The 72,089-nt window shown below is 44.6% G+C and overlaps 1 protein-coding gene across 4 annotated transcripts; it reads left to right on the top strand.

Annotated features, from left to right (window-relative positions):
* Positions 1-22,102: 22,102 nt before the first annotated feature.
* nicn1 (nicolin 1) lies at positions 22,103-50,130 on the top strand. Of its 4 annotated transcripts, none has more exons than XM_078203096.1 (8): positions 22,103-22,235; positions 25,407-25,480; positions 30,074-30,210; positions 32,266-32,451; positions 38,204-38,323; positions 44,824-44,886; positions 47,380-47,484; positions 48,470-48,942. In XM_078203096.1, exons 3-8 carry the CDS (start codon positions 30,079-30,081, stop codon positions 48,509-48,511), a joined length of 648 nt encoding a protein of 215 aa, XP_078059222.1. In that variant the 5' UTR covers positions 22,103-22,235; positions 25,407-25,480; positions 30,074-30,078; the 3' UTR covers positions 48,512-48,942. The 4 variants fall into 4 exon arrangements, with proteins under 4 accessions (XP_078059222.1, XP_078059229.1, XP_078059221.1 ...); XM_078203103.1 differs by having other exon boundaries at positions 25,306-25,480; XM_078203095.1 differs by lacking the exon at positions 25,407-25,480 and having other exon boundaries at positions 48,470-50,130.
* The last annotated feature ends 21,959 nt before the right edge of the window (positions 50,131-72,089 follow it).

Genomic DNA, 72,089 nt, shown 5'->3' with positions numbered 1-72,089 from the left:
ATCTTGGGAGTCAAGGAGCCTGTGCCAGACCGATTGCTGCATTTGATGGTTTACAAGGAGGGTGTGGTGTTTCACTTTGTGAAAACGCTGGACTGCAGCAAACGACTTACTACAAGAAAGTACCTTGGTACCATCAACGCAGGCGAGTGCATCATTCTTGGCAAGGTGGGGAGGGGGCAGATTTCAATTGCACCCTTGAGACCCAGGACATCAGTCTCCTGTGCCAGACACGTGATGGTGGAGTTGTGGGACCTGGTTGGGTCCCTCAACTTGGGAGATGTCTCGAGACATCCCCATCCCCAGCTGGAGAAGGAAGCAGGGAGGCTTCCCCTCCTTGAGGCTGCGCTGCGTATGCAAATAAAGTTAGAAGCATTCCTGACGAATTGATAAGAGACCAGACACCTCAGATCTTGATTAAACGAGGGTGTTTGGGAACTTGGGTTGTTAACTTTGAGATTTGTTGGGTGGCTCGCGTAGCGTCGGCATGGATGCGCAGACGGTCATCGATACTGCGCTGGCCGCCTCAACCACAACCTTGGGGCAGGCCGAGGCTAATCAAATTTTAGAACATCTATTAAAAATAGCCTCAAAGTCAATGGCGGATTAACCATTAGGCTGAGTAGGCTTAAGCCCAGGGGCCCGGAAGGGAGGGGGGCCCCCGAGAGCAAAAAAAAATTGGTTTAACCCTTTTAAGGGTGAATAAATTTTCATAACTATACCCCGTGGGTGAATTAATATAACAAATATTATAGAGGAGCTTCACCCCAGGATTTGTACTACATGCAAATAACATGTATACATACTTATTTTAGTGCATACTTAGTTACATATAGTACTTTATTCAACATTCACCCTTACATAATATTAGTCCCACACCACAGCACGATGACTGTCACCACTGCCCCCAGTGCTATCAATGTTTCATCAAATTCACGATCGTCATCTGATAATTCACCAATATCATCAAAATCCTTGGCATCTAAATCACTCCCACTGTCATCACTGCATAATCCATCATCAAAACTGTTGTTGAATGCATTTACCGCCTGTGAAAACGTCAAAACAGACTTTTGTTTGCGCGCCGCCATTGTTGTTTACAACGCGACAAATGAGTCGCTGTCAACACTCACCAGCCAGAGTTCTAATTCATTATCATAATACATTAATAACACGTGTATAACATCATCATGAAGCTGAAGAAAGGAGGCATCTGATTGGAACAATAGCGGTTGGTAAATTTTGTTTGACCAATCACTGCAGTCATGACAAAGTCAGCCTACCGAGAAACGACATTTATGTGGCTTTACCCTTAATACAATGGACGACATTTATGTCGCTCTACCATTCAAAGGGTTAAACGAGTGTACAAAAATATGGTTTAATTGAGTGTACGTGAGAGTATTTTGGATGATATTTCAGTACTTTTGCATATACTTTTTTCATACCTGGAATATTACAAATACTATTTTGTTTTCTAAATTAGGCTCCAAACATATAAACATTTAGAAGTAATGCTTTTAGGACATCATACTGCAGCCGCGAGATTGTGTTTACCATGACGATGTTATTATCTCACGAGTGAAATGTGGACCTAAAGCGCTCTGTTCATACTAGTATTTTGTATTGTTGACAGATTTTTCCCTGCAGAATGGCTACTAGTGAATACAAACATAAAAGTGGAGCACAAAAAAGGAAAGAGAACAAGAGAGTACAAGAGAGTCTACAAAAGAATACATGCAAGCTTGACAAGTTTTTTAAGCCAGCAAAAGAAGCAGTACTTGATGATGTGGATGGTGATGTGGACGATGAAAAAGTAGATGAAGAATCGCAACGTGAAGTTCATTCCGGATCCGATGATGGAGAAATCGCAGACAAGTCATCAAAGTCGACTGAGTGTGATTTCGGCATGTGGCCTGACAAAATTACAGAAGACATGACCGTATACTGGTTAAAGACAGGGAGCGAAGCCTATTGGAACATGAATGCCAGTATTGTGAAATCTATAAAATATGACGCTAAACAGAAACGTTACTTTAGTAAGTCCATGTTTTACCGCTCCCTGACAAATAGCGAGAAAATCAGGAGATGTTGGCTGTGCTATTCTCCAAGCACAGGTAAAAACTGTTTACAAGTGAAGACCATGCTTTTTTGAAGCATGGCTTCTCCGACTGAAAAAATGCAAGTCAAAGATTAGAGTCATGAAAACAGCCAAGGTCATCGGGATGCGACCATTACCCTCACTACAAGGTCTCGAGGTATTGGATGTGTAAACAGCTTGATTACTCGACAATACCAGTCAGAATGTGATTACATGAAAGCACTTCTGGAAAGGGTTGTTGCTACAATTAAATTTCTTGCTGAGCGGGGACTAGCCTTTAGAGGACACAACGAGTGTATCGGATCATCAAACAATGGCAATTTTCTAGGGACACTAGAATTGTTAGCGCAATTCGATCCTTTTTTGGCAACTCATATTGAAATGAATGGAAATAAGGGTAAAGGCTCTGTGTCCTACCTTTCATCCACAGTATGCGATGAGCTGATTGAAATACTTGGCCAAAAGATGTTAGAGAAAATTATTTCGGAACTCAAAGAAGCCAAATATTTTTCAATATCTGTGGATTCAACCCCTGATATTTCACATGTGGATCGGCTGTCTTGCATTTTTCGATATGTGCGTGAGAGTGGTCCTATTGAAAGATTTGTCAAATTTCTCAATTGCAGAGTTCACAGTGGTGAACAACTTGCCGGGAGTATTCTGAACTGCAGAGGTCAATCATACAACAACGCCTCCAACATGAGTGGCAAGTATAATGGTCTTCAAGCTAAAATACGTGAGAGAAATACAGTAACTGACTATATTCCTTGCTTTGCTCACTCCTTGAACCTTGTCGGTCATTCAGCAGTGGATTGTGTTCCGAAAACTACTGCTTTTTTTGATTTTGTTGAACAGTTGTACAATTTCTTCAGTGTTTCAACCCACCAGTGGGAAATACTTGTGGGTGAGCTTGGAAAGAATCTTGCAGTTGTGAAGAGACTTAGTGATAATCGGTGGTCTGCTCACGCAAGTACTATGGCCGCCCTAGATCAGGGATACGAGAAAGTGCCAGATGAAAAGTCAAACACGCGACAAGAAGCCAGAGGTCTTGTGAGCAAAATGGAATCTCTGGAGTATGTAATACTTCTCCGCGTTTGGGCAACAATTTGGGAGCGATTCCACAAAGCGAGCTTGAATTTACAAAACCCAGGAATAGATCTTAATAAAGGCGTGAGACATTTGCAGTCTTTGGAGGCCTATATCTCATCTCATACCTCAGGACCAATGACTCATTTGAGGACTTTGAGCAAGAAGGCATTGCAAAGACTGGGTCATCAGTTTACAAAGAAGAAACGCAAAGGAAGCAAAAAGTTAGTACCAGGATAACAGGATATGGCTGCAAAGCACAGGCAACAGATTTTTCACCTCGCCAGAGTTTCAAGACTAATGTGTACTTACCGATCTTAGACAAATTATCAGCAGAGCTTAAAAAACGCACTGAAGCATATAGATGTGTTCCAACCGATTTGGATTTCTTTCTTGTATTTGCAATATTGATGTCGACGCACTTAAAAAGGCAGCGAATATCCTCCTACAAGTTTATCCCGACGACTTTGACTTGGCCTTTGTGGAAGAGCTCGTCCACTTTCAGAAGTACATTCAAGGACAATCCGATGATGATGTCACTGTCACTGGGATGTATCGAGCTCTGGCAAGAGATCGACTAAACATAGAACATTACAGCGCCCTTCGATGTTGCGCTGACCTGTGGAACGAATCGAAAGCCCACCTAACCTACACTATTCCAATATCATCCATATGTTTATCCAATTACCCTTTAAATGCCGTTAATGTTGACGAGTCCACTACTGTTGCAGGCAGGGCATTCCACGCCCTTACTACTCTCTGAGTGAAGAACCTACCTCTGACATCTGTCCTATATCTATCACCCCTCAAATTAAAGCTATGTCCCCTCGTGCTAGCTATCACCATCCGAGGAAAAAGGCTCTCACTGTCCACCCTATCTAATCCTCTGATCATCTTGTATGCCTCGATTAAGTCACCTCTTAACCTTCTTCTCTCTAACGAAAACAGCCTCAAGTCACTCAGCCTTTCCTCATAAGACCTTCCCACCATACCAGGCAACATCCTGGTAAATCTCCTCTGCATCCTTTCTAATGCTTCCACATCCTATAATGCGGCGACCAGAACTGTACGCAATACTCCAAGTGCGGCCGCACCAGAGTTTTGTACAGCTGCAACATGACATCATGGCTCCAAAACTCAATCCCTCTACCAGTAAAAGCTAACACACTGTACGCCTTCTTAACAACCCTATCAACCTGGGTGCCAACTTTCAGGGATCTATGCACATGGACACTGAGATCTCTCTGCTCATCCACACTACCAAGTATCTTACCATTAGCCTAGTACTCTGTATTCTTGTTACTCCTTCCAAAGTGAATCACCTCACATTTTTCCGCATTAAACTCCATTTGCCACCTCTCAGCTCAGCTCTGCAGCTTACCTATATCCCTCTGTAACCTGCAACATCCTTCCGCACTGTCCACAACTCCACCGACTTTAGTGTCATCCGCAAATTTACTAACCCATCCTTCTACGCCCTCATCCAGGTCATTTATAAAAATGACAAACAGCAGTGGCCCCAAAACAGATCCTTGCGGTACACCACTAGTAACTGAACTCCAGGATGAACATTTCCCATCAACCACCACCCTCTGTCTTCTTACAGCTAGCCAATTCCTGATCTAAACCACAAAATCACCCTCAATCCCATGCCTCCGTATTTTCTGCAATAGCCTACCATGGGGAACCTTATCAACCACTTTACTGAAATCCATATACACATCAACTGCTTTATCCTCATCCATCTCTTTGGTCACCTTCTCAAAAGAACTCAATAAGGTTTGTGAGGCACGACCTACCCTTCACAAAACCATATTGACTATCCCTAATCAAATCGTTCCTTTCTAGATGCTTATAAATCCTATCTCTTATAATCCTTTCCAAACCTTTGCCCACAACAGAAGTAAGGCTCACTGGTCTATAATTACCAGGGTTGTCTCTACTCCCCTTCTTGAACAAGGGGACAAAATTTGCTATCCTCCAGTCTTCTGGCACTATTCCTGTAGACAATGATGACATAAAGATCAAAGCCAAAGGCTCTGCAATCTCCCCCCCTAGCTTCCCAGAGAATCCTAGGATAAATCCCATCCGGTTCAGGGGACTTATCTATTTTCACACTTTCCAGAATTGCTAACACCTCCTCCTTATGAACCTCAATCCCATCTAGTCTAATAGCCCGTATCTCAGTATTCTCTTCGACAACATTGTCTTTTTCCTGTGTGAATACTGATGAAAAATATTCATTTAGCGCCTCTCCTATCTCTTAGGACTCCACGCACAACTTCCCACTACTGTCCTTGACTGGCCCTAATCTTACCCTAGTCATTCTTTTATTCCTGACATACCTGTAGAAAGCTTTAGGGTTTTCCTTGATCCTGCCTGCCAAAGACTTCTCATGTCCCCTCCTGGCTCTTCTTAGCTCTCTCTTCAGGTCCTTCCTGGCTAACTTGTAACTCTCAAGCGCCCTAACTGAGCCTTCACGTTTCATCTTTACATAAGTCTCCTTCTTCCTCTTCACAAGAGATTCAACTTCTTTAGTAAACCACGATTCCCTCGCTCGACCACTTCCTCCCTGCCTGACAGGTACATACTTATCAAGGACACGCAGTAGCTGTTTCTTGAACAAGCTCCACATTTCAATTGTGCCCATCCCCTGCAGATTTCTTCCCCATCCTATGCATCCTAAATCTCGCCTATTCGCATCATAATTTCCTTTCCCCCAGCTATAACATTTGCCCAGCGGTATATACCTATCCCTTTCCATCGCTAAAGTAAACGTAACCGAATTGTGGTCACTATCACCAAAGTGCTCACCTACTTCCAAATCTAACACCTGGCCTGGTTCATTACCCAGTACCAAATCCAATGTGGCCTTGCCTCTTGTTGGCCTATCTACATACTGTGTCAGGAAACCCTCCTGCACACATTGGACAAAAACTGACCCATCTAAAGTACTCGAACTATAGCGTTTCCAGTCAATATTTGTAAAGTTAAAGTCCCCCATAACAACTACCCTGTTACTTTCACTCCTATCCAGAATCATCTTTGCAATCCTTTCCTCTACATCTCTGGAACTTTTCGGAGACCTATAGAAAACTCCCAACAGGGTGACCTCTCCTTTCCTGTTTCTAACCTCAGCCCATACTACCTCAGTAGACGAGTCCTCATCAAACGTCCTTTCTGCCACCATAATACTGTCCTTGACTAACAATGCCACACCTCCTCCTCTTTTACCACCTTCCCTGATCTTACTAAAACATCTAAACCCCGGAACCTGCAACAACCATTCCTGTCCCTGCTCTATCCATGTCTCTGAAATGGCTACAACATCGAAGTCCCAGGTACCAATCCATGCTGCAAGTTCACCCACCTTATTCCAGATGCTCCTGGCGTTGAAGTAGACACACTTCAAACCACCTTCCTGCCTGCCGTACACTCCTGCAACCTTGAAACTTTATTCATGACCTCACCACTCACATCCTCCTGTGCACTGGAGCAACAATCCAGGTTCCCATCCCCCTGCCGAATTAGTTTAAACCCTCCCGAAGAGCATTAGCAAATTCGGCCCCCCCCCCAAGGATATTGGTACCCCTCTGGTCCAGGTGAAGACCATCCCGTTTGTAGAGGTCCCACCTACCCCAGAATGAGCCCCAATTATCTAGGTATCTGAATCCTGCCACTAAGGTTCATGAAGGACAGCGACAGGTTAAATTTCTGGGTGTTTTGATAAGTGCTACTGACCGTTCCCTTACTCAGGAATGTATTGCTCCCATACTGCAGACACCACTTCCTACCTCACCTAAGCGGATGAGAGCCTTTTTGGGACTCATTAACTTTTGTAGACAATGGATTCCGAATGTTACACAGCCCATACTAAAGAACTTACTCTTTACTCCTCTCAAAATGCTCCCCTACAGTTCGAACTCCCCAAGTCGGCAAAACACTCTTTTATTATACTCAAGGACGCCCTGGCTACCGCCCCAGCGCTTGGACGACCTCTGTATGACAGGCCCTTCCAGTTGTATGTTAATGTTCTTAATGAATGTGCCACTGGTGTTCTGACACAGGAGCACGGTGACCGGCGTCGCCCGGTCACCTATTATTCTACTAAATTGGATCCTGTAGCTTGCGGTCTGCCTCCCTGCACCCAAATTCTGACGGCGGTCCATTTGTTAACACAGGCAGCCCCTAATTTAACCCTTCACCAGCCAGTACAAGTGTACACCTTGCACTCTATTGTGGCTCTCCTGACATCTCAGCAGACCCAGCATCTGATTCAAGCCCGCTTGAGCCGCTATGAGGTGTCACTGCTGCAGAACCCCTACCTGTCGTTCCACTACTGTTCTACTTTGAATCCTGTCTTCCTCGAGCAGCCCCCTGATGACCTTGCTGACCCACCGCATAATTGTTTACTTAGGAATCACTTGCTTACCGCGCCCCGTCCGGATTTGACAGACTATTGAAAATCCAGATCTCATTTCTTATGTTGATGGCAGTTCCTCCATTTCTCTAACTGGTATCCCACGGTCGGGATATGCTGTTGTCACGGACACCGAGGTTCGGGAGGCAGCGACCTTCCAGGCCCATCTCTGCACAAAAAGTCGAGTTATTTGCCCTTACCAGAGCTTGTATTCTGGCCACGGATAAAAGCGCCAGTGTGTACACTGACTCTAGGTATGCCTTTGGCGTGACCCACGATTTCGGCCGCCTCTGGCAACAACGAGGTTTTCTCACCTCTGCAGGGACTCCCATTCAGAACGCCCTTTGGGTTAAGAATCTCCTCGATGCTATTCAGCTTCATCAATTGGCTATTATCAAGTGTGCTGCACACACGAAGGGGGACACTCCCGTACAATTAGGGAATGCCCGTGCTGATTCAGCTGCTAAGGCGGCAGCCGAATCGGCCTCTGTGATTGTTCCCACTGGGGGTAATCAGGCTCTAAATCAGGTTCCTGCATTGGGAACGAAGGGCATGCCAGAGATAACCGAGGTACAAAAATTACAGAGGGACGCCTCTGATTCTGAGCGCAAACTATGTAAGTCAATGGGTTGTTCGCACTCCTTAGCGAGGGACCTCTGGCTTACTCCGGTTGGTCAAGTTTGTATTCCGGATTCTTTATTGCCACTCATTGACTATTTGCATTCTTGTACCCATCTCGGCAAGGAGGGAATGGTACCGCTACTTCTAAAAACTTGGTGGCACCCAGGTTTGAATACAGCAGCGCAAACGCAGCTGGATCGATGCTCATTTGCATGAAAAATAATAAGGGTAAAGGTACGTCTCTGATTCTGACATTGCCTACTTGTTTTAATTGTAGAGTGGAGGGTGTCAGGGTCAAAGCACTGTCAGTTAGAACAGAAGGTATGTAAAGAGAAAAAGATTAACAAAAAGGCTGAGGGACTTGAGACTGTTTTCGTTGGAGAGAAGAAGGTTAAGAGGTGACTTAATAGAGGCATACAAGATGATCAGAGGATTAGATAAGGTGGACAGTGAGAGCCTTTTTCCTCGGATGGTGATGGCTAGCACGAGGGGTCATAGCTTTAAATTGAGGGGTGATAGATGTAGGACAGATGTCAGAGGTAGGTTCTTTACTCAGAGTAGTAAGGGCGTGGAATGCCCTGCCTGCAACAGTAGTGAACTCGCCAACATTAAGGGCATTTAAATGGTCATTGGATAAACATATGGATGATATTGGAATAGTGTAGGTTAGATGGGCTTTAGATTGGTTTCACTGGTCAGCGCAACATCGAGGGCCAAACGGCCTGTACTGCGCTGTAACGTTCCAAGTACTAAATGACCTCCCGGAACCACTCCCTTGCCAGATGGCCCTTTTGCCTGTATACAGCTTGATTTTATTGAATTACCAAAAGTACAATGCTATAAATATTATCTACTAATAATCCATGTGTTTAGTAAATGGATTGAAGCCTTTCCCACCACGAATTGTACTGCACATACGGTGGTAAAGTTGTTGACAGAAGTTAGTTCCCGTACCCAAAATGGTGAGTTCAGATAATGGACATTTTGTGGCTCGGATCAATACTGAATTATGCGAAGCATTTGTAATTAAACAACAACTGCACTGCGCGTATCACCCGCAGGCAGCAGGAATTGTGGAAAGAGCCAACGGGACTTTAAAAGAAAAATCTAAATTGACTGAAGAAACTGGGTTAAATTGGCTAAAGGTATTGCCCTTGGCACTGTTTCACATACGGGTGACTCCACATTCGCGAACCGGACTGTCAGTTGCAGAGATAGTCTACGGTCGGCCAATGAGGACTCCCTGGGATGCCCATGACAAACCCCTGGAGGGGGTAGACCTCCATGTGATGGGGGAACAGATGCAGAATTATTTGAAGCAATTAACACTTCCTCTGAAGTTTCTCCACTCACAGGTGAAACAAGCACATCTCCCAGTAACGGCAGGGACAGACATTCCTCGATACCCCATTGTCAAACCTGGCGACTTCATATTGGTGAAGAACTGGGAGAGACAGAAGCTGCGACAGCGTTGGATCGGGCCCTTTTAAGCGTTACTGACAACACTGACTTCCGTCAAGCTTGAAGGACGTTCAAGTTGGGTGCACCTGTCCGATTGTAAGAAAATTATATCCAACCCCCTCTTCATCATATTTTTCGGACTTTGTGGAGTATTTGGACTTAATGGACATAGTAGTAAAAAAACAAGCTACCCGAAGACTGCATGCTAATACTTATCTGCATATGTCATATATTTATGCTGAAAGAATGAAAGTAAACCCACATCCCCGTCCATTCAAAAGAAGGAATACCTCTCCAATCCCTCCCATTCCATTTAGCAGAGACTGTGGAATGGATTTTACATCAAAACCAAACAGGGATCGGGTGAGATATGATAGAATGGGAATCAGCTGGCTATGAAATGAGTAGGTTTTCAACCTGTTATCAGCCTGCATATAATCATGCCTTGCTTCCACTCTCCCTTGTTGCCCCCTCGAGTGATGTGCGAGGTTCCCTATGTTTTAGTAAATCAGGAAAAGGGAAGAGGGTGGGGCAAAGTAAATGTAACCTTACAACTGAATGGCAGGGACCAGTAGCAGGGTCCTTGATTTTTCCAGGGTATGGAACCTCACCTCTAATAGCTCTTGGACACATACCACCCCCGTACCCTGGATGACATTGGCTGATTTTACGGCCTATAATGGAACTTATTTCATATGTGGCCTACTCGTGGCTTCCTACCCATTGGATTGGATCCTGTTATCTGGGATATGTCGCCCCCTACATTCACTACCTACCCTCCCTTCAGCATCATCCCTTGCGAGTCAGAAGGGCCATGAGTGGAACCGAATGGTTCTTTATGATAGCCTTTCCACCATACGGAAGAACCAAGGCTGCAAACGAACTGATTCTTATGGCCGCGGCATTGGAACAACTGGCAAACATAACAGCGGCAGAAGCCAAGGCAACTGGACAGGCACTGGCCGAGGTCTCGGCTGAGCTGGTGGCTGTCCGGACCATGGCATTACTGTGGTAAACCACTGTCGTGCCTTCGGCACGGTTGAGCTGTATATATTGTTGCCACTACTGTTCGTATATGAGACACTCCCTGACACCTTTAATTCGGCTGCACCTTTAACTGGAGGCTCCGCCCTCAGGGTATAAAAGGCTGCAGCCCTCCCCCTCCGGCCTCAGTCGGGAGATCCTCATGCCCAGTATTGTTCTGTTTATTGTCTGTTCCACATCGTTCCTTTTTAGCGAATAAAAGCCTTCTGTTCCTGGCAACATCAGCCTTGTCTATTTATCAGACGCGCCTCAATTACAAAATCGAATGGCTTTGGACTATCCGTTAGCCTCGCAGGGAGGAACGTGTGCCATTATAGGTCAGGAGTGCTGTGCTTATATCCCAGATGCCCCTGAAAATATCACTAACCTGGCCGACCACATTAAGAGGTTGGCTGTGAATTTCATGATTATAACCCACCAGGTTGGTTAGGATGGTTGGGTCACAGATTATTTGATTGGATCTTTAAGGCTTTCATTTTGCTACTATTACTTGGGATAGGATTGCTTGTTTGCTTGTGTAAATGCATTATTAATCGAGTTATGGATATACCTCTTTAGTTAGTTGTCATGATATGACAAAAGGAGGGAATGTGATATTGTACGAGCTAAGTAGTGGCATGTTGGAAAAAGTGGCTAACTGTTTGGTATGGTACAAAAAGGACTGAACAAGCAATTGCTAAAATACCTGACCCTCGCCCGATCTAGTAAGGCCAACAAAGGCTGACTCCACATATCTTAAGGTATGAATAAAACCAGAGAAGGCCCAATGCCTGATGTCAATCTGTCTTGATAAGGCTGACTCCACGTACCCTGGAACTAAATACGCAAAACAAGATAAGGTCAGAGATGAAGGAGTCACAGAACCTTTTTGTTCTTTCAAAGGATAAGATAATGATATTATTGATGAGACAAAGAGGTCTCGGAGGTCACCAGGTTATGCCACACTTAATGATGTTGCTACTGTTTGCATTACTAATCGAATTCCTGAATATGCTCTGGCCACGAAAACTGATAATGATTATGTATAAACACTGAACTGATTCTTTGTGTAATCGCAGACTTGTGGAAGAATTAGCAGTTGTAACAACTGCTCTCTGACCCCAAGTTTCAGCCATATACTGCATGCAGTTATTCGTAAATAAATGCTTGTTATATTGACTAAACGAATTTTGTAGAGTTTATCTTTCACAGTCAAGAAGTAGGAAAAGTTTCCACTACAACAGTATAAGAATCTCTGATGGAAGCATCCCTCAATCTACAGGTCCACTGTGACCAACCAACAGTAAAATGTCCACGGTTAAATTTAACTGACTCATTCCCATACCATCTGTATACTGCTAGTACGATTAACCGGGTTATCTAGAGTCCGAAGGCGTGCTCTTTGGTCATCTTTCTTCATTTAAGACAAATCATTAAGGCAACCATGCCAAACTTTAAAATCATTGAGGCAGCTGTGCTAAATTTTATCATCAAGGCACTTGTGCTAAATTTTAAATTCGCTCTACCTTCAAACTCCAAGTCACTCTTGGAACAGACATCTTATCCGACCCATGTCCCGCCAGACGTACCGATGCCATCTCTTCAGGCCATTACAGACTGACACTTGCATGGAGGGCAGAAGAAACGTTACAAAAATACACTCAAGGCCTCCCTGAAGTCGCTTGACATAGACACGACCACCTGGGAAACGCTGACACAAAACTACCCTACCTGGCGCTGCCTCATCCACAAGGGCTGTCAAGCTTATGAAGCAAGGTGCAATGCTGAAGCACAACTTAAGCGCGAGCTGTGCAAGTCCAGAGCCACCAGCGCAACAACTACAGCGCCTACACAAGTTTGCCCAATATGTGCCGGGACATTCCGTGCCTGAATTGGCCTGTTCAGTCATCTTCGGACACACTGCATCCAGCCTCATAATGACTAATGGTGTCGAGGTCATCATCGACGACAATGGACGAACAACAACAGACCGACTCCAGTGCTATTCGAATCCCTAGGGCTAATGGTGACTGCTGCTAGAATAAAACAGGCCACCTTGATTTTGCTGGCCAGTTTAAACAAGCTCTTTTCCAACCACTCCTCGATTCGTCCATTTATCGATCTGAACAAAAATTTGCTCGGTAGCGGTTCACAATTAGAAAAGAAAAGGACATGCAAGCGACAATCGATATATCCAGGTCCTCCTGACCACACCACTGTCGATAGTGTTAAAAAAAAAAGGGGGGGGGCATGGACAGTTTAAATACATGTATATACATCAAATATTAGATGCAATAACAGCAGAAATTACATTCTATCTCCTCAGGACAACGATGGACGACAACAAAAGATGCAACCTACGATCTACTTCATCGGACTCATCATTGGGATGAGCATGCAGGACACTCCAAGCAAGATGAACTTTTGGTATCCCGGTAATTTATAGTTTGCCCCACCTGACGCAGGGGAATGTGAGGAGGGTGTGTTATGGGTGCATCCCGATAAGAGTATAATGTTTGGGTGTAACAATCAGTGGCTGATATACAAAAAACCAAATGGCAGTTCAGCTGAATGTTATCTGAGTGTCACTGTAGCAGAGGATTGGTGGGGATTTTCAAATAATGGATGCCCTGTAATTGGATGTCTGGCCAACAGCCCAGAAAAAGGATTAGAACTCGGGCAGCGGTGCCCCGGGACACTCAGCGGGGAACTTTGCCTTGTATGAAATAAGAACTGGGCCGAAGCCAACCCCAAAACCATCCCACTCGATTTGTCCTGAAGCCACCCCCAGACCACAGAATGGATTGATACTAAAACACCCTGTATGACAACATCCACCACGAATTTGTACCTGTGGTGGTGGATATAGCTGGGACCCAACTGCCAGAGCGGTGCTCTCCCCAAACTGAGAGATTATACCTTCACCTGACTCACAGACTGTTATAACGGAAGATAGGAATGGATGAAAGACAGGAAAGATCCAAGAGAGAGCTAGTCAATGACATGGCCACAGCATACGGGGCAGGGGTAGCAACCATCAACGCCCTTGATTTGGCCAACCTGGACAATAAACTTCGGATTCTGACCCAACAGGTTAAACAGACACTAAATTCCATTAATGAGGGCAAAATGGTGAAGGGGAACCGACTAGGAATGCAGCCAGCAGCCACGTGGTCGCTGCATTAGGAGGACACGCTAAGACAATCAAATTATCAGGGAAAAATTAGAGGCTGATGACCGACAACAGAACCGGACTTTATGTAGTGCATATGGACAGTGGATGATAGAGCAGCTAAGGGAAAACCTAGAGCAGGTACGCAGTGGACAGGTTCCGTCTTGGATTAGTGACGAACAGATGGAACACCTGTTTACAGGTAAGAAACACCTCGAGTTATCTGGCTGCCAGATACGACAGTTGACCAAAGTCTGGTTCAATGACGACTACAAAGGGACTCCAGGGAAAGCCCTGGGAATGATATTAGGGCTCCCCATAATCACTGACAACCAGGTCGGACTGAGGGCCTTTGAAGTGGAGAATATAGGGACTATCCATGAGGATATCTAGATAGGGCACGACGGCACTTTACTGTATGTAGTGGAGAAAGGGAGGCTCATAGGCACTACTCTGGACAGTCAGCAAACTGATGAAATAATCGCATGCCCATACCCAGTTTACGTAAATGAGCATGCACTGTGTGGCTTCAGAACAAACACCAGCCTAAATTGTTCAGTAGAAGCTCGTAGGCTGGACACAGACATAACTCGGGTGGCTTACAAGGAAGCAGGGAAATACTGTCTCACCACCTCCCTGAAACAATATCAATATGGCGCAACACATTGTAACATTACTAACACTACATTCTGCATCAAACCAGACATACCAGCCAGGGTAGGTCTTTCAACTAATAGACATTCACAAGAGGGAGAGGGTAGATTTAAACGCCACTGACAAGCTCCGACAGACTCTAGGGGAGTACCATGAGAAATATGACACAAGCCTAAACCCCTGCCGGAGGAGTTGAACCAGATTCGGATAAAATTGGCTACACCCCACAGAACCTTCATCAAAGTAATACAGCAGACCCAAGAGGTGAAAAGGGAAATTAAAGAAATTGTAGTCATCTCATGGTGGAATGATCTTTGGAACTGGGGCTCAAACATCCAAATCTACCCATTCGTCCGCATAACGTCACACCTGGTGATATTACTGATTTTGTTCACCCTGGTGTATCTAATCATCCTCACAGTCCAATTCAGCCGATGGAAAAAGAGGATCACCCGGAGACAGGACGTAGGGTTCGCCCTCGAATCACGGTCCCCTCTAATTCAGTAGAGGAATGTTTACAGGAAACCTGCCGGTTTGCGATTTGCACAAATGAAAAGTTGGAAATCCTAATGTCAAAATGTACCTCGGATTCGCGAATACTTTATTCTAACGTTTGTTTGAATGTTTTGGTTTGTAATTGGCTTATTGTAACGATGGTGTTTAGAATATGTGATTGTTTGTATTTGTAGAGTGTTGTTGTCCATAGCTTCTGGAATGTAAATATGTTGTAGGGATGTATTATTACTGTGCATGCCAATGGCTGGGCCTTGCTTGGCTGTTGAGTGACTGGGGAATTCCCGACAGATATTGGTCCTGAGTTTGTGATCCATCATGCTTCACGTTCAGGATCAACAGGAGGGACTGTGGCCAAATGGGCCACCTAAAAGAGCGATTTACAGAGCACTCTGGGATAATTGGGCAAGAACTGAAACAGCAGGCTGCAGCCTACAAGACAGAGATAAACAGGCTGCAGCTCAGACGACTGAATACACGGGATATGGACCATCTCCACGACAAAGGGAACTTTCTGGTCAAACTGGATTGTTTACCAAACATAGGGGCGCCCTAACCTCTTATTTGGGAGGGAGGTGTGTGTCCTACGTGCCCCCAGGCATGGTCATTGGGTATACACCCAGAGATTGGTGTGGCAGCACCCGATTGGACTTTATCGATCAGGGTGATCAAGTCCTGATCGATAGATTGGCAATGGCCAAAAGGGGCGTGAAAACCAACGGGGTATAAAGGGTGTGGTGCAACTAAACTCTCTCTGACTCCATGAACGAGCAACAACAATGGTGACCATCGCCAGCAACGACCAGCACGAGGAGAGCCACCACACCCAAGAAGAAAGACAAGAGCCAGAGTATCAGACTAGACAGAAGGACAAGACTACTCAGAGGACTACAGAGACCAGCGCACAGATAAAGGCCAATATCTGCTTGGGTACTTGCCAGTCATGCAAAAGTTAAGTCAAGGTCTACTATTGGACTTGAACTTTAGTATTTCTGTAAGATAACTTATTGTTGGTTGGGTGGGTGATAACTGATTGTGTGTTTAAATAAATATTGTTGTACTAACAAGAAGTCTACTCGCAATTCTTTGTCCACCATGTAAAGGTTAAAACAGACTGTGCGGTAGGCACATTACAGATCACACCCCAGACACCACCATTGCCATCCGTGGATATGTCCTGTCCCACCGGCAGAACACATCCAGCAGAGGGCACAGCGGTAGACATTCGGGAGGTAGTTGCCCTGGAAGTCCTTAACATTGATTCCGGACCCAATACAAACATGGGCAAGGAAACATCTTACTAGTTACCACGTACCGTCCTCCTTCAGCTGATGAATCAGTATTCCTCCATGTTGAACAACATTTGGAGACAGCACTGAGGGTAGAAAGGGTACAAACTGTACCCTTGGGGGATTTCAACGTCCACCACCAAGAGTGGCTCGGCGGCAGCACTACTGATCGAGCTGGTTGGGTCTTAAAGGATATAACTGCTAGACTGAGTCTGCAACAGGTGGTGAAGGAACCAACAAGACGAAATAACATACTTGACTTCATCCTTACCAATCTGCCGGCTACAGATGCATCTGTCCACGACAGTATCAGGAAGAGTGACCATTGCAGTCCTTGTGGAGACAAAGTCCCACCTTCACATTGAGAATAACCTCCATCGTGTTGTGTGGCACTATCAGTGTGCTAAATGGGACAGACTTCGAACCAATCTAGCAACTCAAGACTGGGCATCCATGAGGCGCTGTGGGGTATCAACAACAGCAGAACTGCACTCTGGCACAATCTGCAACCTCATGGCCCGGCATATCCTCCACTCAACCATTGCCATCAAGCCAGGGGATCGACCCTGGTTCAATGGAGAGTGCAGGAGGGCATGCCAGGAGCAGCACCAGGCATACCTAAAATGAGGTGTCAACCTGGCGAAGCTACCAAAAGGACTACTTGCATGACAAATGGCAAAAACAGCAACTGATAGAGCTAAGCGATCCCACAACCAACAGATCAGATCTAAGCTCTCCAGTCATTCCACATCCCGTTGAGAATTAAACAACTCACTGGAGGATGTTCCACAAATATCCCCATCCTCAATGATGGAGGAGCCCAGCACATCAGTGCAAAAGATAAAGCTGAAGTATTCGCAGCAATCTTCAGCCAGGAGGTGCCGAGTGGATGATCCATCTCGGCCTCCTCCAGTGATCCCCAGCATCTCAGATGCCAGTCTCCAGCCAATTCGATTCACTCCACGTGATATCAAGAAACGGTTGGAGGCACTGGATACTGCAAAGGCTTTGGGCCCTGATAACATTCCGGCAATAGTACTGAAGACTTGTGCTCTAGAACTTGCTGCTCCCATAGCCAAGCTCTTCCAATACAGTTACAAAACCGGCATCTACCCAACAATGTGGAAAACTGCCCAGGTATGTCCTGTACACAAAAGCAGGACAAATCCAACCTGGCCAATTACCGCCCAATCTACTCTCAATCATCAGTAAAGTGATGGAAGGGGTCATCAATAGTGCTGTCAAGCAGCACCCGCTCAGCAATAACCTGCTCAGTGACACCCAGTTTGGGTTTCACTAGGGTCACTCAGCTCCTGACCTCATTACAGTCTTGGTTCAAACATGGACGAAAGAGCTGAATTCCAGAGGTGAGATAAGAGTGACTGCCCTTGATATCAAGGCCGCATTCGACCGAGTGTAGCATCAAGGAGCCCTAGCGAAATTGGAATCAATGGGTATCAGGGGACAAACTCTCCACTGGTTGGAGTCATACCTGGTACATAGGAAGATGGTCGTGGAGGGTCAGTCATCTGAGCTCCAGGACATCTCTTCAGGAGTCCTTCAGGGTAGTGTACGAGGCCAAACAATCTTCAGCTGTTTATCAATCACCTTTCCTCCATCATAAGGACAGAAGTGGGGATGTTCACCAATGATTGCACAATGTTCAGCACCATTCACGACTCCTCAGATTTTGAAGCAACCCATGTTCAAATGCAACAAGATCTGGACAATATCCAGGCTTGGGCTGACAAGTGCCAAGTAACATTCACGCCACACAAATGCCAGGCAATGACCAACACCAATAAGAGACACTCTAACCATCGCCCCTTGATATTCAAATGGTGTAACCATCACTGAATCCCCCACTGTCAACATCCTTGGGGTTACCATTGACCAGAAACTCAACTGGACTCATCACATAAAACACAGTGGCTACAAGAGCAGGTCAGAAGCTAGGAATACTGCAGCGAGTAACTCATCCCGACTCCCCAGTGCCTATCCACCATCTACAAGGCACAAGTCAGGAGTGTGATGGAATACTCCCCACTTTCCTGGATGGGTGCAACTCCAACAACACTCAAGAAGCTTGACACCATCCAGGACAAAGCAGCCTGCTTGATTGGCACCACATCTACAAACATTCAATCCCTGCAGCACCGACGCTCAGTAGCAGCAATGTGTGCTATCTACAAAATGCACTGCAGCAATTCACCAAAGGTCCTTAAACAGCACCTTCCAAACCCACAACCACTTGCATCTAGAAGGACAAGAGCAACAGATAAATGGGAACACCACCACCTGCAACTTCCCCTCCAAGCCACTCACCGTCCTGACTTGGAAATATATTGACGTTCCTTCACAGTTGCTGGGTCAAAATCCTAGAATTCCCTCTCTAATGGTATTGTGGGTCAACCCACAGAACATGGACTGCAGCGATTCAAGAAGGCAGCTCACCACCACCTTCTCAAGGGCAACTAGGGATGGGCAATAAATGCTGGCCAGCCAGTGGTGCCCATGTCCCACAAATGAATTTTTTAAAAATTTGGTGTTCCTTCATGCTCTAGTTTGGACCTGGAAATTTTTAAATCAATTTCACTTCCAATTCTATCACCTTCACATGGTCTATCTCTGACACTTCTCTTCCTTTTCTTGACTCTGTCTCCATTTCTGGTGATAGACTGTCCACCAGTATCCATTATAAGCCCATCAACTGTCATAGCTACTACCTTGACTACAGCTCTTCACACCCAACATCCTGTAAGCATCGTAGCTGTGAGGGACAGCTCGGTGGATAGGATATTAGTATGTAGATAGGCTGGAAAATTGGGCGGGGATCCTGGATTCAGGATTCAATCCTGGACCGGGGAGCGGCGCGGGCTTGGAGGGCCGAAGGGCCTGTTCCTGTGCTGTATTGTTCTTTGACTCCATCTCATTCTCTCAGTTCCTTTGCCTCCACCACATCTGTTCTGATGATGCCATTTTCCAAAGTGGCGCTACTGATAAGACTTCCTTGTTCCTAAATCATGGTTTTTCACCCAGTGTTTGACTGGGCTCTCAACCATGTCCAACCCATCTGCCCGGCCACCCCCTCCCCTCCGTCCCAGAACCAGGATAAGGACCCCTCCCTTGTTCTCACTTTTCACCCCATGAGCCTCCACATTCCCGCCAACTCCAGCATGATGTCACCACTCAACACATCTTCCCCCTCAGTCCCCGTCAGCATTCTGCAGTGACTATTCTCTCAGGGACACTCTGGTCCACTCCTCCATTACACTCAACACCTCACCCACCTCCCATGCAATCACAGAAGGTGCAACACCTGCCCCTTCACCTCCTCCCTGCTCACTATTCCAGGTCCCAAACTCTTTTCCGGTGAAGCAGCACTTAGAATCATAGAAACCCTACAGTGCAGAAGGAGGCCATTCGGCCCATCGAGTCTACACCGACCACAATCCCACCCAGGCCCTACCCCCACATATTTTACCCACTAATCCCTCTAACCTACGCATCTCAGGACTCTAAGGGGCAATTTTTAACCTGGCCAATCAACCTAACCCGCACATCTTTGGACTGTGGGAGGAAACCGGAGCACCCGGAGGAAACCCACGCAGACACGAGGAGAATGTGCAAACTCCACACAGATAGTGACCTGAGCCGGGAATCGAACCCAGGCCCCTGGAGCTGTGAAGCAGCAGTGCTAACCACTGTGCTACCGTGCCGCCCACTTCACGTGCATCTCTTCTAATCTGGTCTATTGCATTCACTGCTCCTAATGCAATCTACATCAGAAAGACCAAACACAGACTGGGAACTGTTTTGCAACACCCTTGGCCCATCCGCAAGCAGGACCCAGACCTTCCTGTCGCTTGCCACTTCAACACACCACCCGCTCCCGTCCACATGTCCGTCCTTGGCCTTTTGAAATGTTCCAGCGAACCCCAACGAAAACTTAAGGAACAGCACCTCATCTTCTGATTGGGCACTTTACAACCTTCTGGACTGAACATTGAGTTCAACAACTTCAGAGCATGAACACTCTCCTCCACATTCACCCCATTTCCATTTATGTTACTTAATTTGTTCTTTTCATCTTATTACCTCATATTTGTATTTCTCCACTTCTGAAATCTCTCGCTCCATCTGGTCTTCCTAACCCCTTCCCCCCAGAGTCAACTGCCACATTCATGGGATTGTCCTGTCATCTGTACCTTTGTTCTGCCATTCACACATTCCGATCACTTAATCGACACTCTTAGCACCTTTAGCATCATCGTTTACATTCCTTTTGTCCAATTACAGTCCCCCCTCCCCAACCTTCAGTGTAAATTTATTCTATTGTCTGTCTTTAACTCTGATGAAACACTGGCTCTAGTCTCTCTCGATGTGGAGATGCCGGCGTTGGACTGGGGTAAACACAGTAAGAAGTCTAACAACACCAGGTTAAAGTCCAACAGGTTTATTTGGTAGCAAATGCCACTAGCTTTCGGAGCGTGCTGCTCCTTCGTCAGGTGGAATGCCTATTCTCTCTCCACAGATGCTGTCGGAGCTGCTGAGTTTTTCCAGCATTTTCTGCTTTTCCAGCATCCACAATATTTTGTCTTTATACATAAGAGCATAACTGGTCTTGGAATTTGAATGATAGCTCAATTCAATGTTAATACTCTAATCATCCATCTCAAGGGATGCATTTAAACCATTGCCAATTTCTTCTTTGCAAAACAATGGCTAAAAAAGCTGCTGATCCTGAGTGTGTTGATGATTGTCAGAGGATACAACAGGATATAGATAGATTGGAGACTTTGGTATAGAAATAGCAGATGGGAGTTTAATCCAGACAAATGCGAGCTGCTGCATTTTGGAGGATCAAATTTAGGTATTTATACTGTAAACGGCAGAACCCTTAGGAACATTAACATGCAGAGGGATCAGGGCATGCAAGTCCACAATTCCCTACAAGTGGCAACACAGGTGGCCAAGGTAATTAAGGCGGCACATGGCATGCTTGCCTTCATCAGCCAGGACATTAATTACAGGAGCTGGGAAATCATGCAGCAGCTATAGAAAACCTTGGTTAGGCCACATTTGGAGTATTGCATGCAGTTATGAAATTAGGTTTAAATGCAGTAAAAGGACTGGCCAGTACTTCTGGCCGAAACTAACATTGGGCAAGGAGGATTTTTTAAAAATCAACTGCTGAATTCAGATCAAGGTCAGTCCACCCAGACAAAAGCACCAAGGCAACAGGAACTAACTACCTGAGCTACAGCCCAGTAAATGATCACTTTACAATATTGTTTTTTAAAAGATAAAGTGCTTCTGGTAGTTTTCAGGATCAATTGCCCTCTTTTCCTGAGAATTTCCACATGATGGAAAAAGCTGAATATCAGAGAATTGATGGTATTGATTACATTTCATTCACCATTTGAAAATAGAAACATATATGATAAAATAGAGAGTCCAAAAAGGCTGGTTAAACAAGGCTGACTTGTTACTCATTATTATTTAAAAAACAAAATAACTGCGCACTTTTAATTTAAAAGACAGGCGATTTGTTCTGCAGTGAAACATTAGGCAGCGAGCACTGCGGTTGGGTTGTGAACTTTTATAATCTAAACTCTTCCTCTGCAGCTTCTGAACGCGGCTCGCCGCCTGCGCCCTATTTTATAGTCAAAGGGTCACGCGATTGACGTAACGTGCCGCGTCATCTCACGTCTCGGTCGCCCAACACGCCGGCCGATGATGTCAGCGTTTGGTTCCGCCCCTCTGAGTCACGTGGTCTGTCGCCATGGGCGCGCTCCGCCTCCAACCTGCCGATTGCTTTAATCAATGAATCCCGTTTGTTTGGGTTAAAATCGGGAAATATTCACCATCATTTATTCCAAAATTAGTAAACTGACGGTAAGGTATACTTTTATGATGCTTTGTAATTTTCTAATTATGTCAACACTGGTGGAATTGTGTGAGTTTTAAACCCAATCTTCTCTGATCCCAATGGGGATTCTCAGACCATTGGATTGTTTATTATCCAAAGGTTTCACCATTCTGGATACATTATAATAATACCCGAGATATTAAATGTTTATAACATTCTCCCTCATTTATTATATCAAGAAATCTTATTACATTGGGTAATAAAGCTTAAAGTTCACAAATAATTCCACTTCCCAGTAAAATAAATCCCCCTTTTCCCTTTCTCATTTCCCTCCATATGTACTGACACACATTTAAACTTTGGGTGTGAATAACTGCAGTTGTCAGTTTGGCTCATTGGAGAAGGTTTGAGGTTCAAGTCCAAAGATGTGCGAGTTCGGTTGATTGGCCATACTAAATTGCCCCTTAGTGTCAGGGGGATTAGCAGGGTAAATGCATCGGCTGGAATTTTACTGTCCTGCTCGTCACGGGAATCAGAGCAGGCGAGAGGCGGAGCATGGAAAGGTCGGTTGACCATGGGCGGGATTTTACGGTTTCGGGATGAGCGAGGCTGTAAAATACCGCCCATCGGGTTACAGGGATTGGGCCTGGATGGAATTGTTGTCAGTGCAGGCTCAATAGGCTGAACAGCCTCCTTCCGCACTGTAGTGATTATAAGCCAAACTGTAACAAGCAGTTCATAATCTAGATTAAGACTGAGGTGCAGCCATATTTCAAATATGAGGCATCATAACTCAGCATAATATTCTCTGCACCGGTGTCCATGCACAAGATGATCCCTGCATATCCTCTGATTCCCCATTCCTCTTTACGCTGTTACACTGAAACCAATTACATAAAGCCACCCAATGCTGCCCTAAAATCTGTCTAAAGTGTATGGGCGTCTGGCAAATTGAAAATGATGTGGAGATGCCGGCGTTGGACTGGGGTAAACACAGTAAGAGTTTTAACAACACCAGGTTAAAGTCCAACAGGTTTATTTGGTAGCAAATGCCATTAGCTCCGAAAGCTAATGGCATTTGCTACCAAATAAACCTGTTGGACTTTAACATGGTGTTGTTAAAACACTTAAATTGAAAATGACCATGGATTGACCTAACAAGAAAGGAAAATGAACTCTTTTAAAGCATGAGACAAATAATGGAACTGTCTCCCAAGGCTATTATTTACATCACTTGACTAATTTATTTTATATTTATTTCTACAAGGGCAAAATACTGCATATGCTGGCAATCTGAAATAAAGACAGTAAATGCTGGAAATACTCAGCAGGTCTACAACTTCTGTGGAGAGAAAAACAGAGTTAATGTTGCAGGTTGATGACCTTTCATCATAACTGGGAAAGCTGTGAATATGATAAGCAAGGGTTCTTTTATTCTTTGATGGGATGTGAGCGTTGCTGACAAAGCCAGTGTTTGTTGCCCATTCCTAATTGCCCTTGAACTGCGTGACTTACTAGACCATTTCAGGGGACAGTTAAGAGTTCACCACAGTGTTGTGGTCCAGAGTCACATATAGGATAGACCAACTTATTATGATCCTTGACCAGACTCTTAGTTTGAAATTCAATACACATGCTTTAATTTGATTTGATTTGATTTATTATTGTCACATGTATTAGTATACAGTGAAAAGTATTGTTTCTTGCGCATATACAGATAAAGCATACCGTTCATAGAGAAGGAAACGAGAGAGTGCAGAATGTAGTGTTACAGTTATAGCTAGGGTATAGAAAAAGATCAACTTAATGCAAGGTAAGTCCATTCAAAAGTCTGATGGCAGCAGGGAAGAAGCTGTTCCTGTGTCGGTTGGTACGTGACCTCAGACTTTTGTATATCTTTCTTGACGGTAGAAGGTGGAAGAGAGAATGTCCGAGGTGTGTGGAGTCCTTAATTATGCATGCTAACAGAATAAAGCGAAAGATGGCACAGGTTTTGAACAAACAAAATAAACTTTATTATACAATATCAGAAATATAAAACTATTTACAACATCAATCTTATACTCTACCATTCAGGATTAATATGAGATACATGTGAATTAACAGGCAAATTGTGGTTGAACACACTACACTGCACACTAAATAGAAAATGCGACCAGTAAACGCTTTGAGACAACCAATCTTATGGGAAGTGAGAGATTTTCTGCCTCCCCCCACCCCCAGCATGTTTTGCAGTGGCAAAGGCGGCCTACCATTGGCTAGTGGTGGAATCTTCCAGTCCCATTGTTCACACCCTTCGCTGCTGGGGAAAATCCCACCTAATGTCTCTCTCATAAGGGATTCCTCTCTTCACCTTTAAGCATCTGGCTTTGAAACTCTCTCAGAAGTTGATTCAACTCAGATGGCATCAACAATGGCCCACCTTGCCAGGTTTCAATCTCTCAAGGTTCTCGACTTACAAGCATAATTTCAGGTCTCTTGCTGTGCTGAGCAGAACACTTCTCCAAATGCTCAAACAGCCTGCAGAGTGGAGTCACCAACCTTCTGCTACCATCTTCGATCTTAGTCCTCTTCACTTAAAGCCTGCTAACCGCAGTCCATTTCCTGTTTCAAACCTCTTTACTCTCTTTATAACTTAACTGGAACCTTTTCCTGTCCCTGCCCCTGTCTTGGACTCTTTTCAAAGGCATTCTGCTCCGAGTCATTTGACGTGGGTTTTTGCAACATTTTCCCTTTTTTAGTTTTTTTGTACGGGTCTGTCCTGGGCCTGAAAAACTTAAAATGCTGAGCTGGAGTTTCTGACCTTTTGTTGTCCAATAAGGTAAGCGTGACTTTCAAAACAACAGGTAAGGACAGCATTAGTGAGCCAGGTGAGTTATTACGACAATTGATGGTAGTTTCATGGTTACTATTACTGAAACTGACTTTTATATTCCAGATTTAATTAATTGTATTTAAATTCCGCTGGCTGTCGTAATGGGTTTTGTACCCATATCCCACCCCTAACTCTGCATCTCCACAAATGCTGCCAGATATGTTCAATATTTTCAGCATTTTCTGTCAACTTTATTACTAATTTAATTCTCATCTATCCAGCGACAGTGAAGAAATGAAAACATGTTTCCAAGTCAGGATGCTGAATGCCTTGGAGGAAACTTGCAGGTGGTGGTATTCACATGTATCTGCTACATTTCTAGATGGTACATGTCACGGGTTTCGAAGGTGCTGCCTAAGGAGCCTTGGTGAATTCCCGCAGTACATCTTATAGACAGTACGTACGGCTGCCATTGTTTATCAGTGGTGGAGGGATTGTCTGTTTGGAGAAGGGGTACCAGTCAACCAGGCTGCTTTCTCCTGGATGGTGTCAAGTTTCTTTAGTGTTGTTGGAGCTGCGCTGATCCAGGCCAGTGGAGAGTATGTAATCAGACTACTTGTAGATGGTGGACAGGCTCTTGGGTGTCAGGAGAAGTTACTCACTGCAGGATTCCCAGCCTCTGACCTGCTCTTGTGTCCATAATATTTATATGGCTGGTCTATTTCAGTTTTTGGTTAATTCTAACACTCCCCAGGATGTTGATGGTGGGGGATTCTGTGATGGTGATGTCATGGAATGATGGTTAGATTCTCTCTTGAAGGTAGTCATTGCTTGGCATTTGCGTGGCACAGATGTTACTTGCATTTATTGGCCCAAGCTTGGATATTGTCCCTGTTGCATTTGGACATGGACTGCTTCAGTATCTGAGGAGTTACATATAGTGCTGAACATTGTGCAACTATCAGCGAACTTCCCCACTTCTGACCTTATGATGGAGGGAAGGTCATTGGTGAAATTGCTTAAGATGGTTGGGCCTTGAACACCACCCTGAGGAATTCCTGCAGCGATATCCTGGGACTGAAATGATTGACTTCCAATCACTACAACCATCTTCCTTTACACTAGGTATGACTCTAACCAGTGGAAGTTTTTTTTCCCATGATTCCCATTGGCTCCAGTTTTGCTAGGGCTTCTTGATGCTATACTAAAATCAATTTGTTCTCAATCTTAGGGACATATTTAATCCATGATGGGCTTCCAGTATCATATTTGTGCTGTCAGTATGACTCCCCCTTTCCACCATCATAACCCCCTGACATCACTGGAGGCAGTACAACAAAGGTTCACCAAATTAGTCTCTTAGATAAAAAGATAGTCTTATCGGGAGAGGCTGAGTTTATTTATTTATATTATTTATTTAATTTTTATTACTTAACTTATTTATCAATTTATTTATTTTCTGGAGTTTAGAAGAAACGTTGAAAATTCTGAAGGTGCTTGACAGGGTAGATACTGAAATATTGCTTCCTCTGACTGGGAAATCTAGAACAAGAGGGCACAGATTCAGAATAAGGAGGTGATAGTTTAGCAGTGGAGATGCCAACATTGGACTGGTGTGGGTACAGTATGAAGTCTCACAACACCAGGTTAAAGTCCAACAGGTTTTTTTGGTATCACGAGCTTTCAGAGCGCTGCTCCTTCCTCAGGTGAGTGGGCTCACACATCTGATGAAGGAGCAGCATTCCGAAAGCTCGTGATAGCAAATAAACCTGTTGGACTTTAACCTGGTGTTGTAAGACTTCCTACTGTGATAGTTTAGGGCTGAGACGAAGAGAAATTTCTTCATTCAAAGGATTGTGAATCTTCAGAATTTCCTCCACCAGAGGCTTGTGGATGTGCCATCACTGCACATGTTTAAGGCTGAGATGACAGATTTATGGTCTCTCAGGGAATTACATGATATGGGGAACAGGAGGGAACATGAACTTGAAACCTAAGATCAGCCATGATGAATGGCAGTGCAGGTTCGACAGGCCATCTAGTCTTCTGCTCCTGTTTCTTATATTCTTATGTCACCCCTGTGTGAGCTCATTTGCTGCTGAAATCTTCATTCATTTTGTTCTATTATTTTTAGCTTGACTATTCCAACAGCCGCCTAGCTGATCTCTCACATTCTACTTACCGTGAACTTTGAGGTTCTGCAAAATTCTTCTGCCAACATCAAGTGCCATTCGCCTATCACTCCTGTGCTAACTAATTATGTTGACTGTGATGATAATAGTGAAATTGATATATTCATGTTTGAGGGGCTTATTTTAAAAAATCAGCTTTATGCTACAGGCAGTCAGCATGTTTGGCGGGAATGCAGCTCAGATTTTGGGAGAGAAGGCTAATTACTCATTTCAAACTTGCAAATAGTTATATTAAGTAGAGTTATTGGACTTCTGTTTAGTTAAGTTCCCCTGGGATTTCGGATTAGAGTGATTAACAGGGTTATGTGATGTGGTTTGTATGCAGTCCTGGATCTGTAGCAGAGAGAAAAAGGCTTTTGCAGAAAGGAGTTGGAGTTTGCAACTGAAGCCTGGTTGAATTTAGAAAGAATTTGCAGACTTCTGGAACTGCATCTCTCTCTCAAAGCTCCAAAACTGTTCACAAATGTTAAAGCAAGTATGCCTGGGTTTGCTAACAATTTATTTAGAAGGGGATTTGCATGTCTGAAGCTAGAAAGTGAAGTTGCTTCCTTTCATTTTTAATTATTGTTCAACTGTTAATAGAACATAGAATAGTACAGCACCGAACAGGCCCTTCGGCCCACGATGTTGTGCCGAGCTTTATCTGAAACCAAGATCAAGCTATCCCACTCCCTATCATCCTGGTGTGCTCCATGTGCCTATCCAATAACCGCTTAAATGTTCCTAAAGTGTCTGACTCCACTATCACTGCAGGCAGTCCATTCCACACCCCAACCACTCTCTGCGTAAAGAACCTACCTCTGACATCCTTCCTATATCTCCCACCACGAACCCTATAGTTATGCCCCCTTGTAATAGCTCCATCCACCCGAGGAAATAGTCTTCGAACGTTCACTCTATCCCCTTCATCATTTTATAAACCTCTATTAAGTCTCCCCTCCGCCTCCTCCGCTCCAGAGAGAACAGCCCTAGCTCCCTCAACCTTTCCTCATAATACCTACCCTCCAAACCAGGCAGCATCCTGGTAAATTTCCTCTGTACTCTTTCCAGCGCTTCCACATCCTTCTTATAGTGAGGTGACCAGAACTGCACACAATATTCCAAATGTGGTCTCACCAAGGTCCTGGACAGTTGCAGCATAACCCCACGGCTCTTAAACTCCAACCCCCTGTTAATAAAAGCTAACACACTATAGGCCTTCTTCACAGCTCTATCCACTTGAGTGGCAACCTGTAGGATAAAAGTTCACTAGGTAATTCAGAAGCAACTGTTAATGGTAAAGCTGCTTCATTTATTAAGAGTTACGTTTAAACTGAGTTATTAAATAAAGTTTGCTTCACTATAAAAAAATCCCTGCTTTGTCAGTGGAATCATTCCTGGGAGAAAGTATCCTTCCCTCACATTTATTACCAAAATAGGAAAATTGTTGTGGAGTAGTCTGGCTTCCTAAGGTAACTTGGGGTTCTGGTCTGGAACCCTAACAGCTCCCAGTCACACAACACCTTCATTTTAAAATTCTCATCCATGTTTTCAACTATCTTCATGTCCCCTACATACCGTATCTCTGTTATCTCCTCCAGCCCCACAATCCCGACAAGATATCTGTGCTCCTCTAATTCTGACCTCTTGAGCATCCCCAATTTTAATTACTCTAACATTGGTAGCTGTGCCTCTAGTTGTCTTGTCCTAGAATGCCCCACAAGAGGAAGCATCCGCTCCACATCTATTTTATCCATACCTTTTATCATCTTGTATACCTCAATTTGATCTCCCCTTATTTTTCTAAATTCCAGAGAGTCTTGGCCTAAACTGTTTAATCTCTCTTCATACGACAAACCCCTCATCTCTGGAATCAATCTATTGAACCGCCTCCAATGCCACCACATCTTTCCTCAAATAAGGGAACCAAAACTGTACACAATACTCCAGGTGTAGCCTTACCAATGTTTTGTATAGTTGCAACAATATTTCCTTCCCTTTTATCTTCTATTCTTTTAGCTATAAATGCCAACATTCCATTCGCTTTCTTTATTATCTGCTGTACCTGCATGCTAGTTTTCTGTGACTCTTGAACGAGGACACCCAGATCCCTCTGCAGCAGAACACCCCAAAATCTCTCCCCATTTAAATAAGTCGCCTTCCCATTTTCCTGACCAAAATGCATGACCTCACACTTATCCACATTAAACTCCATCTGCCACATTTTGGCCCATTCTCCTAACCTATCTATATCCATTTGTAAAGTTCGTATTTCCTCATTGCAACTTATTGTCCCGCCCATTTTTGTGTCATCTGCAAATTTGGCTATTGAGCCTCCTATCCCTGTATCCAAGTCGTTAATATAGATTGTAAATAGCTGGGGCCCAAGGACCGAACCCTGTGGCGCCCCACTAGTTACTTCTTGCCATCCAGAAAAAAAAACATTTATCCCGACTCTGTTATTCGATAACTTATTAGAATAATAAAACATCATTTGTTGACTGTTCATTATGGTGCAAAGATTTTTGATGTTTAATGTTGGGCATTGATAGAATACACTAATAAATTTAATGGATTGACTGCGGGAATCTGAACTTCCTTGTCAAAATTCAGCTGAATGTTATAATTGAAATAAGCTTTTCGTAGCATTTATTTCCTACGCAATTTTCTCCAGCATGCTTTGTAGATACAATATAGATTGTAGATCTAGTAGATAGAATCTCCTAAAGAAAACTAGAGGCTTAGAATTCCAATTGTGAACATCTTCCAACTTGAGTGGTTTAATATCTTGAAGCACTATCCAATTATAATGTTTCTCCCATTATTTCACTGACCATTTGGATGTATTTAACACCAATCTCCTGTTTTGTACACCCAGCTAAAATGGCAGACGAGAGCATTGCTTGTATAATCAAAAGTCCGATTGCACTACAGGCTGGCAATGTGAAAACAGACTTGGCAAAACCTGGAGTGCTTGTAATTGAGGTGACTTTTCCACGGGAAAGAATCATTAATGTACGTGAGTCCTGTGCCTCTCAAATATATTCATTATTAAATGCAAAACTCAGTTTGGAAATATTACTGCTTTTTTAAAACTCCATATTGAAGTATATAATCAGGTTGTTGTACTCAAATGTCTAAGTGGGGGGTCTCAATGGTTAGGTTGATAGCTAACCAAATGAAAGTGACAAACCTTGGTAGAAGTAAATTTTAAAGGGTGTCTTCAGGAGATAAGAGAGATATTGAGCAGTTGAGGGAGGAAATTCAACAGCAGCTGATGGGACAAAAATACAGGCAAAGCGTAAAATTCCAAAGGCAGAGGAACAAAGAGTTCAGAAAAGTAGGATGGTCAGAGTTGGAAGAGGTTATAAAGGTGCGAATGGATTGATGGTTGATGCAACCTTCAGTCCATAACTATTTAACATTTTTGTCTAATATTTAATGCTTAGTGCAAATCAGTGTGTAGAAAAAAAATTTAAAACTCCAAAAATAGAATTACATTGGATATACAGCACAGAAACAGGTCATTCAGCCCAACCATGCCAGTGTTTATGGTTCACTCGGGTGTTCTAATCTTCTACTCTCTTCTCCCTCGTGTACTCGTCGAGTTTCCTGTCAAATCCTGTGTTAGTGTGTTCCACATTCCCACCACAGTGGGTAAAGAAGTTTCTTCTGAATGACCTAGTGAACTTTTATCCTACATTGAATATTCTTAACAAGAGGAAATATTCTCTATCAGAAACTTTCAAAATTTTGAATTACTATTAAGTCATGCTTCAACCATTTTTCAAGAGAAAAGAGACCTAGTCTTTACTGGGTCTTCAATTCAACATTATTGTTTAGTGCCATTCCCCTGTCTTTTTCCCATATCCCTGCACATTGTTTCTATTCAAACAATCATCTAATGCCCTCTTGAATGTCTGAATTGAATCTGCCTCCACCACACTTCCAGGCAGTACATTCCAGACACCAACCACTCACTGTGTGAAATGTTTTTTCTCGCATCACATTTTCTTCTTTTGCAAATCACTTTAAATCTTAAAGTATATAATCAGTATGTTGTGTTCAGATGTCTAAGTTGAGGTCTCTATAGTTAGATGAAATCACAAGCAGGAATGGATTTTCAAGATCTATCCTGTTCAGTCCCCTTATGATTTTGAATATCTCTATCAACTCAGTCATAGCCTTCCTCTCCAAGGAGAACAGTTCCAACTTCTCCACTCTATCCTGATAACTGAAGTTTTTCATCCCTGGAACCATTCTTGTAAACCTCTTCAGCACTGTCTCCAATGCATTCACATCCTATAATGTGACACCCAGAATTGTACACAATACGTTCCCGATATGTATACGCGTACGTTTCTGGTATCATCTTTGTAAATCTTCTTTGAACCATCTCCAGTGTCTATATCCTGTTTATAACATGGCAACCAGAACTACACTCTGGTCTCTAAGATTGATCTAACCAAGATTTGACACATGTTCAAAGTACAGTCACAGAGAACTTCTTCATGACTTTAATGAGGCTAACTCTAAACTACTGTTCTACACCAATTGCCAACGGTGAAACTTATTAGTGAAAACCTGTAAGCTTTTTAAACTGTCAGCCTTTCTAACTGGGAATTGAGGGCAAGGAATAAGAGTTTTTAAAGAGAGGACAAGAAACATGAGAAATTGAAACAAAAGCTGACCTTTACCCCAAAAGTCTCTACCATCAGGATTGACATTCCCTGTTGCTGGGATAATGCTATATTTTATTCTGGAGCAGTTCTTTATAATGTGATTGAATTGTAAACTGTAGGTGTTGGTTAATAAACCCGAGTCACATCTAATCTGTTGTACAGCAGAGTAAATCCATTATTCACCCAGTTCTGCTCTTTTTCTCTTGTAAAAATAGAAGAATAATCTTAAACCATTCCAGATTTATCATATTTTACTTTGATTGAAATGTTCCAGTCACTTGTCTAAATCATCTTTTCCTGAACGTTTATCTCCTTTGTTGGATGAACTTGTAATTTCATCCATTCAACTCTCTCTTAACACGGCGTTATTTTACTCTTCACTGACCAGCTTCGGACAATCACATTTAAGAATTATTACACTGCTTTCTTAACTGTACGTCTTCAACGACGGGTGACTGCAGAGTCTGACAGGAAGCTGTTGAAGTGGAAGACCTGCATCCGGAACATGTGTCTGATGCCCAATCCCCACACAGAGAATGGATCACAGGATTACTTCTCCATCGCAAGAGATCAGGTAAGGGTCAACTGTAAATTTCTTTGATGTTACAGCCTGAATATTCTTATTATTTCATCTTAAATCTTTATGATATTTAGGCTACTGCATATCAGATGGTTGAACAAATCCAGAATTGGTTGGCAGTGCAGTTTCACCTATATTTCCTGTTATTACACCAGGCTATTACACCAATGTGATATTTTTCAATTTCTCAGACAAACCTTCTTTTGATTTGCCAAACTATGGGCAGTGATTCTGCATCCACTAGGCATTAGATTGGAGAATACCTTAACACATTTTACGACAACTTAAGTTGATTAGGAACAGAGATGCACAGAATAATTCAGAAGTTAAAGCCCAGTAATCCTAACTTTCCCTGCTTCTGGTGGACTTGGATAGGTTTGCAGGCTGGTCCTTCAACAGTTGTGTTATGGATAAAAAAACACTCAGAGCAGTCTGGAGTAAATTGAAATGAGGAAATTTTGTTACAAGCATGCTTCAGGGAATCAAAGCATCTCAAAAAGCAGTTACTGTGAAGTACGTTTATACACAATACAGCTTAAGCTGGCTGGATGTCCAAGAGTATTCTGTCTGTTCATGGCCTTCATATGTCAATATATGAACAAGGAGCAGGAGTACCACCCCCCCCCCCCCTCCCCAAAGCAACCACCTTGACTCAACACGATCCCCTCCTCTGACCCCACCCCATCCAAACCCCACTACACCTCCTGACCTCACCCAACACTGGCCTCATGTTTAATTCACTCATCCAAAATGGCAATTATCTACTTTTATTACTGTTAGACACAGAATAAAAGAGACTTTAACCAGGATTCTTTCAAAAAACTTAGAATGATTGATTTATTGTAAACCAACAAATCTTCTTTAAAACAAGTTGCAAGAATCGGTTAACAAACAATTGTACTATGAATGTTAAACTGTCTATCTCTTTTCAAATTCCTGATATGCTTATGTGCGTGCACATGTACACACACAAACAAGGGACAGATAGGAGTCTCTACAGAGTTGGGCTGTTGGACAGTAGACTTTATATTAAAATAAATAAATTATATTAAATTTCATAGGGTTTTGATGCTGCTGATCTGGAGTTCCCTCATGATCCTGCCCATCACAGAGACATGGTTGAAGGAGGGGCAGGATTGGCAACTCAACATTCTGGGATATAGAATCTTGAGGCAAGACAGAGGAGGAGGCATTGCATTATTAATTAAGGAGTCAGTTACTGCAGTAAGGAGAGATGATATCTTGGAGGGGACATTGAATGAAGCTTTGTGGGTAGAACTTAAGAATAAAATAGGGGCAACCACATTGTTAGGTGTTTATTATAAACCTTCAGACAGTCAGGGATATTGAGGAGCAAATATATGCACAATTCACGGAGGTATGTAAAAACAATAACAATAGGGTAATTATATTAGGTGATTTCAATTTTCCCAACATTAGCTGGGATATATATAGTGGAGCTTGGATGGTGTAGATTTCTTGAAATGTGTACAGGAGAACCTTTTAGATCAATATGTAGGGGGTCCAACAAGTGAAGGAGCTGTGCTGTACCTAATTCTGGGGAATGAAGCCAGACAGGTGGTTGAGGTGGTGGGGGAGCATTTTAGTGATAGTGATCACAACATGGTACCATTTAAGTTTGCTATGGACAAGGAAATTGACAAGTTTCAAAAAAAGTTTTGGTTTGGGTGCGAGCGAAGTTTAATAAAATAAGGCAGGATCTGGCCAAGGTGGACTGTGAACGGAAACTAATGGGGAAATCTACAGAAGACCAGTGGGGAGCATTCAAAAAGGAAATGGGAAGGGTAAAAGGAAGGAATGACAACCCCAGAGAACCATGGATGACCAGAGATATTCACGATACAATGAAAAGGAAAAGAAAAGCTTTAATAAGTACAAAGGGAGTAGATCAGCAGAGGCATCAGTGAAGTATAGAAAGTGCGGGGTGGAGCTTAAGAAAACAATTAGGAAAGCAAACAGGGGATATGAGAAAGCTCTGGCTGGTAAAAGTAGGGAAAATCCCAAGATATTCTATAAGTATATCAATGGGAAGAGGATAACCAGGGAAAGATTAGGGCCCATTAGGGACTGAGGGGGAAATCTGTGGGTGGAGCCGGAGGACATTGGTAAAGTGTTGAATGAATACTTCACATCCGTCTTCACCCAAGAGAATGAGGGTATTGGTATGGAATTCAGGGAGAGAGACTGAGCGATTCTTGAGCAAATTGACATAGGGAAGGACAAGGTATTGGAGTTGTTAGCACAAGTTTATTTATTAGTGTCACAAGTAGGCTTACATTAATACTGCAATGAAGTTACTGTGAAAATCCCCTAGTCGCCACCTGTTTGGGTGCACTGAGGGAGAATTTAGCATGGCCAATGCACCTAACCAGCACGTCTTTCAGACTGTGGGAGGAAACCAGAGCACCCGGAGGAAACCCACACAGACATGGGGAGAACATACATACAGTGACCCAAGCCGGGAATCGAACCCAGGTCCCAAGCGTTGTGAGGCAACAGTGCTAATCACTGTGCCACCATGGCTTAAAAGTAGATAAAATTTCAGGTCCGGATGAATTATGCCCCAGGCTGCTGTGGGAGGTGAGAGAGGAGATTGCTGGGGCTCTGACCCAAATTTTAAATTCCACTCTAACCAAGGGGAGAGGACTGGAGAACAGCTAATGGAGTTTCGCTACTTAAGAAGGGGTGTAGAGATAAACCAAGGAACTACAGATCAGTGAGTCTCACATTATTGGTAGGGAAACTATTGGGGAAACCTCTGAAGGAGAGCATCCAGGAGAGGCAAGGATTGATCAGGGATAGTCAGCAGGGCTTCCCCAGAGAGGTCATGCCTAACAAATTTGATTGAATTTTTTGAGGAGGTGACCAAGTGTGTAGATGAGGGTAGTGCAGTTGATGTAGTTTATATGGATTTCAGCAAAGCCTTTGACAAGGTCCCACATGGGAGACTTGTAAAGAAGGAAAATGCATATGGGATACAGGGAAATTTGATAAAGTAGATTCAAAATTGCCTAGTTATAGGAGACAGAAGATGATACAGAAGGCTACTTTAGTGACTGGAAACCAGTGTTAAGTGGCGTACCACAGGGATCTGTGCTGGGCCCCCTATTTGTCATTTATATAAACGACATAGATGACTATGTGGGGGGTAGGATTAGTAAGTTTGTGGATGACACAAAGATTGGTCGGGTGGTTAACAGTGAGGCGGAGTATCTTGGGCTACAAGAAGATGTAGACAGAATTGTTAGATGGGCAGATAAGTGGCAGATCGAATTTAGCCCTGAAAAGTTTGAGGTGATACACTTTGGAAGGAGCAATTTGACAAGGAAATATTCAATGAATAGCATGATACAAAGAGACCTTGGCATGTTTGCCTCTGAAGACGGAAAGGCATGTTAGTAGAGTGGTGAAAAAGGCATATGGCATACTTGCCTTTATCAATCAAGGCGTGGATTACAAAAGCAGGGAAGTTATGTTGGAGTTGTATAGAACTTTGGTGAGGCCACAGCTGGAGTACTGTGTGCAGTTCTAGTGGTCACATTATCGGAAGGATGTGATTACACTGGATGCAGAGGAGATTCACCAGGATGTTGCCTGGGATGGAGCATTTAAGTTATGAAGAAAAGTTGGATAGGTTTGGATTGTTTTTGTTGGAGCAGAGAAGACTGAGGGATGACCTGATTGAGGTGTACAAGATTATGAGGGCAAGGATAGAGTGGATAGGGAGCAGCTATTCCCCTTAGTTGAAGGGTCAGTCATGAAGGGACATAGGTTCAAGGTGAGGGGCAGCAAGTTTAGGGGGGAGATGTGAGGGAAAGCTTTTTTACCCAGAGGGTGGTGATGGTCTGGAATGCTGTTGCCTGGGAGAGTGGTAGAGGCAGGTTGCCTCACATCCTTTAAAAAGTACCTGGATGAGCACTTGGCATGTCATAACATTCAAGGCTATGGGCCAAGTGCTGGTAAATGAGATTAGGGGGAAGGTCAATTGTTTCTCGCATGTCGGTGCAGACTCGATGGGCTAAAGGACCTCTTCTGCATTGAATGATTGTATGAAGACAGATCGCTAGTTCCAGTAGAATCCTGAAGGTTCTCTCGAACAGAGCTTCGTCATGGAGGTAAATAGAGCTAGTTCAGTCCTTCTAGTCTCAGCCTCTCCGGTTTCCATAGGTAGGCAAGTTCCACTGAGATGCAATTCCTAGCTGGTTCCTGATAACAATACCTCAGGGAAGGTACGGAGATTTTCATTTTCTTATTTCAGTCCCAACTGAATTCACAACAGGTTCAAAACTTAAGATCATTTTTGTATGTGATTACCAGTAAACCTCTAGCCTTTGCCTTTAGACCAGTTTTTCCATCAATTAAAATAATTACAGTGGTAGCAAGCAAACAGCTTTTTCCCATAAAGTACCTGGCCAGGTGATTTCTTTGAAAAGACATGCTTGCTCCCAGTCCAAAGGTGAACTTATCTCACTTCTTGAAGAAGTGTACAAATAATGCAATGCCCTTCCAAATTTTAAGAGAAAAATACGGTTCTTGAAGCTATGGGCCGTGATTCTCCCAATTGCACTCAAGTGCTGCCATTAGTGGGAAAATCAGAAAGATTCCCGCTGGTGCTGGCAGTGTTTACCAGATCCTATTCAGCTCATTTAAATGAGCTCCCTCTCCCATAGGAATCACTCTGCGCTGAATGGCCCATGCCCCAATTCCAGCAGTTCAATGGTCAGACAGTCACAACCACTTTCTGTTTTTCATTGTCACAAGAACTGAAGGAACAAGGTCCTTGGTCAGATCACTGCGTGAAGCATTTCATGTTACACCTTTCATCAGACCAATATTTTTGATTTGGAACGCTGGATTAACCTCGTTGTATTGCAGCAAGGACCCATAAACAAACATTCAATCCTGTAAGTGAAATGTTGCTCAAAAATTCAGCTCATAAAACTAAAGATATTAAATGCAATGTCCAGGTAAATCACCACAGACTCATTAGGTATGGTTAGTATACTCCATGCATCCTTTTTCAAACAACCGTGGGTGTGTGAATTTGTACATGCTCAGTTCTTTTTTGAAGTCACTATCTTGTTCGGTTTGGTAACTTGCCCAACAGCTGAGAAAATCAACATAGGCAACTTACACAGAAAAAAGGACATAAAATGACAATAATAAAAGCAAAATACTGAGGATGATAGAAATCTGAAATAAAAATAGAAAACGCTGGAAAAATTCAGCAGGTCTGGTAGCATCTGTGGAGAGAGAAATGGAGTTAATGTTTCTAGTCTGGATGACTCATCTTTCGATTCAAATTGGAAGCAATGACAAATTGCTTCATTTTGACTATCCTGTCCCAGCATGGTGTAACTTAAACACGCATTCAGTTCCCACCAGCTGTCCTGCAATCGATCTCCAGAAGTGAAAGGGAGAAAGAGAGGGTATTCAGGTTCCTTAGCCCATCAGTGGTTGAAAGCTATGACTTAGCTAGTGACGGACTGCTTGGTGTTTTAGTCGGTGTCAGAGGCGTGGGATCAAAATGCCACTTGCCTCCAATTCTTGGAGTTTGCTGCTAACTTTGGAGCTGCTGTTAGCAATAAATGGGCAATGTAATACTCTGCTATATTTCCAGCAGGTTACCAAAATTATTACTGTGCAGTGAGACAGTGGGATTTTGTCAAGCATTTGTAACACGTTGTTAAGTTGACTGACTATGTATATTGGGCTTTAACCATAGATGCTGTTTGAACCAGATGACGTAATGACAGTGCGCCTGATCCTGCGGCAACCATCTCCAGTCTGGCTGAACTTTACAATAGAAGACATCAAAATGTATGAGTGTGACCATGACAAGGATGTAAGTATCAGTACTGAGCATCTTTTTTAAGATAGCCACCTGGAAAATATTAAAACTTGTCTTTGGGACAACACAAAACATGAAATAACATGGAACATGTTGATATGGAAATTGTAGCAAGATAGGGACTTATGACAATTTATATGGCAAAAGATAAATAGAATTTCTGCAGTTTGTTCCCAGTAATGTTTACTTGAACCTTAACATGGCCTTGTCCAGCTTTTGCTCGGGGGGCCATATTTCCATATTTTTCTCATTCAAATTCTGGAAGATAAGATTTGGCACAACAATAAACTGAATATAAAAAAAGGTGTGGATTTTAAGAAAAGAAATAATTGCTGAACAAATGTACAGCACAGTCTTAGCGATAAATAGTTAAATTAAAAGAGTAATAAAAATCAACAGGGTGTGAGAGGGTCAGTATATGTGGGTGGGTCAGTGTGAGTATGTGTGTATGGTGAGTGAGTAAGAAAACTGAGATTAAGCGTAAGGCAGACTCACACTCACAGTCCCTCGCACACACCCCCACACACTCATTCAGTTCCTCTCACTAACCCGCAAACATTCACTCAGTGTCTCCCACTCACCCCCACTCACTTAGTCCCTCTCGCACACACCCCCACTCACTCAGTATCTCCCACTCACCCCCACACACTCAGTCCCTCTCGCACACACCCCCACTCACTCAGTATCTCCCACTCACCCCCACACACTCACTCAGTACCTAACACTCACCCCAACACATTCACTCAATGACTTACACTCCCCCACACACTCACTCAGTCTTTCACACACATCCCCATGCACTCACTTAAGTGGATCATTGTCCAGCAGCTCAAAACCCAACAACCCTTTTATCCCCAGACCTTGCCTTCCTCAATCATAGAAACTAGAAACAGGAGTAGGCCATTTGCCCTTCCAGCCTGCTCCGCCATTCATTTTGATCATGGCTGATCATCAAATTCAATATCTTGATCCCCTTTTCCCCTCATATCCCTTGATTCCTTTAGCCCTTAGAGCTATACCAAATTTCTTCTTGAAATCAGAGGTTTTGGCCTCAACTACATTCTGTTGTAGTGAATTCTACACATTCACCACCCTCTGGGTGAATAAATTTCTCCTCATCTCAATTCTAAAAGGTTTACCTCTTATCCTTAAACTATGACCCTTAGTTCTGGACTCCCCCACCATTGGGAACATTCTTTCTGAATCTACCCTGTCTAACCCTGTTAGAATTTTATGATTTTCTATGAGATCCTCTCTTACTCATCCAAACTCCGGTGAGTATAATCCTAACCGACTTAGTCTCTGCTCATATGACAGACCTGCCATTCCAGGATAAAGTTTTGCTGTACTCCCTCTATAGCAAGGATATCCTTCTTCAGATAAGGGCACTAAAACTGCACACAATACTCCAAGTGTGACCCCACCAATGCCCTATACAATTGCAGCAAAACATCCCTATCTTTATATTCAAATCCTCTCACCATGAAGGCCAACATACCATTTGCCTTCTGTACTGCTTGTTGTACCTGCACACTTACAGCGACTGATGCACGAGGATACCAAGGTCTCAGAGTATCCACCTCTCTCAATTTACACCCATTCAAGTGATAATCTGTCTTCCTATTATTGCTACCAAATTGGATAACCTCACATTTATCCACATTATACTGCATCTGCCATGCTTATGCCCACACACTTAGCCTGTCCAAATCACGCTGAAGCATCTCTGCATCCTCCTCACAGCTCACTCTCCCACCCAATTTTGTATCATCTGCAAATTTGGAGATAATACATTCAGTTCCCTCTTCCAAATCATAAATATATGTGAACAGTTGGGGTCCTAGCACAGATCCTTGCGGAACCCCACTAGCCAATCAGAAAATGACCCATTTATGCCAACTCTTTGCTTCCTATCTGACGACCAGCTTTCTATGCATCTCAAGACATTTCCTGCAATCCCATGTGCTTTAACGTCACATAGGGCCTGATTTTACCAGTGCTGAATCTGGACGTAATTCAGATCCGACTTGGAAATCTGCTTTCAGGTGCTCCCAAATGCACTTAGCTTGAAAAAAAAATTGCAAGTCTGAATTGTGCTGTGGGCGGGGCTCAGCGCACCCAAAACGATTGGACCTCTGAACTGCGCATGCGCAGTTAGAAAAAAATTTGAAAAAGCGCACCCGTGTCAGATTGCACCTGGGCCTCAGAAAGCAGAGAAAATGGATTGGGAGTGAAAAGCGGGAGCGATGGTCCCCACAGCTATCACTGTCCCCCTTATCCACCCCCCCCGCTACCCAGACCAATCGCGAGCCCCTGCCCCCCCACCGATCGCCCATACAGTAGCAGTAGACCCCCCCCCCCGAGATACATCTAACCTGCCTCCCTTCCCCCTCCCCAGAGAACGATCTGGCCTCCCCCCCCCTTCCCCCAGAGAATGATCTGGCCTCACTCACTCCCCCGCCCCAAACCAAAGAATGATCTGGCCTCACTCCCTCTCCCTTCCCCCCCCCAGAGAACGATCTGGCCTCACTCCCTCTCCCCCACCAACCAGACAACGATCTGCTCTCCCCTTCCCCCCCCCCCCCCGCCTCCCAACCAGACAATGATCGGGCCTCCCTCCCCTCCACCAGAGAATGATCTGACCCACCTCCCTCTCCCCCCCGCCACCCCACCATCGATCTGAGTCAGAGAGCTGTTGGAAGTGCTGAACCCATCTCTTCAGCAGCTGGAACGCCCGAAACAGACTTTTATTCAGCATGCCCATTTCGGCGCGATTCCGGATTGGCGAACGTGATGGTAAAGGGGGAAATGCTGATAAAGTTGGGCGGGCAGTTCGTTACTTCAATTGAAATGCATGCAAATGCATTTAAATCACCGTTGCACCCGTTTCGGCCGTGAATCGGATCACGGCCATTCCCAGGTCTCGGTAAAGTGGCCATCTGCGCGGGCGCGGATCACGTTAATGGCCTCACACCCAAATTTACCACGTTTTCGTGCCTGAAAACGGGCGCGGCGCAATGGTAAAATCGGGCCCATAGTATTCTGTTATGTGAGACCTTGTCAGAAGCCTTCTGAAAGTAAATAAACCACATCCACTTGTTCTCTTCCGTCAACTCTACTAGTTACAACCTCAAAGAATTCCATAGATCCGTCAAGCATGATTTCCCCTTTTTAAATCCATGCTGACTTTGTCTGATTATACCACTGCCTTCCAAATGCTAGGTCATGAAATCCTTGATAATGGACTTCCCCAACTTCCAGTACCGACGTTAGGCTTACTGGTCTGTAGTTCCCTGTTTTCTCTCTGCCTCCCGTTTTCAATAATGGGTTTACATTAGCTACCCTCCAATCTGCAGTCCAGAGTCCAAAGAATTTTGGAAAATAACCACCAGTGCATCTACTGTTTCCAGGGTCACTTCCTTAAGTACTCTGAGATGAAGATTATCAGGACCTGGAGATTTATCCACCTTCAATCCCATCAATTTCCCCAAAACCATTTCTCTGCTCATGCTGATTTCCTTCAGATCCTCACCAAAACTCATTTCTCTCAGAACTTCTGGTCCATTATTCATGTCGTCCTTTGTGAAGACTGAAGCAAAGTACGAATGTAATTCCTCGGCCATTTCTTTATTCCCCGTTATGAATTCTCCCTTTTCTGACTGTAAGGGGCCTACATTCGTTTTTGTCAATCTTTTTCTTTTTACATATCTATAGAAACTTTTACAGTCAGTTTTTATGTTCCCTGCTATCTTACTTTCATACTCTATTTTTCCTTTCTTAATCGATCCTTTGGTCTTCCTTTGCTGAATTTAAAACTGTAAGAAGTCTCACAACACAGGGGGGTTAACAACAGATTTAATTGGAATCACGAGCTTTCGGAGCGCTGCTTCTTCCTCAGCGAAGGAAGGAGCAGCGCTCCAAAAGCTCGTGATCCAAATAAACCTGTTGGATTTTAACCTGGTGTTGTGAAACTTCTTACTGTGCTCACCCCAGTCCAACGCCAGCATCTCCACATCATGAATTTAAAACTACCCCCAATCCTCAGGCCTATTGCTTTTCCTTGCCAATTGATATGCTTCTTCCTTGAATCTGATACTATCTCTAATTTCCCTTGTAAGACCTGGTTTGGCCACAATTCCCTTACCATTCTTGCGCCAAACAGGAATAAACAACTTCTGGAGTTCACCTATTCGTTCTTTAAATGCCTGCCATTGCTTGTCCACTGTCTTTTTCAGTAATGTTTCCCAGTCCATCGTGGCCAATTCATGCCTCATACCATCAGAGTTACCTCTTGAGATCAGGACCCTGGTCTCAGAATCAACTGCATCACTGTCCACTTTGACAAAGAATTCTACCATATTATGGTCACTCATCCCCTAGGGTTCTCTCTCAACTAAATTGCCAACTAATCCTTTCTCATTGTACAATGCCCAGTCCAAGATGGCCTGTTCCCTTGTTGGTTCCTCAACGTATTGCTCCAGAAAACCATCCCATATGCGCTCTAGAAATTCCTCCTTTATTGTGGTGACTAATTTGACTCTCCCAGTCTATATGCAGATTAAAGTCACCCATAATCACAGACGTTCCTTTATCACATGCATCTCTGATTTCCTGTCTAATGCTCTTCCCAATATTATCACAACAGCTTGATGGTCTGTATACCACCCCCACCAATGCTTTTTGCCCCTTGTTGTTTCTTAACTCAACCCATACAGATTCCACATTATCTATGCTAATATCTTTCCTCAATATCATATCAATATAATCTTTGATCAACAATGCAACTCCTTTCCCTTGGCACATCTTCCCTTCAACTGTTTCCTCCTGTCTCATGAACTGTGCTCCCCTTCCCCACCTCCGAGGCTCACCTTTACATCACACCAAGGTGATTGGCTTGGGTTGGCAGTGTCAGCGGGTCTGCTCAGAAGCAGGAGGGTGAAGAAGATTCACTGAAAAAAGCTGTGCTGCTCTTCATCATCAGAAAGTGTCTGACTCCTGTCTTTCCTATGACATTTCCCTGAGCTCCCAGCTCATTCCTCGGGGTGTGATGGGGGCATTTTTGTCTAGGTCATGTTGGAAGGGGGGCGGTTGCTGGGAAGGAATGGAAACAGGCTCAAAGAATGGTGATGGTGTCAAACCAGAATGTCTAAGACTGGTGCTCTCACGGCCTCCCACATCTGAGTGAGGTATAGGGCCTGTGGGAATCATTTGCCACCACCCCCGACTGCTGAGTGGAAGCACAGAGAGTGACAGCAAACTTGATCTGGATGTGAAAAGTGGTTTGATTGTGATACTTTACATTTGGTGCCCCTTCTCCCTAACCACCGCTGTGTGACTGCACCCATGCCAACTCAGTGGTCTTGCATCTTCCTGATGCTAGGTTCCTTCCTGCTCGTTCTAGGTGTATGGATCAGAAGTGGAAGCGGTCTACTGCTTTCTGCACCCTGTGATACCCTTGACAGGCATCCCAGTGGAAGGCCCTGGGATGGGCTGCCGCACCGCCTGCTCCCTCGGGTGCTCGCAGGCCCCTAGGTCACTCCATGGGAGATGGACTGAACTCCAGATACCTCAATGTCAGCTGGTGATGCCTGTCCCGCCATTTTCTGAGCCATGTTGCTGATACCCTCAGCCATGGTCCTCCATGACTGGGTCATGTCTCTGATTGAATGTAAATACAGTAAGAAGTCTCACAACACCAGGTTAAAGTCCAACAGGTTTATTTTGGTAGCAAAATAAACCTGTTGGACTTTAACCTGGTGTTGTGAGACTTCTTACTGTGTTTACCCCAGTCCAACGCCAGCATCTCCACATCTGACTGAGTGGGCCAGGCTATCAAAGCCATCACCTATGGTCCTCTGTGACTGGGACATGTCCCTCAGCGAGTGGGCTATGCTGCCGTTGCTCCCCGGCTCCCTCGCCCTTTTGACCCTGCCCTCCCACCTGCACCCCTCCCCCCTCCCCCCTCCCTCCCCTCCCATGCCCTCCCCCCCACCCTCCCCCCTCACCCTCCCCCACCCCCTCCTCCCCCACCCTCCCCCAACCCCCAATCCTGCTCTCTCCCTTCCCCCCTCTCCCCCCCTCCCTCCCCCCCCTCCCTTCCCCCTCTCCCTCTCTCCCCCCCTCTCCCTCTCCCCCACTCTTCCTCCCCCCACTCTCCCTCCCTTTCCCTCCCTCCCAACTGTACCCGAAGGAGCTGTGCTCCATCTGGAAGAGAAGAGGGAATGAAATTGCGAGGACAATTAACAGTGAGATGGAAATAAATTTGACCAAGATAGAGAATTGAATTGCATTTAATTATTTTTCTTGTCTTTTATCTGTGGGGTTAATATTCGGAAATCAGTTTAAGTAAATACAATATCGACTATTTCAGCCAAAGGAACAATGCACCTGGGAGTCCTTTGGGATTTGCCAGAATTTAATGATTAAATTTGTAAAGCGTAATAGATTTAGATTTCTTTTTTAATGGTTTGCATGCGATTATTTCTGTTTTACAGAAGGTGCAGGGACCATGGCTTTCTCAGCTTTCTCCTCTAGAGCGACCTTTAAACTTGCGTGAAGTGAGTATGACGTAGATTTTTGTAATTTGAAATATAACGGCACCATATAACTTCAGGAAGAGTAAAAAGTCTGTACCTGAAACACTAATCTGTTTCTCCTCTGTTCAGATGTCGTTGAATCTCCTCTCTTTATTTCTTTCACTTGCAGTTTTTGTTTTACTTCTATTTTTGACTTCAATGATCCCCCAAATGTATTTATCCAGTTCCTCTGTGATCTCAAATCCAATGCAACCTCTCCAGTCCGGAATGCTTGGGACCGAGGAATTTCTGGATTTTGGAGGTTCCTAGCTTCTAGCATAACACTAGAATACCTAACCACAAATGTATGAACTGGATATAAATGTGTACCTGAGACATAAAACGGTGACAAAACATTATAAAACACTAATAAAAATAATTTATTTATCCAGACACGGTGGGTAAGATTCTCCAGCCTCCCAGTCGCGTGTTTCCTGGTGATGGAAGGTGCTATTCAACAGTGGCAGGATCCTCTGGTCCCACCATTGTCAATGGGATTTCCCATTGATATCACCCCATGCCACTGCAAAACCCATGGGCAGGGGCGCGCTGCTGGCGGGGCCGGAGAATCCCACTGGCGTGAACGGCCGGAGAATTCCAGCTGGTATCTTCCATGTTTCCAAACTACTGCACTGTATAAAACAAGCTGCAAATGGAGTGAGGACAGAAAATGGCAGGTGATGGGGGCCATAGTGACAGTAGACAGGAAAACACAGCACCTGGTCACAGTTGAACACAGGAATCAGAATTAACACTAGCAAAAGGTCTAGGCTGGGAAAACATTCAATGTAAAAACTGAACAATTTCTTTTCCCAGAAATGTGCTGCTGTACCACTGTGGAAGGCTTTGATTTTTAATCTTAGTTCCTATCTAATTAGCCAACATTTCTTCCTCTGCCTTGTTTCTCTTTCCTATGTCACAATCTGTTGCAATGCCACCAGTGTCGAGTCTGAGTGTTTTGGGACCTGCTCAAAAAATTCCCAGCCAACTGGATTTTGGATTTCAGGACAGGGCAAGTTACAGCATATAATGTGAAAGTGCTGCATGTAAAAACATTGCTATAACACGGTTTAAGAAAATAAATGCTTCCAGATATCAGTGAGAAGGGTGTGCCTGTTTCTCAAAATTGTCTATCTATCCTTGTGTGATGTATGACAGTGATGCTTGTAAATCATTCTGCACTTCCAGGTGGGATCTGCTCTTCATCTTCATTGCTGACATTAGCAGAAAGTGACATTTCGGAAAGATAGCAACAATTTTTCATCACTTATTTTATAAACTCTTATTAACACATACATTGCAGCAACAGATCACCAAAACTGGGAAGGTGTTTATCCTGAAACATAATTTTCAGTGAGCACTGGCAGCACAGTCCCACCAACCCTGCTTCTGTTCTGCACATTGAAAATAGATCCCAACCCCAATCATACTTTGACTTGAAATGTCAGCGCTGTTCTTTCTTCACAGATACTGTCAGACCTGCTGAGATTTACCAGCATTTTCTGTTTTTGTGCCTATCGTCCTTGCCTGTGTTTATATTTTCAAAATAGACACTGAAGTATTCTGCCAATATTGTAAGAGGAGCAATGATTCTTTCTTTCACAGAAACAATTCTCATTGTGTTTACATCCAGAAACTATCAACAGCGGGAACATTTCTGAAACTCCATTGCTCAGTCTGGTTTTCCAAATTTCTTCCCAAATGGTGCAATCTAGTCACTTACTTCAACTATGGTTACATTGCTCCCTTGTAATGACAGATTGTGTATTTTTGCAGGTTTAAAAATGTCAGCAAGGTGTACAAGTTTTGTTATCCATAATTGGTTAGAGATGTATTCAGCTACTGCAGGATTGTGTTAATTTTTGGATTTATGTTAATGTTTTACGAAATGAATCATGTAATCCACCTGCTCCATGTACTGTTCTCCATGCATTGTATCACCCACCTTCCACATTCCTGCTCCCGCTTCCTGTTCTTCACCACTTGCTCAGCACTGAGCTAGAAGTGGTCAGTTTTATTGAAAGAAAGCTTTTTGCTCTATGTTATCATGCTATAGTAGAAGACATGGGAAAAGATGTGGACCATTCAGCTCTTCAAGCCTGTTTCGCCATTCCATTATGTCATAGCTGATCTGGAAAAAGAAAATGCACAATGAGCAAGAACCATGAAAAAGCTAAATGGATTGAAATAAAGTAAGTATGAAGAAGCAGGCAGTACAAAGGGGAAGTCACTGATGCAATGACAACAGGACTTGCAGGAAGGAAGACATTATAGGAGGAAAGTATGGAGGAGAAAAATAGCTAATTGCAACACTGAAGAAGTGAGAGGAGAGAGCCATTTTGAATTGAAGGACCATGGTAAAGAACAGCATGAAATTGTGTGAAAAGGTCTACTAAATTACAAACATGGATACGGAGTGTAAGGTGCAGTCACTGCACTTTGTTCATTTATTCAACTATAAATGTCCTTTCACAGGGACTACCAGATCCAGAGGTTGTAGCTTCCAGTGTTCAGCAGATGTGGGTGTTAACTGAAATGGTCCGAAACAATCCAACAACCAACCGAGTTGGACGGTTTGATGTGAGTATTTTTATCTTTCCCTCAATGCAAGTTTAAAAGAGGCAGACCACTCCAGATAAATGTTATATTTATTCAGTCTAAACAGCAGCCTCAACATTAGGATGTTGTTTAAAAGGAAAAATGTTGCTCAGAGAGGATATGTTTCAATGCCCACTGCAATCTGCCAGCTTGTCAATATAATGAATTCAATTCATTATGTCAGTGTGTGCTGTGTAAGTTCACAGTCTATGGACATTGTAGGTTTAAGGGGAGAGGATGTTCCAAGGCTGTTACATTAGTTCCTGCCAGTACCAAAGTTGGGACAATGTTGATAGGCCACCTAGATCAATTCAAGGGTCAATCTGAGTCAGGAGCGAGGGAAGAAGCTTCTTGAAGCTGAAATGTTGCTGTTAGCTCTGAGGAGCTGAGTTGGGGTCTCACTGAAGCCCACTGTGTCATTTGGTAGCTCTGGTGCTCAGAAGGAGCCTTGGGAGCCATTGATAGCTCAGTGCAGCCAAGAATTGGGGCTCACAAAATCCTAAGTGACTGGGTGTTTAGAAACAGGGGGAAGAGGCTCCAGGCTCAAGTGTGGTGGTGAGCAGTCTCCAGGCAGTCAAGGCTCAGGAGAACAACTGAGGAACAAACCCTGAACAGTGATTCTGAGGGGCTTTGAGAAAGTTCCGAGATGAGATCTTTGGAAATATAGAATTGGAATCCCTTGTTAAGGAGTGTTTAAAGAGGTTGTGTAACTCAGTGAATACTAACATCTGAGTGGGTTCTTGAGAAATCCATTTCTAGTATAATTTACTGTGTAGTATGTGTTCAACCAGTTTCTGTTCATTCACATTATCGCATGCTTACCCTGAATGTTAGAGTATGAGATATGAAGTCAGGTAAAGAGCTGCAAGGGAGGAAAAGAAAGATTATTGAAAGATTAGAAAAAGGACAAGGAATTGAGATGCAGACCGAATTTGAAGGAAACATCTTTACTTTATCCTGTCCACAGGTGGATGGTTCCTATAATGTCAACCTGCTATCCTATACCTGACTGACTCATCATACTGTACTGTTCCTGCTGGGAGGACCAGAGGGTTCAGAACTCCATTTGTGACTGCGTACAGGTCCAAATGAAAAATACTTGATGCCACGGCTGAAAATAGGAGTGAAACAGGAGCTAGTTTTCTGCTATTTGCCTGAGTGGGAACTGTTCTGTATCAACTCCACTAGTGTTTTATATGTACTGAATACATGTAATATACTCTTATTCTAAATGTATGTTTTAGTAAAAAGAGCCATTGTTAAGTTTTGCAGGTTTTTCAGATTATCTGGACCCAAAGCTAGTATCAGATTTCCTGTTTTGCATAATCACATATTAAAGAGTGCCTGTTTAATGTTTAAGTTCAGTTCAAGAATACTTTAGCTCTCTCAGGCTACATTGTTGATGGTGTAAAAAATAAACACTGCTTTTATCTGCCGTAGAATTGCCTTTAAAAAAATGAAATAACCAAAATATCAGAAAAGCTGGGGAGAAAATGACCAATGGATTGAAATGGAAGCTCACCTGACACTGTGATTGTGGAGGGCTGCATAATGCTGCCATGTCCCCATGCTTTGATTGCAAAATGTAAAAACAAATTTTTGGCTGCAAAATGATAAAATGAGATTTTTCACTCCCACCAAGAACAGGAACACAAAATTTCCCCCCTTGTGAAAGTGGCTGAATTCTTTTAGTCAGAGAACTTGAAAGGGATCTTCTCACACCTGCAGCTTCTTAGAGGAAAAGGGCTTCTGCAGAATGGAGTGCTGCTGGGATTTGGAAGTGCAGAGGGTGTCCAGATTAAAGTGACCAGGCCATTTCAAAGTTTTCTACAGTTGACAGATAGGAATGAAGATTTGATTAATGAGATGTCTGAAATCACTATGCCAGGAATGATCTTTAGGTTTCCTAGGGCTAGAAGGGGAAGTCCAGCCAAGAAACCCCCAGCCTAGAAATGGCAGAGGGCACTTCACTTACCTCCTTGACCTCTCCCCAAGGGTCCAATGCACCAGGGTCATTACTAGGCTCAGTGCACCATTGGCACTGCTGTAGAAGTGGAGGTCGCGGCTCACCCTCGTGCCTGCGTGCTATAGGGGGAAATCCTATTTTACAGAGGTGGGGGATGATGGTCCTTTTCTGAGGGGATTGGTAGTGTTTCCCTTGTCAGCAGGGGGCGTCAATTCTGTAGGGAGGGTGGAACCGGTGGCACCGGCAGGACCACATTTTCCCCAGAGAATCGCGGCTATTAATTCTCTGCTCCTGATCTGCTGAACATTTACATTTTCTGTTTTTAATCTCGGATTTCCAGCACCTGCAGTATTTTGCTTTTGGACCAAAGTAATACATTGTTTAATTTTATTTGGGTGGGAGATTTACAAACTCCCAATCCAATGTAATTAACAGCCACGGACAAGTGCCAATATCCACACAAAAAGCAGACATCCCTAACAAACTTGACAGTTTCACAGACAGATATTCTGATGGTGGTGGATTTTCTTCCAATCGACAAAGATAAAGGTTTTGGTGGAGACAGAGTATTATCAGGATACTGACCAAACACAGAGGGTCCAGTGCCTCTTTAGTTTAAAGGCAAAATGTAATAATCATTGAAAAAATGTAAGATTTGTTGCAAGATGTTCCAGGTGTTTTATTTTGAATGGATGAAAATGTGCAAGGTGTGGTAGGCGTGCCTTTGATTTACAACCAGAGCCCTCTTTTACAACTATTGAATTTGAATTCCCCCAATTGAATTGGGAAATGCAAACCCATCACTAAGTAAGGCTTTGTGAAAAATCACTGAAGCTGAAAGAGATGCCAACTGAGTTTCAAATTATTAGAAATACATAAATTAAACAATGCATAAATAAAACACTTTCTTCACAAGACTTAAATGCACAAATTAAACAGTGCTTAAACACTTAAAAATGTAAATTCAGCAACACCCTCAGGAAATGTACAATAATTGACGACATCAAGATGTGGGTCTGACTGGATATCTTCCACAACTCTTTGGCTGATGGTGCTGATCTTGCAGTACCCTCACTGCCCAGACGGGGTATCCTGGAGCATCTCAGAGCCCGATATTCCAAAAGCCAGACACTGAGTAAGGAACTAGTCCTCTGGCCATGGACAGAATCACACAGTCGTTCTGGGATCTCAATCCCACCCAGCAATTGAACCTGAGTGAAATCAATGACAGATCAATGTTTCACAACTATAGAACTCGGAGAATCACCCTTCATTGAGGTTCCAGTTAAACTTCTAGTTTCTAGCTCTAAACACTGCAGTCATTTTGATCTACTTCTGCATGTAATTGTTCTTCAAAGTCACAAATGATGCAGCATTCAGCTGATACTCAATTATTTTGAATTCATGACCTTGCCATCAATTTAGGTGCAGGTGTCCAGAGGTGTCTGTGTCTCGCTGTTGTTGGAGCTCCTGCAGCCCATGCTGCCACTCAAACAATGATAGGAAATCATTAGTGCTGTTCTGAGAGGCCAGAGACCCAACACCAATTTACACATCAGCTCCCCACTTCATGCTGTTTGAGCCACAGAAGGGGAGGCAAATGACAGTGAAGTCCCTAGGGTTTGAAGCTTTATGATCTGTCTTCAGCACCTCCACTCTCTGGTGAAGGGCTGCTCATTCTTCTGCCTGCAACAGCTTCGAGATCTTCTCCCTCAATGCAGCGGTGATTGAGTAGGATGGAGGGGGCTCTCAGGCAGCTCCTGCAGTTGGGAGGGAGCATCAACTTCTCAGTCTCAATTGCCCGTGACCTTTTGTGAGAAGCCCTCATTCAGGATGACTTTGAGGCTGACTCTTTTGGTTCCCTCCTTCACAAGAGCAGCCTTGTTCACACAGAGCAGAGAAATAGGAATTTTAAAAATGTAAAGTCACAGCCTTTAGACAGTTTTATTTTAGCTATCAAACACAAGTCAAAAGAACACATACCCTGCACACATTTGTATCCTCCAGCAGCCTCTTCACTTGCTGTACTTCTGTACAGTGAACATTGTCCACGTTACTGCGATCTTCCTCGGTGCTGGTGCCAAAAATCTTCAGCAGCCTGATTCTCGAACAAAAATTCTTGATCTCATGGGAGGTGCCTAGAGTGTGATCATAAAACATTAATCAATTTCAATTCCGTTTTACTGAATTATTTGACATTCATTGATCTACTTGCTCAGGGCATTTCCAAACAAATATGCAAAATGTTTTCAATATAAAAGCAAAGGTTTTAAAATTTGACAATCCCTTCTAAGTAAGAATTATATCTTTGACGTATATTTGCCACCATAAATACCTGAGATTTGTAAAATTACCAGGAAGGCGGGGTGGACGGGGGGGGCAAGGGCAGGCCCGGGAGGGGGCGAGGGCAAGGGTGGGCCAGCCCGGTGGGGTGGGGTGGGGGGGGGGTCACGAGGCAGGCAAAATGGGCAGGGTGGGCGGGCGACATCGTTTTTTTTACTGTGAAAATTCCCTAGTCGCCACACGCAGATACACTATGGGAGAATCTAGCATAGACATTGCACCTAACCTGCACATCTTTCTGACTGTGGGAGAAAACCAGAGCACCAAGAGGAAACCCACGCCGACATAGAACGTACAGACCCTGGACCTACAGTGACCCCAAGCCAGGAATTGAACCCAGCTCCCTGGCACATGAAGCAGCAGTGCTAACCACTAGAGCGTAAGGAGAGGCGTCAGGGGGAGAACTGGGAGGAACATAGGAATTAGAAGCAAAATTAGACAATTCAGCCCTTTGGGCCTAATCTGCCATTCAATCAGATCAAGTCTGATCTCTTCCTGGCCTCCAATCCACCACCGCACCTGTTTCCCTTATCCCTCTTTTTTATTAGAAATATGTCTCTCTCTCTCTCGAGACCATTAACTGATTCAGACTCTACCACACTATGTGACAGTGAGTTCCACAAATTCACCACCCTCAGCGAGAAGTAGTTCTTCCTCATCTCAAGTGTTAAATCAACCGCCTATACCTGTGACCTCTTGTTCTAGGTTGCCCATAAGAGGAACCATTTGGTCTACACTTACTTGATCAATCCCTTTTAAAATTTTATACACCTTGATCAGATCTCCCCCCATCCTTCTAAATTCCAGCGAGTATACGCTCAAATTGTTTATCTCTCATGTTTTTCATCCCTGGAATCAATCTAGTGAACCTCCTCTGAGCTGCCTCCAATACCACATCCTTCCTCAAATAAGGAGACCAAAACTGGACACAATACTCCACATGTGGTCTCACCAACACCCTATTACTTTCTCTTAAACTCCAGTCCTTTTGCAATAAATGCTACCGTCCCATTTGCCTTTTTTATTACATGCTGCACCTGCATACCGACTTTCTGCAATTCATAAACAGACACCCAGATCCCTCTGTCCAGATGCATTTTGAATCTGCTTTCCAGTTAGGTGGTAATTTTCCTATTTTTTCTGCCAAAATGGATAACCTCATTAAACCACATTAAACTCCATCTGACAAACTTTGGCCCATTCTCCAAGCCTATATCCATCTGTAAAACGATGATAGAAACAGAAACTGGAAGCAGGAGTAGGCCATTCGGCCCTCCGAGCTTGCCCCGCCATTCATTTTGATCCTGGCTGATCATCAAATTCCACATCCCGATTCCCCCCCTTCCTCACATATTCCTTGATCCCTTTAGCCCCAAGAACTATATCTAACTTCTTCTTGAAATCAGACGTTTTGGCCTCAACAATGTTTTGTGGTAGTGAACTCCACACATTCACCACCTTCTGGGGTGAAGAAATTTCTCCTCACCTCAGTTCTAAAAGGTTTACCCCTTATCCTCAAACTATGACCCCCAGTTCTGGACTCCCCCACATTGGGAACATTCTTTCTGCATCTACCCTGTCTAACCCTGTTAGAATTTTAAGTTTCTATGAGATCTCCTCTCACTCTTCTAAACTCCAGTGAATATAATCCTAACCAATTTAGTCTCATATGTCAGACCTGCCATCCCAGGAATCAGCCTGGTATACCTTCGCTGCACTCCCTCTATAGCAAGGACATCATCCCTGAGATAAGGACACCAAAACTACACACAATACTCCAGGTGTGGCCTCACCAACACCCTATACAATTGCAGCAAAATATCCCTATACTCAAATCCTCTCGCTATGAAGGCCAACATACCACTTACCTTCTGTCTGCTGTACCTGCGTGCTTACTTTCAGCAACTGATGCACAAGGACTCCAAGGTCTCGCTGAGTACCCACCTCTCAATTTACACCAGTTCAAGTAATAATCTATTATTGCTCCCAAAGTGGATAACCTTATATTTATCCACATAATGCTGCATCTGCCATGCAGATATCCACACACACAGTCTGTCCAAATTAACTGATGTGGAGATGCCGGCGTTGGACTGGGGTAAACACAGTAAGGAGTTTAACAACACCAGGTTAAAGTCCAACAGGTTTATTTGGTAGCAAAAGCCACACAAGCTTTCGGAGCTCTAAGCCCCTTCTTCAGGTGAGTGGGAATTCTGTTCACAAACAGAGCTTATAAAGACACAGACTCAATTTACATGAATAACAGTTGGAATGCGAATACTTACAACTAATCAAGTCTTTAAGAAACAAAACAATGTGAGTGGAGAGAGCATCAAGACAGGCTAAAAAGATGTGTATTGTCTCCAGACAAGACAGCCAGTGAAACTCTGCAGGTCCACGCAACTGTGGGGGTTACAAATAGTGTGACATGAACCCAATATCCTGGTTGAGGCCGTCCTCGTGTGTGCGGAACTTGGCTATCAGTTTCTGCTCAGCGACTCTGCGCTGTCGTGTGTCGCGAAGGCCGCCTTGGAGAACGCTTACCCGAATATCAGAGGCCGAATGCCCGTGACCACTGAAGTGCTCCCCAACAGGAAGAGAACAGTCTTGCCTGGTGATTGTCGAGCGGTGTTCATTCATCCATTGTCGCAGCGTCTGCATAGCTTCCCCAATGTACCATGCCTCGGGACATCCTTTCTTGCAGCGTATCAGGTAGACAACGTTGGCCGAATTGCAAGAGTATGTACCGTGTACCTGGTGGATGGTGTTCTCACGTGAGATGATGGCATCTGTGTCGATGATCCGGCACGTCTTGCAGAGGTTGCTGTGGCAGGGTTGTGTGGTGTCATGGTCACTGTTCTCCTGGAGGCTGGGTAGTTTGCTGCGGACAATGGTCTGTTTGAGGTTGTGCGGTTGTTTGATGGCAAGAAGTGGGGGTGTGGGGATGGCCTTGGCGAGATGTTCGTCTTCATCAATGACATGTTGAAGGCTCCGGAGGAGATGCCGTAGCTTCTCCGCTCCGGGGAAGTACTGGACAACGAAGGGTACTCTGTCCACTGTGTCCCGTGTTTGTCTTCTGAGGAGGTCGGTGCGGTTTTTCGCTGTGGCGCGTTGGAACTGTTGATCAATGAGTCGAGCGCCATATCCTGTTCTTATGAGAACAGGATATGGCGCTCGACTCATTGATCAACAGTTCCAACGCGCCACAGCGAAAAACCGCACCGACCTCCTCAGAAGACAAACACGGGACACAGTGGACAGAGTACCCTTCGTTGTCCAGTACTTCCCCGGAGCGAAGAAGCTACGGCATCTCCTCCGGAGCCTTCAACATGTCATTGATGAAGACGAACATCTCGCCAAGGCCATCCCCACACCCCCACTTCTTGCCTTCAAACAACCGCACAACCTCAAACAGACCATTGTCCGCAGCAAACTACCCAGCCTTCAGGAGAACAGTGACCATGACACCACACAACCCTGCCACAGCAACCTCTGCAAGACGTGCCGGATCATCGACACAGATGCCATCATCTCACGTGAGAACACCATCCACCAGGTACACGGTACATACTCTTGCAATTCGGCCAACGTTGTCTACCTGATACGCTGCAAGAAAGGATGTCCCGAGGCATGGTACATTGGGGAAACTATGCAGATGCTGCGACAACGGATGAATGAACACCGCTCGACAATCACCAGGCAAGACTGTTCTCTTCCTGTTGGGGAGCACTTCAGCGGTCACGGGCATTCGGCCTCTGATATTCGGGTAAGCGTTCTCCAAGGCGGCCTTCACGACACACGACAGCGCAGAGTCGCTGAGCAGAAACTGATAGCCAAGTTCCGCACACACGAGGACGGCCTCAACCGGGATATTGGGTTCATGTCACACTATTTGTAACCCCCACAGTTGCGTGGACCTGCAGAGTTTCACTGGCTGTCTTGTCTGGAGACAATACACATCTTTTTAGCCTGTCTTGATGCTCTCTCCACTCACATTGTTTTGTTTCTTAAAGACTTGATTAGTTGTAAGTATTCGCATTCCAACTGTTATTCATGTAAATTGAGTCTGTGTCTTTATAAGCTCTGTTTGTGAACAGAATTCCCACTCACCTGAAGAAGGGGCTTAGAGCTCCGAAAGCTTGTGTGGCTTTTGCTACCAAATAAACCTGTTGGACTTTAACCTGGTGTTGTTAAACTTCTTACCAAATTAACTGAAGCATCTCTGCAGCCTCCTCAGAGCTCACCCTCCCATCCAACTTTGTATCATCTGCAAATTTGGAGATACATTCAGACAGGGTGGAAGCAGCGAGGTTATTTCCGCTTACAATGGAAACAAGAACTGGGGGCATAGCCTCAAAATACGGGGGAGTCAATTTAGAACAGAGTTGAGGAGGAACTTCTTCTCCCAGAGGGTAGTGAATCTTTGGAATTCTCTGCCCAATGAAGCAGTAGAGGCTACCTCGTTAAATGTGTTTAATATAGAACGTAGAACAGTACAGCACAGAACAGGCCCTTCGGCCCACGATGTTGTGCCGAGCTTTATCTGAAACCAAGATCAAGCTATCCCACTCCCTATCATCCTGGTGTGCTCCATGTGCCTATCCAATAACCACTTAAATGTTCCTAAAGTGTCTGACTCCACTATCACTGCAGGCAGTCCATTCCACACCCCAACCACTCTCTGCGTAAAGAACCTACCTCTGATATCCTTCCTATATCTCCCACCATGAACCCTATAGTTATGCCACAGATAACTGTTTTAAGTCACAGATAGATAGATTTTTAACCATTAAGGGAATTAAGGGTTATGGAGAGCGGGCGGGTAAGTGGAACTGAACCCACTATCAGATCAGCCATGATCTTATTGAATGGCGGAGCAGGCTTGAGGGGCTAGATGGCCTACTCCCGCTCCTATTTCTTATGATCTTATGTTCCCTCTTCCAAATCATATCAAATTATATCCTCTTCACTGTCTGCATTCCCACCTATATTAGTAAATTTTGCTATGTTTTACTCTGTCCGTGTTTGCAGTTTATATAAATTGTAAACAGGTGAGGTCCGAGTATTGACTCCTGCGGCACCCCACGAGTTACATTTCGCCAGCCAGAAAAGGACCCATTTATCCAGATCCTCTACTTTTTGTCAGTCAGCTGATCCTCAATGCAACTCATACTCTACCCCCAAATCCCGTGATCGCACCTTCTGAATCAGTCTTTTATGCGGCATCTTGTCAAACGCCTTCTGGAAGTCCAGATATACCACATCCACGGGTTCCCCGATATCCACCTGGCTGGTTATGTTCTCAAAGAATTCAAGCAAGTTTGTCAAGTATGACTTGCCCTTCATAAAACCATGCTGACAATGGTGGATTGAGCTTTGTCTTTCCTAATGCCCATTCATCTCCTCCTTAATGATTGATGATAGCCATTGTGGTTAACACTACTTCCCCACCATCGACTGTAGCCTGAGTCCCCTTGGCGTCCACTTCCACAGGAGACTAGGCCCAAAACTTTCACCATCGCTGATAGCCACCCATGTCCCCTCAGTGCCCGCCTCGCCAGGCTAATCCTACCTCGCCCTGAACACTGTTCAAAATGAAATAACGGTTGGAACTTACTACCCATTCAGGGGGACTCCCCATTGTTTAGCGTTCTTCAAAGTGTAGGGTAATACTCAATCTTCTCCCCCTTCACTGGAACGGAATGCAAGGGGAATGCGTAGACTGTGGAGCAACGTCGTCACCAGTTATGAATGCCCCTATGGACTAAGGATGCATAAAGAATCACAAGGTAAGCTTGATAGCTTGAACACTCGGAGTTCTTTATTTAAAAGGTGTGTGTTTATTCAGGCTGCCCTTTTAAGAGTGTGGATCAGGTGACCCCTGGGCAATTAGCTCTATTATAAACTGAAATTATGAGCTAATTTGCCGAGGGGTCACCTGACTCACACTCTTAAACGAGCAGCCTGCACCCCAAACCCCAACATTCAATATCGAAACATATATCAACATATATCAGTGTTATGTCTACCACCTTGTGGTCAGAGTTCTCAACCTTTTATCTCTTGGTCAACTTGTTTGTGCTGCCCATTTGTAAGTGCAGGAAATGCATCTTCATAGCAACTTCCCAGGGAGCTGTGCTGTACTTAATTCACAGGGAAACTCCACTTCATTCACAGGGAAACTCCACTTCATTCACAGGGAAACTCCACTTCATTCAAGGATTTTAACCCCTTCTTTTAGGAATGTGCTTATAAAATTTCAGGTTATAATAGAACAGAAGAATTTCAGCTCAAGATATTGCACCACTTGCATATTACTCCAAGCTGTGGCACAGGTTTGACCCCACTGTATCCTTTGAGCTAGAAATGCAAGGTGGACAGGGGGGGCATTACCTGCATTGTTTTCAGTTGTGTCAAGATTAAAGCCTATTAATTTAATGTTCTTAAAAAGCTGGGAGGATCTTTGATAACGGCCATAGAGTTCAATCCCTTGCAGCTGTCACTGGGTCTCCCAGACAAAAATGATCAGTAATGTGAATGGGAAAAGGTTGTGCAATATTTTTTACTTAATATTTGGAGCAGGAAAGAATATCCTTTGTTCATGGATTAGTGATAAGCCCTGTTCAATTCAGAGTTAGCATTAAATCATTCTGGAATGTATACCCATGGAAATCTTGACTTGCTTACTTACAGCTAAATCAGATACGTTTCAGAGTATGGGACCCTTATCTTAAATTTCTGGGCTCCACATTGTCTAGTTTACTCCTACTCAGTTTTCCACAAGTTCTCCGGCTGTCACCACTATCCTGTGAGTTTGGTTGTGTATCGCTGAGCCAATTGGGGCTGTATCCTGTTACCACCCCCATCCTTCATATTCCTTTTATTATTTGTGGGGTGGGAGGTGCTGGAGACAATGAATAATCCAAATCAATTGGGGTGGTAATTTTCTTTTTTCTCTCTTTCTATATGTACCTGTTTGAAAATGATCTTGCTGTACTGGAGCAATCTGAGTTTGTGTTATCTGTATAAAATGAGAAGCCTTTGATCAAAATATATATTCTTAAAAAGGGTAAAATGAGCACCCAAAATAATGAAAGCGAGTTCTGGAGGCTAAGTCCAAATAGAGAAGTGATTCACCAGTAAAGCAGTCAGGTTGTTAGGCTAAAAATTGGGTAAAAAGAACCAAATTAATAAAGAAGCGTCGACGTTAAGGTGCAGGAGCTGGCTTCAGCTCAGGGGAGCAATTTATTAACAAGAACAGAACGGATGGAGAAAGATCCAAAGGCAGCTGCAGGCTTTTGGTGCCTGAACCTGGGTCAGATTATCACAGCACATCCCCCAAATGGCCGCTTACAACTTCTGGCAGGAGGTGTTGCAGAATGGGAGGAGACAGTAAATCAAAAGTGGACATCAGCACACTGGGATAGTAGGTTGCAATAATGAAATAAGAAAGGTACAAATGGATATGGATGAGGGGGCCAAATGGAGTTTAATGTGGATAGGTGAGAGGTTATCCATTTTGATCAAAAAAATTGAAAGGCAACTTATTATCTAAATGGAGAGAATATAAAAAGTATTGCTGCTACTGTACAAAGTATCAGTGAGACCACACCTGGAGTATTGTGTAGTTTTGGTCTCCTTACATGAGGGGGCGGGGGGGATGTAGTTGCATTAGAGGCCGTTCAGAGGAGGTTCATTAGTTTGATTCCAGAGATGAGGGGTTTGTCTTATGAAGTGAGGCCAAGCAGTTTAGGCCTATACTCAGTTTAGAAGAGAGGAGATCTAATTGAGATGCTGAAGGGGATTGACAGGATAGAGGTAGAGAGGATGTTCCTGCTTGTGGGGCAATCTAGAACCAGAGTTCATAGTTTTAGGATAACGGGTAGCAGATTTAAAACAGATGAGAAATTACTTCTTTCATAGGGTTGAGAGTCTGTGGAATTCACTACCCCAGAATGCAGTGAATGCCGGGACATTGAGTAAATAGGCAGATCTTTAACTCGTAATGGGTTGACGGGTTTTGGAGAACAGGCAGGAAAGCGGAGTTGAGGCTGAGATGAGATATTTGGCACCATTATTTTGAAGAAGTAGGCAAAATTACACACCGACTCCAACAATGATTTTGACAATAATGGCAACATTGGGTTTAAAAGGGCTATTCTGGCTGAGTTAAGCATGCTGGGGTTTTGATCAAACTTATAATTAAAACCAGATGCAGGTCACAAAACTGCTCGGAGTCAGGATTTGGTCTGGGAACTGTGATCTGAAGCTTCCTGTGTTGACCAAATATGCGAAGTTGTTTACCCTGGGGTAGACTGGATGGCATCCAATTTTATGGGTTCTATGTGGAAGACATGCAATCTGAGCCAAGCATAATTGTGTTGTTTACAAGTAATTTCATTGGCTGTTGAATCATGTGATCAGTTTCCAGTTACACAGTTGGCTGGATGCCAGAGAATCTTCTGGAAGCATGTGAAAGAATTTGTAGGTAAAAGACGTGTAGCCTTTGCCGCTAACGATAACTCGAGATCCAGTGTGCCCTGAAGGAACTACTTCGGAGAAGACTACATCAGAAAAGAACTTGGCCAGTTTTCCTAAAAACCCAGTAGTATCACTTTTCAGTTAAATAATTAGAGTTAATGTTCAGTTAAAAGTTAAAGTTCAGTAAAAGAGTTAAAAATGTTGCAACTGTTTAAATTGGTGTTACATAAAGGGAGAGAGTCAGCTCCTGTTCTTGCTCATCACACTAAAGGGGATAGAGGGGTATGGACAAGGGCAGGTCTTTGTTTTGTTTAGTTAGTTAGGGCATCATGATCGGCACAGGCTTGGAGGGCTGAAAGGCCTGTTCCTATACTTTTCTTTGTTCTTGAACCGAAATGCTTGGAGGGTATTTAAATTAATAGCAGAGTAATAATAGCATGGTTTTGTCAAAGGGAGATCATATCTTACAAATTTGAATTTTTAAAGGTAATAGATGTGTAGATTAGGGTAGTGCAGTTGATGTGGTCTGTGTGTGTCAGAGATCCTGGGTACCAGCAACCTCAGGCTCTCTTAGTCGACTTGGGTACAGATAGCGCGAGACACCATGCATAATCGATATTAGGCTTTAATGACTTGTGCACAAGGGGAAACAAGTTCACAGCCTTCCTGTAAGTGTTTCAGATGTTACAAACAAACTTGGCAATTATAGTCAATTACAGCAAATTAGAAACGAACAATTTTTCTAATGCTCCATTTGCATACATATTCACCAATTATATCCTAGCTTTTCACCCTTTCTTATTCAATGAAACACTATCTTCTGCTTCATCCTTCATTTGCATAGCATAGCCCCATATTTTGCCTTTGGTATGTGTTATGGAAAACTCTGATCTTGCTCATCCTCTGGTGAAGGCCAAAAAACATAGAACATAGAACATTACAGCGCAGTACAGGCCCTTCGGCCCTCGATGTTGCGCCGACCTGTGAAACCAATCTAAAGCCCATCTAACCTACACTATTCCAATATCAACCATATGTTTATCCAATGACCATTTAAATGGTCTTAATGTTGGTGAGTCCACTACTGTTGCAGGCAGGGCATTCCACGCCCTTACGACTTGGAGTAAAGAACCTACCTCTGACATCTGTCCTATATCTATCACCCCTCAATTTAAAGCTATGTCCCCTCATGCTCGCCATCACCATCCGAGGAAAAAGGCTCTCACTATCCACGCTATCTAATCCTCTGATCATCTTGTATGCCTCTATTAAGTCACCTCTTAACCTTCTTCTCTCTAACGAAAACAGCTCAAGTCCCTCAGCCTTTCCTCATAAGACCTTCCCACCATACCAGGGAACATCCTGGTAAATCTCCTCTGCACCCTTTCCAATGCTTCCACATCCTTCCTATAATGCGGCGGCCAGAACTGTACGCAATACTCCAAGTGCGGCCACACCAGAGTTTTGTACACCTGCAACATGACATCATGGCTCCGAAACTCAATCCCTCGACCAATAAAAGCTAACACACCGTATGCCTTCTTAACAACTCTATCAACCTGGGTGCCAACTTTCAGGGATCTATGCACATGGACACCGAGATCTCTCTGCTCATCCACACTACCAAGTATCTTACCATTAGTCCAGTACACTGTACTCCTGTTACTCCTTCCAAAGTGAATCACCTCGCACTTTTCCGCATTAAACTCCATTTGCCACCTCTCAGCCCAGCTCTGCAGCTTATCTATGTCCCTCTGTAACCTGCAACATCCTTCCGCACTGTCCACAACTCCACTGACTTTAGTGTCATCCGCAAATTTACTAACCCATCCTTCTACGTCCTCATCCAGGTCATTTATAAAAATGACAAACAGCAGTGGCCCCAAAACAGATCCTTGCGGTACACCACTAGTAACTGAACTCCAGGATGAACATTTCCCATCAACCACCACCCTCTGTCATCTTACAGCTAGCCAATTTCTGATCCAAACCGCTAAATCACTCTCAATCCCATGCGCCTGTATTTTCTGCAATAGCAGAAAAAAACAGAATGTTATGGGGCCTACGCAGATGAAGGTTCATGCTATTCATCCGGTTCATGCTGAATAGCAGACACTGACCCCGTTTGAAGGTCTGGAAACTGAAACATTTTTCATTACTCTACAGAGAAAGCATGAAACTTTAATCTGAACAATTTAACTTCCACACTAGCCACCTCTGCCCCCACCCCCCCCCCCCCCCCCGCCACACACACCCTTTTTGTCCTCTAAGGGCAACCCCATGTGTCTTCCACGATTTCTATGTCCATGCGCATTAGCTTTCTAAATTCTTACTCGGTCGATTCGTAGACTGGGAGGACCGGAAGGAGATGGGGGGGCTGGGCTGTGGGCAAAATTACGAGGGCGGCAGATATAATGGAAGCAGCAAGAGACAAGTTGCATAACTACATACAGGACAATGAACAAAACCAGGCCCATCATAAAGGTACTTGAGAAGGTTCTTTAAAAAAAAATCTCCAAACCACCCACCAAGGGTTAAGGAGCCAGCCCCACCAGTCAAAGGGCTTTTCCTGAGCAACAGTGCAGAAAATGCACCTGCTCTTGAATGGTATGTACATCTGTCTCAATCCTATGATCCTCATTGACAGAAACAGCAGGCCCGATTCACCCATCCAGACACGCACGTTTTTTGGCATGTCGGGATGGGAGAATCGCGTGTCAGCCATTTCACAGGACACATGCTCGTCTCCCACAGCTGGAGAACAGGTGCAGTCGGGACCGCGCTGGAATCCGGCGGGAAGAGAGTAATTAATTTAAGTTTGTTTTCAATGTATTTTAAATGCGATTATCGGGCCCGGCACAGAATTCTCCAAACCCCAATAGCACTGTGGTAATATAATCAGGGCCTAGTTTTAAGGCTGATTAAATTGGATATCCTGAAGTAAAGAATTAGGCATATTAAAATCAAATAGTCAAACCTCGGGCAGGCCAACTTGACGAAAGTCAAATATACAAAGACACAGGAACATGTCTGGGCCTGGCTCATCAATCACCCATCAAGGATCATTGCACTCTGAGACCCAGCAGGAGCTCATCGCACTCCTTTGAAATGCACCAACCGATTGTTAGAAGCCCAGATCGGGCCAGACTATCACTTAGAACTCCTGCAGTTACATTATAAGAACATAACTAGGAGCAGGAGTAGGCCATCTGGCCCCTCGAGCCTGCTCCGCCATTCAATAAGACCATGGCTGATCTTTTTGTGGACTCAGCTCCACTTACCCGTTCGCTACCATAACCCTCAATTCCTTTACTGTTCAAAAATTTATCTATCCTTGCTTTAAAAACATTCAATGAGGTAGCCTCAACTGCTTCACTGGGCAGGGAATTCCACAGATTCACAACCCTTTGTGTGAAGAAGTTCCTCCTCAACTCAGTCCTAAATCTGCTTCCCCTTATTTTGAGGCTATGCCTCCTAATTCTAGTTTCACCCACCAGTGGAAACAACTTCCCTGCTTCTAATCTATTCCCTTCATAATCTTATATGTTTCTATAAGATCTCCCCTCATTCTCCTAAATTCCAATGAGTATAGTCCCAGTCTACTCAGTCTCTCATAAGCCAACCCTCTCAACTCCGGAATCAACCTAGTGAATCTCCTCTGCACCCCCTCCAGTGCCAGTATATCCTTTCTCAAGTAAGGAGACAACTGTACACAGTACTCTAGGTGTGGCCTCACCAGCACCTTATACAGCTGCAACATAACCTCGCTGTTTTTAAACTCCATCCCTCTAGCAATAAAGGACAAAATTCCATTTGCCTTCTTAATTACCTGCTGCACCTGCAAACCAACTCCTTGAGATTCCTGCACAAGGACACCCAGGTCCCTCTGCACAGCAGCATGCTGCAATTTTTTACCATTTAAATAATAGTTCATTTTGCTGTTATTCCTACCAAAATAGATGACCTCACATTTACCAACATTGTACTCAATCTGCCAGACCCTCGCCCACTCACTTAGATTATCTCTATCCCTTTGCAGACTTTCAGCGTCCTCGGCACACTTTGCTCTGTCACCTATCTTAGTGTCATTTGCGAATTTTGACACACTACGCTTGGTCCCCAACTCCAAATCATCTATGTAAATCATAAACAATTGCTGATCCCTGAGGCACACCACTAGTCACTGATTGCCAACCAGAAAAACACCCATTTAACCCCACTCTTTGCTTTCTGTTAGTTAACCAATCCTCTATCCATGCTAATACATTACCCGTAACACCGCGCACATGTAATGTTCTCAAAGAATTCCACCAAATTAGTCAAACATGACCTTCCCTTCATGAACCCATGCTGCGTCTTCCCAATGGGACAATTTATATCCAGATGTCTCGCTATTTCTTCCTTGATGATAGATTCAAGCATTTTCCCGACTACAGAAGTTAAGCTAACCGGCCTATAGTTACCTGCCTTTTGTTTACCTCCTTTTTTTAAACAGTGGCGTCACATTTACTGTTTTCCAATCTGTGGGAACCACCCCAGAGTCCAGCAAATTTTGGTAAATTACCACTCATGCATTTTTTATTTCTCCCACCATCTCTTTTAGTACCCTGGGATGTATTCCATCAGGACCAGGGGACTTGTCTACCTTTAGCCCCATTAACTTGCCCAACACTATCTCTTTCATGATAATTATAGTTTCTAGGTTCTCATCTGCCATAGCCTTCCTGTCATTAATTTTTGGCATGTTATTTGTGTCTTCCACCGTGAAGACCGACTCAAAATACCTGTTCAATGCCTCAGCCATTTTCTCATTTCCAGTTATTACATCCCCCTTTCTCATCCTCTAAAGGACCAACGTTTACTTTAGCCACTCTTTTTCGTTTTATATATTTGGAGAAACCTTTGCTATCTGTTTTGATATTCTGAGCTCGTTTACTCTCAGAATCCATCTTACTTTTCTTTATAGTTTTTTTCATGGCTTTCTGCTGACCTTTAAAGATTTCCCAATCCTCTAGGTTCCCACTAATCTTTGCCACTTTGTATGCATTTTCTTTCAATTTGATACCCTCCTTTATTTCCTTAGATATCCATGGCTGATTATCTCTTTTTCTACAGTCCTTCCTTATCACTGGTATATACTTTTGCTGAGCACTGTGAAAGATCACTTTGAAAGTCCTCCACTGTTCCTCAATTGTCCCACCATGAAGTTTTTGCTCCCAGTCTACCTTAGCCAACTCCTCCCTCATCCCTTTGTAGTCTCCTTTATTTAAGCACAAGACACTGGTATTGGATTTTACCTTCTCACGCTCCATCTGTATTTTAAATTCAACCATACTGTGATCGCTTCTTCCGAGAGGATCCCTAACTGTACAATCATTAATTATTCCCGTCTCATTACACAGGACCAGATCTAGGATAGCTTGCTCCCTTGTCGGTTCCATTACATACTGTTCAAGGAAGCTATCGCGGATACATTCTATGAACTCCTCCTCAAGGCTGCCTTGACCGACCTGGTTTGACCAATTGATATGTAGAATAAAATCCCCCATGATAATTGCTGTACCATTTTTACATGCATCAGTTATTTCTTTGTTTATTTCTCGCCCCACCATGATGTCATTATTTGGTGGCCTATAGACTACGCCTATCAGTTACTTTTTCTCCTCACTATTTCTAATTTCCACCCAAATGGATTCAACCGTTTTCACCATAGAACCTATATCATCTCTCACTACTGCCCTGATGTCATCCTGAAATATCAGAGCTACACCACCTCCCTTACCTTCCTGTCGATCCCTCCGAACAGTTTGATACCCCTGGATATTCAACTGGCAACAGGTTACATGTAAGCAACAGCATGGAGATGGACATCTGGGGGCGGGCCCTTGTGTCCTGTCAGGCAGACATCAAGAAACCCACTGGGTATTGGGACCCCCTCCCAGGACCTCATTGGCTGGAAGCCAGAGAATTTTCTGGAAAGGCAAGCAGGGGGATAAAGGTCCGCATCTCAGACACACCAGCAATGAAGACACGATGAGGGAGGCAACCCTGACCATCTCCACATCATCTGGAAGACTGACCAGACAAGGAAGGAAGGAAAAAGTTGCCGTCGAAACTCACCTTCGTGACGACGGACCAGAGGGACTCAGAATCGGGCCTGCAGTTTAACCAAACCATCTTTGCGGGTAGTATACTTGAATCTGGGGTATCCTCTTGTTTTGTGGGTAATTTAAGGGTTCATAGTATTATTATTAATAAACTTATTGAAGCTTTACTTGTGTTTGTCCTTTGTCCATCTTGCAAATAAGGGCATCGGGGTAAACATTTAAGTAAACTTGTCGAAAGTATCTGAGAATTACAGGTACAACAGCATCTCCTACCCCGCCAGGGTCTAGAGTAGCTCCCCACTTGCGGGAACTAGCGGCAGACCCCACCAGAGTGAAGTGGGGGGGAGCAATTGGGGCCCCTGGACATCAGCACCCCAGCCGTACCAGTCTGGGGCCCCTGGCACTGCCCAAGGGGCAAAGCGGCAGGGCCCAGGGGGCAGGGCGAAGCGGCAGGACCCAGGGGGCAAAGCCTATTGTGGGCAGGGCCTAGGGGCCGATTGGTGGGGTTGGAGACTCCCGCTGCCACTCTGTATGGGGATCGGTCAGGGCTGGAAGGAGACCAGGGAACAGGGCGGGCTGTAGGGGGGGTGGTCTGCCTCCCAGGGGGTGGGGGGAATTGCCACTGCTGGAGGGGGAGGAGGGGGTAGCAGTGAGAAGGTCCCAGGCTGGCCATTGATTGAGACTGACAGATCGGGGCCACTGCGCATGCACAGAGTTCTAGAGCTGTCAGCCTCTGGCGTGAATAGGCCCTGCCCCCCGAACTTTTCACGATTGTGACCTCTGCATTGCAGAGTGGGGAGATTTGAGTCATGAAGTTGAACTGAAAAAACAGTTGTGATTTACACCAGTATTCTCGCCAATTCAGCACTTTTGGGAGAATCGCCCCCAGCATGTCTCATTGACAGCCACGCACACTCCCCCTTGCGCTGCTAATAAGAGATCAAGGGCCATGCGGTTCTGTTAACACCACCTTACAAAGGGACTGAATTTCTGACTGTAGGCTCTGAATGACGGCCATGTGCTCAATTATTTCCAATGTGGCAGAAATATCAATAATGGCCTTTTCTAATTCTGAGACCCCAAGCCTTGGGAGGGGGGCTCGGACAAACTGGTGAAAGCCGGTGTTACGAGTGACTAGCGGATTCGGAACTGACCATTCCTGACAGTACAGCACAGGAAACAGGCCCTTCGGCCCTCCAACGTTTCTCAATCCCTAGGTGGTTGTCAAGGGAGTGGATAGCTTGACTTCAAAGGCCTCAGGGATCATGTGACCTATGGTGCAGGTGCTGGCCCAATCGATGGGGAGGGTCTTGTAGGCTTCGTCCGCACAAAGCCAGAATGAGTCATTGTGAACAAGGGTCGGGTACCAGAATGAGGAGTTTTGGAAAATGGTGAGCCAATGCTGGGTATGGGGAGATTTCTCCTGGGCATACCAATGGATATGACAAGTCCAGCTAAGACATAAAGCCCTCAGGGTTATCCGGTCAGCGCACCCGGACTGATCCCCATGGTTACAAGGCCCTAATCCCTTAGAATAGATGCTGTCAGAAGGCCAGAGGGTAACGAGACCATTGAGAATGAGGTTGTAAGACCACGGGCAATCTCATTCATCCTCAGTGTAGAGAGTTCGGCCTTGGAAGTGGGGGCCTGAGAGATGCATAAGCGGCGGCACTTGGGCGGCACGGTAGCACAGTGGTTAGCACTGCTGCTTCACAGCTCCAGGGACCTGGGTTCGATTCCCGGCTTGGGTCACTGTCTGTGTGGAGTTTGCACATTCTCCTCATGTCTGCGTGGGTTTCCTCCGGGTGCTCTGGTTTCCTCCCACAGTCCAAAGATGTGCGGGTTAGGTTGATTGGCCATGCTAAAAATTTCCCTTAGTGTCCTGGGATGCGTAGGTTAGAGGGATTAGTGGGTGGATATGGGGGTAGAGCCTGGGTGGGATTGCGGTCGGTGCAGACTCGATGGACCGAATGGCCTCTTTCTGTACTGTAGGGTTTCTAGGATTTCTATGGTTGTTATTCCTACAATCCCAAAAGGATGTCATGGGACCAGACAGATTGTGGAAGTGAAACCAGGCTTCCCGGTAGTCATAATCAGCAAGGTAAGTACAGGAGCTCAATGGAAAATCACTCACCCGAATGTCACCATGGGTATAATTCCTCCTATCACACAGGCGTGCCAGTGCTTTAATGGCCACAGGGGAAGGCTGTTGCCTCCAGATAGGCGCCTGTTGGATGAGGATGGTGGCTCCCGCAGACCATGCAAGGACTGAAGGGAGAGCAAAAAAATGCATTTCTGATGAGGTGGGGGTGGCAGGGAGGTCGGCACAGATCCAATATTGGGTCTGATTGCCCTGTGAAGCGACAGCCTGCATCCTTCAAATTGCAGAATTGCTAATCCACGTCCCTGCAAAGAGCAGTACAACCAATGATAATAAAAGGGTCCACATTTCAAACAACATCAAGTCCTTGTTTAAGTTCCTTCTTCCAAGGGTGCTCGCTTGACGTGGGTAGCGTGTAGCCACAGAGGTTTCCCTTCCACCTTCACGGCTGAGAGCTGCCAGCAGGACGCGGTAAGGCCCCTCCCACCGATGTTCCAGGCAATGCTTTCTTCGGAGGCTTTCACAAAGACCAAGTCTCCTGGTTGGTAGGTATGGCAACCCACAGTGGTAACGTGCTTCTGAGCTTCGTCGACCTGGGAATGCAAACTTTTGAGAGAGTTTGTTAGAGCTATGCAATAGTCCATCATTCCTTCATCCATGGAGTGGATATTCATCTGTTTAATAGTGAGAGGTGGGAGATAGTATCCCGTTCTGCCTTTCAACCACACTGGTGGACTGGGGATGGTAGGGACAGGAAAGGTGTAATGCTTTCAATCATTCCTGTGTCACTTTCTCCGTAAAGTGAGGGCCGTTGTCACTACATAGTATCTCGGGGATCCTGAATCTAGGAACATATTCCCGTTACAGTAACTTAACTACAGTAACAGCGTCATTCCTTCTAGTTGGGCATGCTTCTACCTATCGCAAAAATTAAACATACTATACCAGACACATAGCTATACCCCATACATACATTTGGGCATTTGTATAAAGTCCATTTGTAGCTGCACAAAAGGGCCCCACGGTTGTGGGCCTGCCACTGGCGGTGTCTTTCCAGGGTTATGGCATTGGCAGAGCAGGCACTGAGTGACAGCTTTTCCTGCCATGGTGGAGAATCCTGGTGCGAACCATGACTGCTGCACCATCCTGATCATCCCCCATTTGCCTGCATGGGTAAACTCGTGTAACATGTGGGCAAGCCAGGGCAGGAGTGAAGCAGGGGCTCCAGCACCATCATCCGGGGAACAGCAGAGGTTATCGCCGGGAGCATTGTGCCCGCAGCCATGCATTTCGTTCTGACTGGGGGGGCCTCAGATTGCAAACGAATATCAGACAAATCAGATAACTGGAAAGAGGTGGCAGCCTGATAACAAAGGGGAACCAGTTGTCCCAATGGATCTGTCTTAGCTGCCGTGCGGTATGATCCGCCCTGTCATTACCTTGAGAAATAATGTCATTACCATTAGTGTGAGCCATACACTTGATAACTACAACAGAAGATGGGAGGTGAATAGCTGAAAGGAGATTAGCGACGGGCTGACCATGTTTGACGGAATTTGCTGCAGACATAAGAAAGCCCTGGAGTTTCCACAACTGTCCATGCACGACACCAAAGGCATAGCGTGAATCAGTATAGATATTCAGATTGTCCAGTGGCCAGCACACAGGCACATGTGAGGGCGAACAGTTCAGCCGCCTGTGCAGAGCAAGTTGGTGGAAGGCGAGCTGATTCAACAACTGAGTGGAGATCGCAGACTGCGTAGCCCATCTGGAGGTCGCCGTTGGGAGCACGGGTTAACAAAAAGGACTGTGAGTGGGTTTGTGAGTGATCCTGCAGATCAGGTCACAGTAGGATAGACAACTGGATGACTGTTTCGCAATCATGACCATCATCCATAGATAAGTGTGTCATGGGGTTAAGGGTAGTGCAACAGACAATGGTCAGGGATGGGTCGCCCAGGAGTGCTGTTCTATTTCGGGTAACTCTAGCAGCTGTCAAGTGTTGGGTGGCAGAGCGATTTAAAAAGGGCCGCGACAGCATGAGGAACATGGAGCACAACTTGGTTACCCAGGGTCAGGCTCTGTATGGAAATAACGGTTAAATAGGCAGCCGCAACGGAGCGGAGGCAGGAGGGCAGCTCCCGTGCAACGGGATCAAGGCAGGTGCTATAGTAGGCCACAGGCTGTTGGACCGCCCCCATCCCCATGGGATTGGGTGAGGACAGCCTTGGAGAACCCATTTCGCTCATGGACATAGAGGTTGAAAGGCTTGTTCTAATCTGGCAGCCTTAATGCGGCTGCGGTGGTCAGAGAGATTCTCAAGGAGTTCCAGAGGATATCATCAGAGGCTGAGGTAAGAGCAAGGTCCTGCCGGGGGCGGCTAATTACAGCATAGTTGATAATCCACTGACGACAGTAGCCTGCCATGCCCAGAAAGTGGGCAAGTTCCCTTTTTGTGCGTGGCTTGGGAAGTGAGATGATACCGTCCACGTGCTTGCAGGAGAGGAGACAGGTCGGACTGTCCAACACATAGCCTAAGTACTGGACCCAAGGGTTACAGAGCTGTCTTTGGAGGTCTTGCTGATAAGGGTCACAAGGGCGCAGAAGAGTGTCCGGGAGTCCTGCAAGCAGGCCACAAGTGATGGGGAACAGAGGAGATCATCAACATACTGGAGAAGAGTAAAACCATGGGGAAAGGAGACATCGGCCAAATCAAACTGGAGGGCGTGCAAAAAAATAGTGAGGCTCTCCATGTAACCCTGAGGCAATTGAGTCCGTGTATACTGCCTACCCCTGTAGGTAAAGGCAAAAAAGGTACTGGGAATCTGGATGAATGGGGATTGACAAAAAAAAGCGTCACATTTCCGGACCTCATCCCTTCTCCCACCTATGTTGTTGGTACCAATATGTACAACGACCTCTGGCTGCTCACCCTCACCCACGGGAGGGCAGCTCCCACGCAACAGGATCAAGGCAGGTGCTATAGTAGGCCACAGGCTGTTGGACCGCGCCCCCCCCCCCCCCCCCCCCCGTGGGATTGAGTGAGGACAGCCTTGGAGAACCCAAGGTGAGGGTGAGCAGCCAGAGGTCGTTGTACATATTGGTACCAACGACATAGGTGGGAAAAGGGATGAGGTCCGGAAATGTGAATATAGAGTTAGGCAGAAGGCTAACGTGCAGGACCTCGAAGGTAGTAATTTCAGGACTACTACCGGTACCACGTGCTAGTGAGAGTAGAAATAGGAGGATTAGGCAGATGAATGCCTGGCTTGAGAGCTGGTGAAGGGGACAGGGATTTAGATTCTTGGATCATTGGGAGCTTTTCTGGGGAAGGACTGATCTGTTCAAGAGGGATGGGTTACATTTGAACTGGAGGGGGACTAACATCCTGGTGGGGAGATTTGCGAGAGCCACTCGGGAGGGTTTAAACTAGTTTGGCGGGGGGGTGGGGTCCAAAGCAGTAGGGAGACAGAAGAGAAGGTTGAGGACAGCACGGAAATTAAAGAGAGCACATTAATTAGTAAAGGCAGTGTCAGTAATCCTAGTACCAGACAGAAGCAAGACAGAGAGCAAGGGAAGTCCAGATTAA

Source organism: Mustelus asterias, chromosome 3 (assembly GCF_964213995.1).
Source record: "Mustelus asterias chromosome 3, sMusAst1.hap1.1, whole genome shotgun sequence".
Classification (NCBI taxonomy): domain Eukaryota; kingdom Metazoa; phylum Chordata; class Chondrichthyes; order Carcharhiniformes; family Triakidae; genus Mustelus; species Mustelus asterias.
Note: the sequence above shows the minus strand (reverse complement) of the source record. Positions and strands in the feature narration are given on the sequence as shown.

Coding starts and splice junctions, on each gene's coding strand:
- nicn1 (XM_078203095.1), top strand. CDS start 30,079: ATGGCAGACGAGAGCATTGCTTGTATAATCAAAAGTCCGATTGCACTA. Junction 30,211..32,265: donor CACGGGAAAGAATCATTAAT/GTACGTGAGTCC, acceptor TTCACTGACCAG/CTTCGGACAATCACATTTAA. Junction 47,485..48,469: donor ACCGAGTTGGACGGTTTGAT/GTGAGTATTTTT, acceptor TCCTGTCCACAG/GTGGATGGTTCCTATAATGT.